The sequence below is a fragment of the Balaenoptera musculus genome, chromosome 12 (genome assembly GCF_009873245.2).
Source record: "Balaenoptera musculus isolate JJ_BM4_2016_0621 chromosome 12, mBalMus1.pri.v3, whole genome shotgun sequence".
In the NCBI taxonomy this organism is placed as follows: Eukaryota; Metazoa; Chordata; class Mammalia; order Artiodactyla; family Balaenopteridae; genus Balaenoptera; species Balaenoptera musculus.
In genome coordinates, this window is record NC_045796.1 from 44728750 (window position 1) to 44800838 (window position 72089).

The following is a 72089-nucleotide window of genomic DNA, read 5'->3' on the forward strand; positions in this document are numbered from 1 at the left end:
AAGATAAAGGAGTATTTCAGTTGTAGTAGCACTAAAAACAGGTCACCCAATTTGTTCATTCATTGATTTATCCAGCAAATTTAAGCGCCTACAATAAGCCAAGTACCATAGGAAGGAAGCAATAGATTTGATAATTAGGTCACTGGTAAAGATATTGAGAGAAATTTCGTTAGTGGTGGAGCTAAAGGTCGAATGGAATGGGCTGAGGACTTCACAAGGATTTAAAACTTTGTGCCTCTGAACTTTTATTAACTTTCTTAATAATAACAATGTTTAGCATTATTCTCTACTTCATATATAAAAATTCTGTCGCATTAATAAAAGCTTAGGGGGCTTCCCTGGTGGTGCAGTGGTTGAGAATCTGCCTGCCAATGCAGGGGACACGGGTTCGAGCCCTGGTCTGGGAAGATCCCACATGCCGCGGAGCAACTGGGCCCGTGAGCCACAACTACTGAGCCTGCGCGTCTGGAGCCCGTGCTCCGCAACAAGAGAGGCCGCGATAGTGAAGAGGCCCGCGCACCGCAATGAAGAGTGGCCCCCGCTTGCCACAACTAGAGAAAGCCCTCACACAGAAACGAAGACCCAACACAGCCAAAAATAAAATAAATAAATAAATAAATTTTTAAAAGAAGGGAGAAAGTCATAGCCAGAATGCACCCACATGGTGCCTAAAGTTGGTTAAAGTGAAAAATAAAAAAATATGCCTTTAAAAAAATAAAATAAAATAAAAATAAATAAAATAAAAGCTTAGGCTCTTGGAAGGGAAAAACAGAGATCAGAGTTCATGACAGAGCATACTGGGCTTCAACATTAGTTGCTGAATTATGTTCAACAGTATAAAATATCTTAGCAAAATGAAATGTTTGCAGCAATAAACCTCTTTAATATACTTACCACCTATACATTAGGCATCTTCTAGGCCACTGGCCTCTAAAACTTTTTGATCACATATCCTATGTACACAAAATATGTTTGGGAATTCCATGTACACAAAATACATTTGGGAATTCATCCTCAATATGTTTATTTATATACACGTATCACTAGCTTAATAAACTATCCCATTATAAATTCACAGATAGAAATTTTTTTAAAAAACAGAGTAGTTTTAAAAGGTAAACAAACAGAAGTTCTAATATTTTCTCCCCACATCTGATTGAATCACCTTGTGCCTCCCAACACACACAGCAGACACTACTCCTTAATACCATCAGTCTGGGCAATGACATTAAAACCTTTCAATATAAATGTTAACCAAATAAAATCTAGCCCCAACAACTCATACATCATTTGTTCCTTTTTCTTCTGTAGTACTAACTTCTTGTCTCTTATTTAACATCGCATCCTCACTGCAGTTGCTTCAAAGGGGATGTAAAGTTCAAGGAAAATGATCTTTAAAGGGGCCTCACCCAAGGGGACTGTTTCTTTCTCTGGATTATAGCTTAAAAAACTACTGTACTTCAAAGGCTGCTGTCTCATACAAGTTATTTTAAATATAATAAATGCTATTCAAACACTGTAAAGTTGCCAGAGGAATTTTTTTTCAGTCATAAGCTTATTTTTCACTCTGCTCTTTGAAAAACTGCTGACGTTGGGCAAACAACTGGAATCCGAACTTTTTCTAATATATATTAACGGAATTTCTTGTCTCCATAAAGCCTCCATTTCCAGGGGCTAGGGTGGCTGTTAGTAAAATTACAAGATCAGTACAAAGGGGAAAGTGCACCAACCAGAAGATCTGAAGGACAGAGCCGTTTGTTTACCAAGAGGGAAAGTCACTGTCTTACAAAATATAAATCACTGAATGTTGTAATGAAGAGACCTCAAATCAGAAGGCTTTTTTTAAAAAACAAAATGTGTTCAAAAAGCCGAAGAGTTAATGCCAATGTCATATTCTAAGTATCACTATCCCGTTTAACAGCTTTCAATTCCTTTCATCTCGTATGCATTATCGAGGAGACACGATTAAATTTTCATCTTGGAAGTGAGCTGGCCGACTACTAGAGAGACGCATCTAAGCCACGCTCGTCTGCGTCAGGACTGAGCCCTTCCAGGCACCTGCATCCAGCTGGAGGGCAGCTCGTGGAGGTATAGAGGGTGCGACCTCACATGTGTAGGCCCCTGGGACCGAACCTGCCTTATTCTGGACACGGTGAAACTTCTAATAAGCTGAGCCGCGGGACAGACTGCTGAGCCCCAGAAGTGACAGGCAACGTTTGACAAGACCATGTACCAAAAAAAGGAACTACCGAGAAACAGTGGAGCAGAGCGGCGAGAGGATGAGATCCTCTGCCTGAAGCTCCTTCAGAGGACCAGCCCGGCTCTCGGAGAGGCTCAGGGCTCCCCGCGACTTCGCCTCCTCAAGAGAAAGGTCCGGCTGCCACGCCCCCGCCACCGCTCTCTCCCTCTGGGGAAGCTGATTTTTTCAGCTTGGCCTGGTCCTGAACCCTTTGCAGGGGAAGGGGTAGATCAAAATAGTGGCCTCAGGAACTAGTAGCTCCCAGAGGGACCAAACCCGAGGCTCACCCAACCTGTCCTGTGTCACTCCTACTTACCTATTAATGTGGCACTTATCCGGCGCTCTGACTTTCCAGTTCCCAGCTGCGGCGTCTGCTGCGGTTAACAGCGGGGTCACCACTCCGCCCCTAGCGATGAGTCTGGAGACCAGGCTCACAACTCAAGATGGCGGCCTCCTGCGCCCCTCACCCGAGACCCCAAGGCTTGCCTCCCAGAAGCCCTTGCACGCGGCGGCGGCGGCGGCGGCACTGACCAGCAGAGGGGGCGGAGAGAAGCGGGCGCCCCAGCCGCACCCACCCATGGGGGAGCCGGCTCCTGCCCGGACTCCGGGATTTTAACCCGGCGCGGTTGCCGTTGCAGGAGTGTGTCTTACTGCCCTAGTCCTCCGTGCCAGCTCTCAGTCTTTCATTCACTCATTCGTTCGTTTGCTCACCCATCCATCCATCCACCCATTCATTTGTTCATTTTACAACGTGGTATATTGATGGAGGGCATAATCTGTGCCAGGCATTGTTTGATATTGGAGGTACAACAGTGTACACAACGGATAAAAATCTTAACCTCATGGAGCTTTATTTCCTGCCTTCCTACATTCTCTGCTCATTTGTTTCAAGCTTTTCAGTTAGCTATTTATTTAAATTTTTGGATTCTGTAACATCTGTGGATTTTTGACAAAAAAAGTAGTCACTGATAATATGAAATAAATAACTCCAGATAAAGTACTCTAAATTATTATAACACATATATAGCCTTGTAATCCACCCTGGGGTTGAACAAGCAGTATTGAAAACAGACTGTTTTCTACATGTAGTGTTAGGCACAGAATATGCAAGGTAAATAACACGATTCCTTCCCCGAAGAAACTCCTGTTTTCCATCTCTTGTTCTTTTTGTTCTCTTTTCTGAGAACTTTTTGGGTTATCCTACAGCTCTCCATTGATGTCTTTTTTAAAATTCTGCTATTGTATTTTTTAAGTCCCAAGAGGTGTTTCATATTTTTAATTCAGGAGTCAAGATAGCGTTATCTTGTAACCTTGAGGCAAGAACGTGTCTTTGTCATCCTCCATGGTTCTGAGTTTGGCACGCTGTAGCATTATAAGCCCTTTATTGATAACGTAATAGAGTGCTACTCAGTCAGGCCCTGCATAGTGGGTACTGTGGATTTGTGTAATGCCCTAGGACCTGCCCTCTCCTCGTAAATTAGGCGTTGGAACCTTGTCGGGAAGGTGCAAAAAGACTACGACTCCCAGAATGCACTACAACCCAGATTAGCGTGGAGCGGTGCATGCTGGGAGTCCTTCCCTTCCGGGGAATAGAAGAGCTTTTTGAATTTGTTTCTGGAGGCTAAAGCTTATCGGAGTCCCTCGTTCTCTTCTCGGTTCACCGTGAGTCTCTGGGTAGAAAGAGGGCCTACCTCAGTCTTTTAGGCCGGGAAAGGTAATCGACGCCGCGCACGCACTCCTGCCCGCAAGCCAGCCGGCGTCAGCCGCGGGATCCGAAGAGGAAGCCAAGCACAGGGCAGTGTGGCCGGCCTGTGGCCAGCTCTACAGGCCGGTAGGAAGTGACCGTCCAGCCCTGGTTCCCTGGGCCCAACGCTTTGACCCAGTTAGTATCGGGGCTGGTTTCCTGTCCTGGCCCGGGACGCTGGCATGGACCCTTGCTCGGGTAGGCTCCGGCACCTCTCGCCGGCCTCCGTACATCTCTCATCCCCTTGTTGTGATCTAAGTGTTGGGGAGTTGAAGCGCATCCTTCTGCGTCCAGCTGTGTCCCAGCCCGGGGAACGTAGAAGCTTCTCTGCGTGTGACGTTCTTTCCACTGGGGGTTTGGGAGAATTTTCATCTAAAATCAGAGACAATTTTCACTTATCTGAAGGGAAATGGAAAAAAGGACAAAGTTGGGAGTTCTTAGAAAGCTACATTTATTTACATGATGGGAATAGTTTCCTTATTTTTCATTTCCTGTTTGTTTTCTGAATATAGTTTCCTTATTTTTCATTTCCTGTTTGTTTTCTGAATAGTTTTTAGCTGAACGGTAGTCTGTAGTAGAAAGGTTGTGACGGTGATTGCTTTTTGAAAATTACTGCTTAGCAAAATCACCTTTGTGTCAGTAGCCAGTACTTTATTTGTCCGTAAAACCCATAAATGACTGCTGATTTAGTACAACTCGTTTTGTAGACCAAACCTCAAAGAGGTGAGATGTCTCACCTAAAATTATGAAACCTGAGATTATAATCCAGTTCTCTTTGACTCTGGAATCAGTGCTGTTTTCTATTATGCTCACTCGGCTTTTATTTTTTTGGGTGGAGAGTACAGCCTCTGGAATCAGTGCTCTTGTCTATTATGCTCACTCTGCTTTTATTTATTTATTTTTTTAATTAATTAATTTATTTATTTATGGCTGTGTTGGGTCTTCGTTTCTGTGTGAGGGCTTTCTCCAGTTGCGGCGAGCGGGGGCCCCTCTTCATCGCGGTGCGCGGGCCTCTCACTATCGCGGCCTCTCTTGTTGCGGAGCACAGGCTCCAGACGCGCAGGCTCAGTTAATTGTGGCTCAAGGGCCTAGTTGCTCCGCGGCATGTGGGATCTTCCCAGACCAGGGCTCGAACCCGTGTCCCCTGCATTGGCAGGCAGATTCCCAACCACTGCGCCACCAGGGAAGCCCTCTGCTTTTATTTTTTTGGGTGGAGAGTACAGCCTCTGGAGCGTGACTGGGTTAGCATTTTGGCTAACTATTTTCTGGCGCTGGTGGCATATCTGAGCCAGGGTTTCCTCCATATAGAATGATAATAATGGTGCTTGAATTGGTTTGATATATGTAAAGGTTTTTAACTGTTAACTGCTATTATAAAGATTTGTTTGTTTACCCAATTCATTGTTAATAATTTTAAAGTTTTGTATTTAGATATATCAGTTGATAAGGTTTCTTCTCTTTGTTTTCTCTTACTTGACTTATTTTACCTGCAAGTTTATAAACGTTATTTTTTCTCTACCTCAGTCCAGAGACACAGTTTTTGAAATTTTTGAAAAATTATTTACTTTAATTTGCATTATTATTGCCTTTGTTTTATCGAAACCATAAACTTGAAATACAGTAGTGAAATTTTGGTTGAGATTTATAAATAAATTTGTGTATTTGAGGAACAATAAGTACATTGAAAATTTCTTCATCTAAATAATCCAGTTATAAATAACAAATATAATTGCTCGAAATCATTTTACAAAATGTATTTTCTTCAACTCCTACTTTCTAACTTAAAATAATATTGTATTCTTTTCTAGTTACCTGCTGTACCATGCTATCTTGCAATATATGTGGTGTAACAGTAACCTCAGAACCAGACATGAAGGCTCACCTCCTAATTGTTCACATGGAAAATGAAGTTACATGTCCATTTTGCAAGTTGTCAGGTGTGAATTATGATGAAATGTGTTTTCATATTGAAACTGCTCATTTTGAGCAAAATGAACTAGAAAAAAACTTTGAGAGGATTAATACAATACAGTATGGAACTTCAAGTAGCAGGAAGGACAGCACCCTACAGTGTAGAATGGAAGTTAATTCAAGTATTCATTCAGCTTGTGCATCTAATCATCCGAAAATTTCAGCTCCAGACCCGCCTAATAATGGTATTTTAAAACATAAAGGCTTTTATTCAGAGAACTTAACTGAATCTAGAAAATTCGTGAAAAGTAAGGAAAAACAGTCTGACCGAACTAAAATTAAAGGATCAATTTATGAAGCAATGTATAGTCCTCCTGAATGTCCATTCTGTGGAAAAATAGAAGGTTGTAGTCAAGATATGGAAACTCATGTGAAAACAGAGCATGCTGATCTTTTAGACACTCCATTAGAAGGTAAAGTATTCATTTTATATAATAAGTAAGTAGCAGTAGTCTCAGTTTAATATGTGGTGTCCCAAAAGTTGGTTTGTAAATGAGATCCCTACAAATGTGTTTTCAGTTTGTTTATAACATTGTTCATTTACCATTATTGCAATATGAAAATACAATAATGGAAAAGAGTTTTGATGCAAATAATAAATGTTTCGGCTACATTGAAAATAGTTTTAGAAACTTTCTGAGGAGAAATACACTCAGAGTCCAGTTTGCAGAGGCCATTCTTTTATTTACCACCAGCCCAGTGGCATCTGAACTGCCTGGGACTCTGATTTTGTTACCAAGTTCTAGTTTGATTCTGTTATGATCAGAGAACAAACTTTATGGTTTAAGTTCTTTTGAATTTCTTGAAACTTCTTTTATGGCCTAAGGTATGGTATATGATCTATCTCAGCACATGTTCTATAGACACTTGGGGAAAAAAATGTGTATTCTGCGGTTGTTGGGTCGAGTGTTCTATATTTGTCAATTAGGGTATGTTGTTTGATTGTGTTCAGATCTTCCATGTCCTTGCTGATTTCCTGTCTAGCAGTTCTACCAGTTTTTGGAAGGGAATTGAAGTCCCTAATTATAATTGTATATTTGTCTGTTTTTCCTTTCAGCTCTATTAGGATTTGTTTCATGTATTTTGAGGCTCTTTTATTGGTGCATACACATTTAGAATCATGTATTTCTTTGATACCATTGAGTTTTTAAGAGTAATTTATATATTTTGGATGCAAGTCCTTTATCAGATAATGTGTTATGCAAATACTTTCTCCTGGTCTGAGGCTTGTCTTTTCATTCTCTTAACAGTGTCTTTCACAGTGCAGAAGTTTTTACTTTTAATGAAGTTCAACTTACTTGATTTCTTCTTTCATGGGTTGTGCTTTTGGTGTTGTATCAAAACTCTTTGCCAGACCCAAGGTCACCTTTCCCACGTTATCTTCTAGAAGTTTTATAGTTTTGAATTTTACATTTAAGTCTGATTCATTTGAGTTAATTTCTATAAAAGGTTAAGGAGAGTGCGTAGATTCATTTTTTGAAATTTAATAAATGCTGTTTTTTAGGGAAGTTTCAGGTTCACAGCAAAATTGAGTAGAAAGTACAGAGAGTACCCATATACCCCCGTCCCCTTAGCCTCACAACCTCCTCCATTATTCAACAACCCATACCAAGTGATACGTTTGTTAAAATCAGTGAATCTACATTGACACATTAATATCACTCAAAGTCCATAGTTTACATTAGGGTTCACTCTGGATGTTGTATATTCTACAGGTTTTGACGAATGTATAATGACATGAACCCACCATTTAGTATTTAGTATCAGACAGAATAGTCACACCGCCCTAAAAATCCTCTGTGCTCCACCTATTCATCCTTCCCTCCCCCTGGCCACTGGCAACCACTGATCTTTTTACTATCCATATTTTTGCCTTTTCCAGAATGTCATATAATTGGAATCATACAGTATGTAGCTTTTTCTGATTGGTTTATTTCACTAAGTAATGTACATTTAAGATCCCTCCATGTCTTTTTATGGCTTGATAGCTCATTCTTTTTTTTTTAGCGTTGAATAATATTCCTTTGGATGTACCACAGTTTATTTATCTGACCTACTGAAGGACATCTTGGTTGCTTCCAAGTTTTGGCAATTATGAATAAAGCTGCTATAAATGTCCATGTACTGGTTTTTGTGTGGACAGAAATTTTCAATTCATTTGGGTAAATACAAGGGAATTCATGATTCTGGATCATATGGTAACAGTGTGTTTAGTTTTGTAAGAAACTGCCAAACCCTTCCAAAGTGGTTGTACCATTTTGCATCCCCACCAGCAGTGAATGAGAGTTCCTCTTGCTCACATCCTTGCCAGCATTTTGTGTTGTCAGTGGTCCAGATTTTGGTCATTCTAATATATGTGTAGTGTTATCTTGTTTTAATTTGCAGTTCCCTAATAACATAATAACATTTTCTGTACCCAGTATCAGCCAGGTCTTGGTCTTGTAGAGGTACCATTTCTTCTGTCTTGGGCATGCTCCCAACTAGGGCATTTGATCCCAGTGTCCTGCTTTTTTGCTGAATGCTTGAATTCTGCACGTCACCACGCAGTTTGGAGGGTACTGAGAATCCAGCCTCCAAAGTCCATATCTGAACTGGCCTCTACTTACCATTTGATTTTCCTTTTTACTTTTCTTTTCTTGTTTTGACTACAGAGCTAAATGTTTATTATTAATATTTTCTTTTATTGTAAGAGGTTTGTGCTTATGCTCAGGCTTTCATCTTGACCCTAGAAGTAGAAAAATTGCTTTAAATCCAACTACAAAGAGCTTTTACTTATTTAATAAAGTTAGTGGGTAGTAGAGTCTTTGACTTGGGGTGAAAAATTTTAAGGTTTTAAAAATCAAACCAACTAAATTATATCTCTAATACAGATTGTAATCAACCACTCTATGACTGCCCTATATGTGGGCTCATCTGTACAAATTACCATATTCTCCAGGAACATGTTGACTTGCATTTGGAAGAAAGCAACTTTGGACAAGGTATGCCTATTAAAGATAAGAATGTCATGATTTAATTTCTATTTCCTAGGATACTATCTACTTTTTAGATTAGTGTTATAAAGGGAAAAAAAGCCACACTAGTTAAAAATAAATCTGTCCCTTAAAAAATTCTAATAACGCTTCAACTTTTTTTTTTTTTTAATTTATTTATTTTATTTTTGGATGGGTCTTCGTTGCTGCACGCGAGCTTTCTCTAGTTACGGAGAGCAGGGGCTACTCCTCGTTGCGGTGCGCGGGCTTCTCATTGAGGTGGCTTCTCTTGTTGCAGAGCACGGGCTCTAGGCGCACGGGCTTCAGTAGTTGTGGCTCATGGGCTCTAGAGCGCAGGCTCAGTAGTTGTGTCACACGGACTTAGTTGCTCCACGGCATGTGGCATCTTCCCGGACCAGGGCTCGAACCCCTGTTCCCTGCACTGGCAGGCGGATTCTTAACCACCGCGCCACCAGGGAAGCCCAACTTTTTTAAGAAGTTTTTTCACAGAAAAGTTATAAAGGATGAACTATTGTGACCAACAACTGAACTAGGGGTGTGAATGCAGGGTTTTGACCTAGAACATCAGTATTTAGAAGACAGTGAAATATTGTACAATTTAAAAAATCTTCTTGATTTATAAGTTGAGGCCATTCTTTCAGCAGCTGGAAGTAGTTGAATTTAGCATCTTGTCAGTAAAAATTGTTTATGAACTAGGAAGCTGCCATATGGCACATATAATTTTAAAAAGAATATGAACTATGAGACTTAAAAGTTTTTCAAGTGCATTTTCAGGTACTCTTCTAGTTTCTTTATTACCACCTACTAGTTTTATAAGAGATACTAAAGTTTTCCTCTGTCCCCTATTTTTTTTAAATAGTGGCATTGATTAATTAATCATGGGGGTGCCTTAGGAGTGGAAAGATCCTATATGATTTTCACAATTCCATTGAAACAAAATGTAATGTAGACCTAAAGAGAAACCAATTGTGTTCTACTGGATTTCAGTTTCTTAAGGTACATAGACATCTCCTGTTAATGCAGGGGTTTTTAGTGTTCATTATCAGTGATCCTAGTACCACTTAGTGATGTCCAGGGATAGCATTACCTGCTCACTCAGCCTAATACGAACATGAGAGTTACTGGAGTAAAGATGGAACAGTTCTCTGCTGTGGTGGTTCTTTACTAATTACTGTGGAAGAATAAATCTCTGAAGTTGAGAGTCTGATAGTTCTTACTTTGTTTATGATAAGCTTTGTATGGGTACATAAATTATTCTGTAATCCTGTAGTGGGTAATGAGAGAAAGATATGGTCTGAGTGAATCACTGTTGATAGCTTCAGAAGTATGCTAAGAATCAGTTTTGAATTGCATATTTCTACGAGTGGAAGTAGGGACCAATTAGGAAGGTGTAGCAGAGGCTGAGAGATTTGAAAGGAGAGAAAGAATATTCAAATACATAATTAAACCATCAAATTGGGAAGTCAAGGAGATGCTGGCCAGAAGACACTCACTAATGGATCTGTGGGACACTGGGTAGAGAGGAAAAAGGGCAAGATGTTCCATAGTTGTACTACTTATTTGGGGGTCAGACTGTAATTAAGTTACGATCTAATATCTGTACTTTGCAAACTTATATTTTTTACCCTCTTTATTATTTCCTTTTCCCCCCCTAGTATTTCTTTTGAAAACCAATCTGCCTTATTTGTGTTAATGAGGGGCACTACTCAAGGGTGCTACTTAATTTCTCTAAGTTCTGGTTTCCTTTGGAGATAATAATACCTAACTTCCTAAGGTTGTTATGAGGATCCAAATGAGACAATTAATGAGAAGTGCCTGTCACAGCCTAAACACTCAGCGAGTATTAGCGATTTAAGTGGAAGTTATACCCTTACAGAAGCAGTTCAAGTTCTGCTAGATTTGTTCTCATTGTTTCTGTGACATCATAGTCATGAATAAATGGCAAAATAATAGCATTTACTCCTTTTAAAAAATATGTATTAACATATAAGTGAGCCTTTATTTCAGTAGTTATTTTATTCTAAACATTAAAAATGTATAATAGGTATGGATAGAGTCCAGTGTTCTAGAGATCTAGAATTGGCTCAACAGCTTCAACAAGAAGAAGACAGAAAGAGGAGATCTGAAGAATCAAGACAAGAAATGGAAGAATTTCAGAAGCTGCAGGTACAAAGATTAATAGCAATTATATTATTTTGGTTTGGTTAGAGTTCTTATTTTTCAAACATGCTATCAAGCCTTCAGCCTATTATTTTTGTCTCTATTATGCAAAATTTTTTTTTACATATATTTTTTATAGTTCATAACAGCCACCATTTATAAGTACTCATTCTGGTCATGTACTGGGGTGAACACTTCGTATAAAGTATCTTAAAATCTTCACTGCTCCATGAAGTTATTTTAGACCTTTTTTTTTAACAGCAGATGAAGAAATGGAGACACAAAGTACTTAAGTAGCTTAACTTGCTCAGGGTTTGGCAGTATTAAATGGTAAAGCCTGGATATAAACCTATGTCGATGGGGAAAATTAGGAAATTGAGACTCAGAATTTTAAGTGTTTGTATAGGTACTTAAAACAGAAACTTAGAATTAATGTCTCCTGAGTCTTAAATTCTTTTAGTGATTGCAATTCAGGCATTTAGAAAGAACCATTTTTAATGGAAAATGCTTTTTGATGATGTTTGAGACTTCATTTATTTTAGGTGAGTGGTGGTATCTGTTGAACTAAACTGGTAGCATCTATTATATTTTTAATGCATGAAAAATTTTAACAGCTTTTTCTACTTTTTTCAGACCTAATTTGCTGTAGACTATGATGTCATCTGTGCTGATAATGCTCATAGAGTTTTTAAGTGTTCTTTTTCTATGTGCTAATAGGGTAATGTATGAGTAAAAAGGGTTTATGATTGAATAGGTTTGAAAGTGTCCAGTTAAACAGGTTTGTGTACTTGGGGTCTTCTCAAAGCCTTTAATATACTAATATGCATTGTACATATCATAATCTTCCTGAACTTATTTGACCTCTGACTTTTTTTTCTCCAGTATCTTAGACATGGCTATTCTTCCTTTGGAATATCTAATTTAGGCTATTTTTCTCATTCATGACTCATTTATTTGCAAAATTATTTTCCCACCAGGATTCAGAGGAGAAAAGAAAGTTGGCTTTTCCTAAGTCGTCTTTGCCTTATATAATTTTGAAACATTATCAATACAAAAAGTTTTCAGTGTTTAAGGGAGTTTATTATGTAAGTTTGCAGGTTACTTGTTCAGATCTCAGAAATGTTTCCCATAGGGGCTGTTTTAACATATTATTGTCAGTGTGCAAAAACGTAGTTCATTCACTACATAGAATGAATACCTGAATGAATTATGGATTAAGTAGGCCTTTGTAGGCTAGCCTAGGAACCAAATAACAAGTACTGACAGGTTGTCTTGAAAAAATCATCAGTATGGTCAGAACTCATCTGCCTTTCACAGTACCATTAGTAGGAAGACAGGATTCTCTACTTTCCCTACTACAAGGAAAACAAGTCTCTTGCCATGATGGTTGTTTGTAGAGAACGGCTATTAACTTAGGGATTTTTTTGTGTGTGATTTATTTTTCATAAAAATCTTTAAGTTGACTTGTATAAAAGTCTATAAACCAGAATGTTTCAAAATATATTTCCAGATATAAAAAATAGTTGGAAGTTTCCATCCTCATTGATGTAAAGGGACATAAAAATTAAGTCATTTGTTTTTATGTTCAATAGAGACAGTATGGTTTAAATAATTCTGGAGGGTACAAACAACAGCAGCTACGAAATATGGAGATAGAAGTAAATAGGGGAAGAATGCATCCATCTGAATTTCATAGAAGAAAAGCTGATATGATGGAATCACTAGCTATTGGTATTGATGATGAAAAAACAAAAACTTCTGGTGAGTATTTAAACATCCAAATCATGGTTTTAATATTCCATACATCACTGAAGTAATAATCAGAATTATTTGAATTTTGCTTAATTTTCATAACCCATAGTTTATATAGTTTTAGGTGAGACTGTGTGTTCAAGTAATTTTTTGTTTGTTGTTTTAAAACTCCTGAACTTTTATTTTTACAGTAAATAATTCACTTAAAAATAATTCACTTTCATATTGTGTCAATTTATTTGACATTTGAAAACAAACCTTTTAGAAAAGTTTTTATTAAGTGCTTACTATGTTCTAGACAATTGCTGTCTAGTAGAATATGAACCACATAAATAATTTTAAATTTCCAGTAACATTAGAAAAAGTAAAAAGGACTAGGTGAAATTAATTTTAATATTTTTCCAGCGTGTCCATAATATGTCAACATGTAATCGGTATTAAAAACTATTAATGGGATATTTTGCAATTCTTCAAAATCCAATGTGTATTTTACTTTGCAGGGCATCTCAGTTTGGACAAGCCACACTTCAGGTATTCAAATAGCCACATGTAAATAGTTTCTACCATATTGTTCAGTACAGTTTTAGATACTAAGACCTTTATATATATTGTATCATGTAACTCTCAAAAGAAAAATCTTGTGTACTGTTAGATTTTTCTGGATGAGGTCATTGTGACTTAGGTTAAATTACTTTCCCAAGGTAAGGTTACATAGCTAGTTATTGGCCCAGCTGGTATTCACAATCAGATCTGCCTTGTTCCAAAGAATGCCATTTTTCCTGATGTTTTTAACATTTTTTTTTAACATATCTGTTAGTATAGTTTTAAAAAAAACCCAAATTATATGGAAACAGCTTTGTTCCCACCACCCAGTTTTTATGAAATTTAATGTTTTAAAGCTGTAAACCCTTTCATATGTATTTTAAACCCCTTGCGTACCCCTCATTCATTCTGATTTCTCCTCCTCCACAAAGGGAATCATTATCCTGAATTTGGTATTTATCAGTCTCATATATGTTTTAATAATTTTATCTTATATGTAGGTTTCCATAGTAATACATAGTCTTTTATATTTTAAACTACATGTAAATTGGTATACAATATGTATGCTTTAATTGGATTTGCTTAAATATATTGATTCTTATAACTGTACTTCATTCATTTTGATTGCTGTATAGAATTTCCTTGTATTACTTAGGTTGTTTCCAGTGTTTTATTCTTACAAATTGTGAACAGGTTTCCCCCTCAAGAGTTTCTCTAACATCCAGACTGGAAATACTAGATTAAAGGGTATTTGCATAATTAACTTTGTTAAGGGTATTATGGAGTTGTTTTCTAAAATGGTTGTAATCTACATTAGCATCAGTGTGTTCTGACATATACTTTGTATTGTGACACATTTTAATTTTTGCCATTTAATAGAGCATGAGAGGAGGATACATCTCGTAATTGTATTTCTCAGATTACTCCTGAGTTAGTTTCTTCTGTAAATAACCTAGTCCCTTCCTTTTTCCCTTCTCTGTTGGGTTGTTTGTCCTTTTCTTATTGATTTTTGGAAGTCCATTAAGTATTCAGGATACTAATTCTTCATTGATTATATGAGGAGCAAATACCTTCTTCAAATCTATAATTTGCCTTTAAATTTTGTACATGGTGTCTTCAATTAGACAGAATTTTAAATTTGAATATAATCGAATTTCTCAATCTTTCCCTTTATTTGTATTCTAAGTGTCTTGTTTAAGAAACTCCCCCATCTTTGAGATCATAAACATATCCCTTTATATTGTCTTTAAATATTTATACCCTTAAAATGGATAACCAACAAGGACCTACTGTATAGCACAGGGAACTCTGCTCAATATTATGTAACAACCTAAATGGGAAAAGAATTTGAAAAAGAATAGATACATGTATATGTATAACTGAATCTCTTTGCTGTACACCTGAAACCATCACAACATTGTTAATCAGCTATACTCCAATATAAAATAAAAAGTTTAAAAAAAAGTGTATATTTTTTTAAAAAGATAATTCCTTCCCATAGATCATGGTATTTTTTTATGCCAGCTGGAAGTAATTATATCACATAAAAATCAACTCATTGTGATAAACCATAGTATGAAAAAGAATATTATATTTATAACTGAGTCACTTTGCTGTGCAGTAGAAATTAACACATTGTAAATCAACTATACTTCAATAAAATAAACTAAAATTTAAAAAAACAGAACAAAACAAAAGAAAAATTTATGCCTGCTTTTCATATTCAGGAATTCCCTGACGATCCAGTGGTTAGGACTCCGCACTTCCACTGCAGGGGGCACAAGTTTGATCCCTGGTTGGGGAACTAAGATCCCGAAAGCGGCGCTGCCAAAAATATAAAATAAAATAAAGTAGCCATTACTAAAAAAAAAAATTATACCTTGCTTTTCATATTTTGACTTTTAATCAACTTGGAATTTATTTGTGCATATGTGTGAGAGAGAGGGAAGGAGGGAAAAAGGGGAGTGAGAGAAAGAGAAGGTATGGATCTAATTTTTCCCCTTATTTATAGTGATACTTACAATACTAGGTTGTTATTGCTTGTTTATCTCAGTACCGTTTAGCAAATCTGTACTGTCTCCATGTATTTGTAACACATATGTCATATTTTCATATATCCATAGGTCTGTTTCTGAAGGCTGTCTTTATACTTAAAGGGTCTCCCTGCAGAAAGTTTCCATACGGGATAGGACTTCCCAGCAGATGTGTAATATGATGCATTAGGGTATATAGGAAGAAAATATTAGAACTTCTACTTGTCTTTAATTTATGTTATCCTTTAATTTCTGTTTATGCATATGTTTTAGAGTTACTGGAGAATATAGTAGTGTATGTATAATTTAAAATAAATATATCTGTGAAAGATTGAAGAACACTGCCCTGTAACATACTGTGTCCTTTTTATAAGCTACCTTGAAATTTAGAAGTAATCAATTTGGTGCTAGATTTTTTTTTACTCCATTCACTCATTTCTCCCACCCCCCAACGTCCTGCCTCTGGCAAAGACCAGTCTGTTCCCTGTATCCATGAGCTTGTTTTTGTTGTTGTGGTTGTTGTTTTGTTGTGTTTTTAGATTCCACATGTAAGAGAGATCATGCAGTATTTGTCTTTCCCTGTCTGACTTACTTCACTTAGCATAATGCCCTTAAGGTCCCTCCACTGTTATAAATGGCAAGATTTCATTCTGTTCTGTGGCTAAATAATATTCCATTGTATGTATGTATGTGTGTGTGTGTGTGTGTGTGTTATGTCTTCTCATTTTGTTTTTTTTGTTGTTGTTACATTCATTTTTTTTATTCTTTTTTTTTTTATTGGGGTATAGTTGATTTACAATATTATATTAGTTTCAGGTATACAACATAGTGATTCAATACTTTTTAGATTATACTCTATTTAAAGTTATTATAAAATATTGGCTATATTCCTTGTGCTGTATAATATATCCTTGTAGCTTATTTATTTTATACATAGTAGTTTGTACTTCTTAACCCCCTACCCCTATCTTGCCCCCTTTTCCTTCTCTCTCCCCACTGGTTAACCACTGATATGTTCTCTATATATGTGAGTCTGTTTCTGTTTTGTTATATTCATTTGTTTTATTTTTTAGATCCCTCATATAAGTGATAACATACAGTATTTGTCTTTCTCTGTCTGACTTATTTTACTAAGCGTTATTACCCTCCAGGTCCATCCCTGTTGTTGCAGATGGTGAAATTTCATTCTCTTTTATGGCTGAGTAGCATTCCTTTGCATGTTTGTATGTGTACCACAATTTCTTTATCCATTCATCCTTCAGTGGACACTTAGGGTCTATATCTTGCCTATTACAAACCATTATGCAGTGAACATGGGGAGTGCATATATCTTTTCAAGTTAGTGTTTTTGTTTTCTTCTGATAACAAATTGGCTTGCTGTGTCATATGGTAGTGAAATTGCTGGATCATATGGTAGTTCTAGTTTTATTTTTTTGAGGAACCTCCATACTGTTTTCAATAGTGGCTGCAACAGCTTTCAAAAGTATGCAAATATATACAGTCCTGTTGGACTGCTAGTATAAGGCCTGCTGACCAGGTGATATGGCAGTGTCCCCTCGGTGACAATCGCAAAAATCAGGGTTGCACACAAGTGTATGGGCTCTTTTCTGGAAGTTACTGGTAAGCTGGAGTAAGGCAGAGGGAGAATGCCAAGGGGGCATCCACAGCCTTCGTTCCTTGAGAGCAGCTCCCTAGTCCACTAGATAGTGCCAATCCTGAAGCTTGCCCCCCAGGCTGAAGCTCTAAGACAAAGAAAGAGGCTGCCTTCAGAGAAAGACTTGGGGATATGCTTCAGTTTTTTGTCTGTGCAGTGCCCTGGAGGTGGCGGCCTTCTAAGAGTCGTCGTCCCGATTGCCATAGTCCTGTGAGACCCAGGAATGCAAGCCCTCCTGGCCACCAGAATCAGGCCCTCAGGGTGGCAGGTGTGAAAGCTGGGGTACCAGGCGTAAAAACCAGGACACCAGCCATGTGTAAGGCTCCCCTCCAGGAGACACTGGCTCTCTGAAAACTTTCCTAACCTTGGGAAGGAAAAAGAAATCCAGATCCAGGAAATCCAGAGTTCCAAATAAAATTTTTATTTTTTGTTAGTTATGCAGATGTTAATTGAAGCTGCTCTCATTTGAAGAGTCTCATTATTTTAACATTCTATATTCTATATAGAATAGAATATAATTTAACAGAAGGTAGATTCATCTTGGGAAATATCTAAAGATATTTTGGTGCTAAGAAATAAAAAACTTTATGAGGAAATTTTCCTTTAAAAGCAAGTGATATGTGGTTACTAGGACAGTATTACCTACACAATGAGGCACCACTGAGTTAGTAATAACTATGCCAAAGTATATTAGAATGTACATTACTTTTTTTTTCTATTTTTCTATTCACCTCATTCTTAAATGTCTCTCAAATCTTGATCTCTTTATCAAAGTCTGTGATACTGAATCTCACATTAATTTCTCTGAATTCCTAGAGTACCCATTCCATGCTACAACATTTAGTACTCAGTTATATAGCATTTTAATTGTTCTTTTTCTTGACCATGAGTCTAATCTTTTCAAGTTCCCTGGAAATGGTTATAATGGTCTATATTTCTGTCCTTCATAGTGTAGACACAGCTACAACTCTTGGTTCCTTTAACTGTTTTGATTTATTGACTCTGCCTTCTTAAAGACAAAAACCCATTTTCCTAAAGGATACTCTTCATTCAAGTAAAGCATTTAGTGATTGCCTTTTTGGCGCCATGTTCTATGTGAGAAAGTACGGGCTATCCAAATAAGATTTCCCTGCCAATAAGCTTCCCAGAGTCTGTAAAGTATACACAAAGAACTGTAGTATTCTGCCATGACAGAATATGACCAGTACCTAGGAGGCACAACAAGTAAAATGTAGTGATTGTTCAGAAAAAGAGGACCTTTTTGTTTGGGGTTATGGAATCAGGAAAAGTGTTAACGAAGACTGTAGCATTTGCTTCTGAAAGTTATCAGTAGGATTTTGAAATATAGGGAGAGTTACTAGAAGGAGGAAAGGGATAGAAGAATCAGATGTACCCTGTCCTAACACCTTGTTATTCATACTATAGCACTTATTATAATCTGGGTCCAGGAGATTTTAAGGCATATTGTCATAATATTTTGTATCCTCAATGCTTAGCATAGTGCTAAGTATATAAAAAGTGCTTAGTAAATATTGTAATTGAATGAAAACTCCATGGTCAAAATCGTGTTTAATGTGTTCAGTTAGGCCACAGCCAAAATTACGGCAAGAAGAGTGGTTTGAAATAAAGGTAAGTTAGAGGATAGCTTGCTGTGGGCTTCATATACCATGGATTAAAACTGTTCCATGGGTAATAGGAAGCTATTGAAGTTTTTAAATTGGGAGCAAATTGACTAGGACTGAGCTTCAGAAAGAATGACGTCCAGCAGAATGTATAATAAAATGGGGGGACAAGAACATTCATTCAGCAGTGTACTTTTATGTGCTGGCCCTGCAGATGCAGAAGTGAAGGAAGCAAACAGTTTCAATTCAGCATAATAAGTAACATGCTAGTATTAGGAGACTCGCATAGTAGTAAATAAGAAGGAAAATAACCAAGATTATGTCAGTAAAAAGATAAAGAAGATGGAATTGACAGGATTTAGATGTGGCCCTTGAGAAAGAGATTGATATTAGAAATATATGAGACAGCCATAGAAAGATGATATCCCTCTAAACCTTCTAAATCTCTTTTCCACTTTAGGAATTATGGAAGCACTTTATAGGTATTATCAGAATGCTGCCACAGATGTGAGGCGTGTGTGGCTTTCTACAGTAGTGGATCACTTTCATTCATCTTTTGGTGACAAAGGCTGGGGTTGTGGTTACAGAAATTTCCAAATGCTGCTTTCATCATTATTGCAAAATGATGCATATGATGATTGCTTGAAAGGTATGTGAAATACGGTACCCTGAACTTATCATCTGATAAAGTACATTTGATGTGCAATGAATTAATATATAGTAGGCACAATTAATAGCTTTAATAAAGATGTATTTTAGTGGATATTTACATTAAAAGCCTGAATTCTGGTTGAAGGAAGAGAAAATGATACAGTAGAAGATGTCAGAAATAATGGCTTAAAAACTGTAGGTTCCTGTAGAGTGTATGGTGTACTGCTAAATGATATTATTCAGTACTAACTGTCGTATTACATATTTGCTTTGTATGATTTTAGGCATGTCAGTTCCTTGCATTCCAAAAATTCAGTCTATGATTGAAGATGCATGGAAGGAAGGTTTTGATCCCCAGGGTGCCTCTCAACTTAATAACAGGTTACAGGGAACAAAGGCCTGGATTGGAGCATGTGAAGTATATACACTTCTGACCTCCCTAAGGATAAAGTATGTACCTAAAAAACCAAGTTAATGTTATTGTCGTATCTGGGAAATTTTTGTTATTGTGTTTTTTTTTATCAAAGGGATAGTTAAAAAATAAAATTTAAGTAGCATTAAAATGAAAGACTTACAATGAAAACCAGCAACTCATTCCCCATTTCATGCTCTTCTCTATTCTCAAGTCCTGTCTCTCAGAGGCAGCTGTCACTTCCATTGTTTTTAAGTAATATGCTTTCATGGCTTTTTCTTGGTTTGTCACTTTTAAACATTGTCTACTGCATTCTCCTTATATCTCCTGTCTGTTTCCCCTCAATTTTTGTAATATGGTTAAATCTCAGTTTTTATTAAGTTAAAGTCAGAGTTTACATCATGACTGTGTAAATATTACTCATTGCTGATTTTATATCTTTCCTGAAAAGCTTTTTAAAATTTTCTTTGAGTTAAGAATTGCCTTTCCTTTTCCGTTTTACAGTTTGGCTGCATCATGGTCAAATTTTTCCAAAAACTCCACTTATCATGAAATCTGAGGCACTCCTTATTCCTGGACACCTTTTTCTTGAAGCCATCTTTCCTCTGCTCTAGTCTGGATTATTTGCCTTCTAGATCCCTTCCACAGCTCTAATCATGTTGCATTTCTTCACTGTTTTCTTGAATTGGATCCTGGATTTTTCCTGGATTCCATGTCTTTCTCTTTTTTGGATTACTCTCTTTTGCTTGAACACTTCCTAAGAAAGGGTACCTAGTCTTATTACGTAAGTGATAGTTTGTGTGGCTGTGTTATTCTTAACTCAAAATCATTTTCAAATCAGATCAAGTTGTTACTCTGTTGACTTCTAGCAATCAGTATTACTAAAGAGAAGGTAAGCTGCCATCTGATTTTTGTTCCTTTGTGTATAACCTATTTATTTCCTCTGGAAGTTTTTCTTTTCTTAGCCCCGATGCTATGAAATTTCACCATTGGATGTGGGGCTTTGATTCATTGTGTTGAGCATTTGTTTTTCCTTTTGAATCTGGATTGTAGGCTATAAGATCTCAGTATAGTGGTTAAGAGCTTACACTTTTTGAAGTAAGATTGCCTACAATTGATTCTAGCTTTCTGCCTACTAGCTCTATGACTTAACTTGTCCTAGTCCCACCATTGATAAAAGAACATGTAAATAGTTACTGCTTCATAGACTTGTAGTGATTATTAAATGAGATAATAATGTCCTTAGGACTATGACTGGCATGTAGTCAGAGCTTAGAGGTTAACTGTTGTTTGATAATTATGATCCCTCCATTTTCTTTATTTTTCTTTCTGGAACTCCTGTTAGTTGGCCACTGAACTTCTTTGACTTTCTTTGATTTTGTTTTACTATCTAAATTTACTCAACGTTATCTCCCAACAATTTTAACAATTTAACAATCATGTTTTTAATTTTAAGGGGTAATTTCATAGCATCGTATTCTTTTATGGTTGTAAACTTTTTTTCCAACATTTTCTTTTTTTTCTATTCCTTGCATTTTTCTGTATCCTCCATGTTAAATTGTTTTCATGTCTATTTATTTTAGTCTTTTCCATTTGGAAGGCTTTCTTCTAACTTTTAAAAATCCTGGGCTTCCCTGGTGGTGCAGTGGTTGAGAGTCTGCCTGCCAATGCAGGGGACATGGGTTCGAGCCCTGGTCTGGGAAGATCCCACATGCCGCGGAGCAACTGGGCCCGTGAGCCACAATTACTGAGCCTGTGCATCTGGAGCCTGTGCTCCGCAACAAGAGAGGCCGCGACAGTGAGAGGCCCGCGCACTGCGATGAAGAGTGGCCCCCGCTTGCCGCAACTAGAGAAAGCCCTCGCAGAGAAACGAAGACCCAAACACAGTCATAAATTAATTAATTAATTAAAAATCCTTAGCTGTCTGTTCCTAAAGTGAAGAATGAGGCACTAAAAAGCTGATTGGCGGACCTGGGCTTTCAAGAGGCATCGGAGATAGACGCTTATGATCATCTTTAATGGAAAGTTTGCCTTAAGCTTCATGACTCTATATTTCCTTTTATGTTTGTTTCTAAGTAATTTAGCCAGTGTTTTACATCATTTCTATCATGTTAATTGATTCAGAAGTAAAAATATTTCTTAAATTTTAAATAGAAAAACGAATGTGTGTATAATAACTTTCTCGAATTATTAAATTGAAAGGACTATTTTAATGCCCTCTAAATTTATTTCTTCTTTTTTTCTTTTCCTTTTTGCCAGTCTGTTCACACCTTCAGATTATATATACTATATCATGTTTTGAGCTTTTAAGTAATTTTTAAGGAAAGGAAAAAATTTTTTTTAAGTACCTGATGAATCCAACTGTTTTCTTGGCACCTGAAATAGTTTAGTTTTTTGTAAAGCCTTTTTATTACTATACCCTGAATTTGCTTACTAGCTATTTAAATGTCTTTCTTTTGCTCTCTGTGAATTATAGTCTGTAGGATACTATTCACATTCTAAATCTAAGCCTGCTGTCAACTGCTAACTCAAAAGCACTGTTCTTTTTGATAGTTTTTCCAGAAGTTCATTTCAACATTTAAAGCTCAGTAGTAATCAGTTGAAAGTTATCAACATTAAACTTGGTGTATTTGGAAACTTTATGGCCAAGAGAGACAAGGATAGGATATCTGTGCTATACTTTAAAGTGAAAATAAAGCTTTTAATTGCTTTTCCTTATATTTGACCTTTTTAAAAATAGTTGTTGAGAAGTATAAATAGTGCTCCTGGTTAAAATAGTTTGGTTTATTCATGGTTGACTTCCTCTTGAGGAAACAATACCACCATGGTCTGTTGCCAAATAGGAGATAGATAGATGTATAGATGGGGGTACATACAGGTTTTTTATGATCTTTACAGGTATTCTTTTCTTGTCTATTATTGAAATTTGAGAGAACTGACAGGAAAAATATTTAGGATATTTTTGATAGCTTCAAATGGCTGTTGAGGAATTATAATTAGAGGTCGGCTTCTAATTGATCATCAGGTTTAGAGACTGGAGTAAAAGTTCCTATGTCTCAGGTTATATGTAGACTTTTAAAAATCAAGTATGATCCTCATTTACTACTAATGGAAGTTTTATATGTCAGAAAATTTTTGTAACTTTTATATCTGTCATCAACCTTAAAAGTTATTTAAATAATTTCCTCATAAAATAAGTTTTCAGATAAACAATAAAATTTTTATTTCTTAAGAAAATGATGAAATAAAATTAATTCTAAATTAAGAAGTTTTTGTATTTTATAACTCCATTGATGAAAAAATTTTTTTAATATTTTCTAAATAATCCATTTTGTCAATTTTTTTTATAGGTGTCGTATTATTGACTTTCACAAGTCAACTGGCCCTTTGGGTACACACCCTCGCTTATTCGAATGGATATTGAGCTACTATTCTTCAGAGAGAGAAGGGAGTCCAAAAGTAGTGTGTACATCTAAACCTCCTATCTATCTTCAGTATCAAGGTTAGTGTAACTTACAGATACTAAGTATAACTTATAAGACAATTTATTTTTATAAGACAAGTAATTGGCTTTTGCTTTAGGATATGTTAAGATTCTGATAATGGGAGGAGAGGAGTATTGTGACATTACTCTGATTTTTAGAGCTATATTGTCATCATAATACATTCCAGTAATGGATGATATCCTTGGTATTTTCAGGGCCACCTGGTTCACTCTCCCTTTATTGTTCATCCTTTACATTTTCCAAGGCTTTACCTCACTTCAGTGAGGCCTTCCCTGACCATCTTTTTAAAAATTTCATCTTGTTATTCTACCCCCCTCCAACAATGGCATTTCCTATCCCTCTTCCCTGCTTTATTTTTCTTTATCGAACATGATATATATAAACTTTACCTATTTACCTTGCTTATGGAGAACTTACTTCCTATTAGAATATAAGCTCCATGAAGGCAGAAGTGTTTGTTTTGTTTGCTTTTGTATCGCTAACTGCATGGAATAGTGCCTGGCATATGGATATTTCATAAAATTTGTCGAATGGATGATTTGGATTGACAGGAGGAAGGAGAAGTAAATATTAGGAATTTCATTGTTTAGGATACAAGCTAGAAAGTTTTAGCCCCTCCCATTGAAGTTCTAGTATATGTAAATTGACTTTTGTTTACCTTTTGGAACCATGAGAATTTTTGTTCTTCAGTAGGTAAATTTCAAATCCATTCATCTGAGATAATTTGAATAAGAAGGACTATGGGATTAGGAAAGAAAAACTAAAATATATGGCATAGTGAAAGTAGAATTTTTTGCCATGAAGCCTTTAGAAAACTAAAATTGAACAAAGAAAACTGAAGGTTAGGAAGTAGAACTAAACTCTCGTGTCTTAGAACTGAAAGAACTCAGATAACCTATATGTCAGAGGGACTGACTGTATTTATATTCTAAACACACGTGCACACATGCTATATATATAGAAAGTATATATAGTGTGTGTATATATATATATATATATATATATATATAGGTGCGTGTGTATATATAGTAACTTACATCTGTATATAGCTGTACATATAGGTAGATATCACACACGCACACATACACATATATATATATATATATATATATATATATATAGCTCTTATTTGATTTTTTGATAGGTCATAGTCAAACAGTTGTTGGAATTGAAGAGAGAAAAAACCGAACATTATGTCTACTAGTATTTGATCCTGGATGTCCTTCTCGAGAAATGCAGAAACTCTTAAAACAAGACACAGAAGCTAGCAGTGTCAAGCAACTTCGGAAATTTGTGGGGAATTTAAAACATAAGCAGTACCAGATAGTGGCAGTAGAGGGTGTTCTTTCTTCAGAGGAGAAAATTGTAAGTATCTAAATATTTATTATGTGAAGCTTGGACAGGTTGAACTGTCCAACTGAATTTTTAGCTAACTCCTAACACCTCATTCTATAACATTAGGTTGGCAAAGATATTTTGTATGTCATTTAATTTCTGGAATGGACTTCTTTAAATTTCAAATGGTACCTAATTTTGTCAAATATTTTACTTGGAGCTTCATAAAAATATTTAATTTTATAATACATAATTTAATTTTTAGTGTCAGGGGAGTAATGAAAAATGACAACATATATGGTAAGAAAAAGCTAACTTAATCCAAGGAGTTCTAACTCATATTGGTCTCATAATTACTGTTCATTAAATGTGATTCTAGTGATTCCTGAGGCTCTATGTTAGGCACTTGGATATGTTGGATGATCTATTGGAGATATATATATCACACTATTGAGAGAGTGAAGTACTCTAATAGGGACATTTTTTTCTTTAAGATTCGAGAACTGTGCATACACATACACTTACTTATTGGATATATACAATTCCAGAAATTAACTTCAGTACAGTTACCTCTTTATCCCTTGCATATTTAAGTGATGAGTAGTACATTATAGAAGAATTCCTAGGAATTGGAAATCCTCCATTTGTATAAACTGAAGCTATGTGGTAGCATATCAAGTCTAGAAAATACACAGTTCTCAAATCTTAAAGAAAAAAAAAAGTCCCTATTAGAGTACTTAACATTTGTTTCCCTCTAAAGAGAGAAGAGATAGAGCCGTAGAAAGGAGCGTTTATGAAGAATAATAGGATCATGAGGGAAAGGACTAAAATTGTTTGAAATGAGAGATAGAGCTAGAGTAATCTTTTCAGCATCACAGCTTGGGATATAAAGGCAAGGACTGTTTAAGAGGTTCTTCAGTTTAATTACAATACATTAGAGGTTTCATTGCAATGACTTAAATACCAAAATTGCATTCATTTTTTTCACCCTATCATTAATTTGGCTGAATAAAGTTAGAGGTTAATTTTAACTGTTATAAAATACCAAGATGCTTGTTCACCAATATACAGATAACTTTTGACATCATAGGTGGGGTTAAGATGTTATGGAAAAGCCCAAGTGAACTTTTTGGCCAACCTAATATCATGGAGTCTAGCTGCACATTTTATTTAGCTGTTATCTTTCTGGTCTTGGAAAGTGAGACCTCGGTGGTGTTTCTCTGCTTGTAGCCCCATCTCTATCTCTCCTTCTCTCTGTTTTTACCTCTCTCTGACTTTTGAGCCAGGATTTTTACTTTTGATTCATTATTCCATAAAAAAGGTGATATTTTCTTTTTAATTCTTTGTGTTTTGTCTTAATCTGGAATTTTCTTTAATTTTTTAATGGATTGGCTTTAAAAATGTTTTTCCTAATTTCCTAAATTTGAAGTTGTAATATTCCTTAAGGAATTTTCATTATCTTGGAAAAAATTCCAGATTTTTTTGTATTATATAATTAATACATATTTTAATTAATTGACTTCTCCCTTACTATTAATATTTTTTAAAATTTCTTTTCAAGGCCAGGAGACAAGCTTCTCAAGTCTTTACAGCTGAGAAGATCCCTTGAAGAAGTAAGCATTTCAGTGATTGTGGAATTTTACTTTATTTTCCAAATTCAGATATTAAACTTTTAATACAACGTATGAATCTCTGAATTCTCTAAATACTCCATTTATAATTTAATTTCTAAAATTCTAAATTATACCTTTAGTACTCCATTGTTTAGTAGTTATTCCAATAAAATATCTTGTTTGCATTGTGGGTTTTATATTTCTTATCTTATCCATGTTTCAGAAACTGGTTTTGTTTTATAGTCACATGACTATTTATTGGGTTCTTACTTGTGTTAGATATTCTCAGTATTTTGCGTGTATTAATTAGTTTAATCTAGAAAATAGTTCTGTGAGGCAAGTACTGTTATTAGCCTGTGAGGAAGCTGAAACTCTGAGAGATTAGTAATTTGCCCAAGAAATTGGTCATAATCCAGAGTGTGAACCCAGACTGCGCACCTCCAAGCTCTTACCATTATAGCATTCTGCTTTCTTCTGTTATTATATATATAATGAAATTCCCTCCTCACTACTTAGAAATAACCTTAATATTTAATAGGCATAGCTCTAAAAAGAGGGATTTGCTTTTGTTAAATATTTACACTCGTACTTATACAACTGTGATGTAGAGTGTTGTGTTTAATGTGTCCTTTAGGAAAGAAACTTTCAGATTCATGTTGGATTTGCCATGTAAGGTTGCAAGCTAGAATCCTACTCTGGCCAATTTAAGCAGAAGAGAATTCATTCAAATTATCAGAAGCTCACAGAATCCATAGGTAACTAGGGAACTCTGCTAGAACAAAGGCAACAGTAGGGGCTAGAATATGGCATAACTTACAGCATGGTCAATCAGGTTAGGAGCAGAGGTAGAAAGTCTGCTCAAGTTTCAGATTCCATAAAGGGCACATCTGATTAGCATGTGACCATATGCCATGGGACAGAGGCAATTTCTCAAAAGGAAATCCGGGTAGGTGAAGAAATGGATATTAAATAACAAAAAAGAAGAGCAGTAAGTGTCTACTGCCCCATGAAAAAATGAACAAGAACTTATTTGAATGAAGTTCTATAAATATTATTTATGGCGTCAAATACAGAAAGTTGCACTCCAAGAATGAATAATATGTATAGCTGATTCACTTTGTTATACAGCAGAAACTAACACACCATTGTAAAGCAATTATACTCCAATAAAGATGTTAAAAAAAAAGTTAGTGTGTATTAACAGCAAGAACTGACAAAACCATAAACTTCATATTCTTAAAAAAAAATAATAATATTGCCAGCTGGCAAATTCTGGAAACCATCGTTTCTAATATTCTGTCATCCAGACTGGTAAACAGGTTTCTACTCTATATCCCCATGCAGTTACGCTCCTTCATGCCATCATTATCTCTTACCTAGACAATGTAATAACCTCCTAAATGTTCTCCCTGTCTTGATCCTCTGTCAGTCCATCTTCCACACGGAAGCCAAACCGTTCTAAAATACAAATGCGATTTTGTGACTTCTAGTTGAGTCCTCTTCATTGCTCATGGTTAAAATCCAAACATCCCACACAATCTGGGCCCTGTATACCTCTCCGGTTTCCTCTCTCACCACTCTCAAAGTTTCACTCCTTTCAGCCTAAAGACCTTTGCCAAAATACAGCTGGTGCTGCCTAGGGCCCTTATCCCCTTAGTTCTCCTCTTAGAAGGGCTTCCACTTAGAAATGCTTCCTGAACTGCTCAAGTTTGGATTAAATGCACCTTCTAAGTGTTTGATAAGCAACGTTCCTCAAAGTGTAGATTGCTGAGCTGCAAACCACCAGTCTGTGACAAGATAATTATAGAAGTTACAATTGCTGACATACTTTTATTCTATTTTACACAGATAATAGCCATGGATTAGAAGTTTTGTGTTTTTTTTTTAATTGGTTCTTCACCACAGAGTTTGACAGACACTGTCCTATGGTATAATATTTGTATCACAATACCTGCTATTCTAATTATCTACTGTTATATGTTTCCCTCCTTGAATGTAAGCGCTAAGATTTCAGGAGCAATGTCTAGTTTTTAACAGTAGCCCCACAGTGCCTGGCACATCACATATAGAACTTAAAAATACTATTTTGGTGAATGGAAATAACTAATTTTAGAAAAGCAGTGGTAGAAAATATCAGTTTGAAGTCTTTGGATGTCCCAGCTAGCCATCTCTGTGCAAATTGTTTTCCCTGAAATCAGATAAAACCAATTTCTATAGGATGAAAGAAGAGTTACATTGAGACATTTCTTTAAGAAGCAACAAGTAAAAGAGTTAAAAAATTTGAGTGTTCCCACAGTCTTTGAGCAGGTGGTGGAGTTATATATCCTCTCCCCACAGGGGGGGAATATATATAGAGATGTACATACATACACACAATATTTGCACACAGTATCACAGATTGCTTAAGAACACATGCTCTAATTTAGTTATTATCAATATTTTTGGTCTCAGTATTCCTTGATGCTCAAAAAATATTTAAGTTCCCAAGGAGCTTTTGTGGGTTATGTATTTCCATGTTTGCCATATTAGAAATTCAACCTGAGACTTAAAAAAAAAGAAAGAAAAAAATATAGAGGCACATACTCCATTAGCTGCAGCCGTCAGAACAGTAATGTAAGAAAATGTCATTTAGCCTCTGAAAAATCCATTGAGTATCTTTCTAAAAGTACATGTTAATAGTTCCACATACGAAATTCCAAATTTTATATTTTCAAGGAATGATATTTTGCACATCAATAGTTGCCTATATATATATAGGCAACTATATATATATATATATATATATATATATCAGTCCCAAATAAGGAGGATGTGTGTATCAGTCTCATAAGACTGGGCTAATTTTATTTTTATTAGTCATAGTCATCTTCCTCATCTTCATCTTCCTCAGTTTCTTCATTTTCCTCTGTTGAATTTACAGCTGCTTCTTGTGCAGCCCTGAAAGCCTGCTCCTCTTCCACACTAGGGTCATCCATTTCTGTAATTTCTGGTCCACTGGGGTACTCTTGATAAACTGGTGGTGGAACTGGAGGTGTATAGCTGTCTGGACTATATTTATGACCCCAGCCTATGTAGAAATTTTCAAACTTTCTGTAAGTTAAAAAAAGTAGATCATTGTATAATTTTTCAGTAAGAAAAATTGATCCTTCTTTTCTGTAAGGATAAGGTACTTAGAGTATCATAGTCCCATAATGTTAAAACAGTACAGAATATTTTAAATGCATTAGAGATGAAATATCCCCAAATGATTCTTCTACCACAGGGAATTACTATGATCCAAACTGCTTAAGCTGGTTAAGAAAACATAGGGCCAGACCCTGTCAAAATGTACCCTACACCTGGACCACAGCCTTTCATCTTTTAATTATTTTCAGAAAAACAAAGCAACGAAGTTAAAAATTACATACCTTCCTTAGAGTTAGAAAGACTTAAGAAGTTGCCAACCTTGAAAACTCTTGGCTGGGTGAGAAGTCGGGCTTGTGGTTAACAACCTATGTGTGATTTTTCAGGTCCATCCTTGAGCAATTACAAAAGCTTTACCTAGTTAGGCCTCACGGGGGGGAAACTGCCCTCTCCACCCCAGACTTGGTGCATAGCCAGTGCACTACAATCTCTAAGAGAGCGTTGTGGTCAAGGATCCTGGCCCCTCTGGCCTGTCATGCTCTTAACACCATTGTGTTCCTGGCCCAGGTGCCTTCATTCCCAGGCCTTTTCATCTGAGGCCTTCAGCAGAGGTCTTCTTCAGACCCCTTTGCCAAGGCTTCCTAATGAGGGTTGGGTGAGATAAGGGGAGACTTTATAGACACTTTCCCCTACTCTTGACTCAGTACCCAGTACTTTTCCCTAGCCCTCCCCACCTTTCTTTGGTCACAGGTCCTTAAAACTGCAAGAGCCTTATGTGGGGACTTCCTTGTCACTGAGATGACCCCACAACTCTGCTGACCCATCTGACCTTCCACCAGTGTGCCATTCCATGGGGGCAAATGAAATGGGGTGGGGGGAGGGGGGGAATCAGTCCTTCAGCTTGGTTACACCATCACAGTAAGTGATTAAAGGCTTAACATTTTCTTTTCTGGCTTGTTGCTTTAATGGCTACTCTGACATTTGGCCGCTCAGCTCTCCAGCTCAGCCGAGCTTCTGACACTAGGTTATTAAGTAAGAAATGGAAGCATAAGACAAATGAAAATGTATGCTCTGGGTGAGGAATTAAAGGACGTTTACTATCCTCTTATCCTAATTCTTTTGAAAGTGATAGCCTAAATCATACATATTTTAAATTATCTTTTATCAAGATATCCAACAAAAATGATGAGATTTAAACTAATTTAAATACTGCTTAGAATTACCTCCATGAAATGAATATCAATTACTCAAATAATCATAGAAGAAAAAACATATTTTAGCCCCATTAATTGGATGATTCAGATGAAAAGGCAGAAGTCTGAATTACTCTAATGTTCTAAATTTGATGCTTTGTTGTATAAGATGGATGTTGTTTGAATTAATCTTATGCCATACACACTTGACATTCCAGTGATAACTTATAATTTCCAGAAGTTAAATAATCAAAATAATAGCCTTGTAAGTTGTCACATACTTACTTGCCATTGGAAAAGGCATATGCTCCAGTCCAAAGGTTGGATCTAAGGACTGCAATAGCATATTGAGGAATGAGATTTGAGGATAACCGTGCTGTCCAAGGCGGTGTATTCTGGATCTCTGTAAACCAAAGAGAAATTCAAAGTAGACTTAACTCCTAAATAGACAAGGATATACTGTGTAACAGGAAAGCTGTATTTATAAATCTTAAAACACACACTTGACATAAAGTTAAAACATTAGCAGCTTAACATAAGATCAAGAGGGTATTATGTGAACGTTGTAGAAAAATGAAATTTGAAAAAAAAATGTGTGTATACATATATATATATGTACACACACACACACATATATATGTGTATATATATATATGTGTGTGTGTGTACATTTGTAAAGCAGAGAAAATAAGTTTTACAAGAGGAGGCCTATGTGGCGGAGGGAAAAATACATGATGACCAAATCATTATTATGAAAGAGAGCTAGGGTTATAAGCATGAACGCTCCAAAACTGAATAGGAAGAAAAAAAGAATATGAAAACAATAGTCGATTAGAAAAAAAAAACAGTACCTCATACTTTAACTACGTCATGTGTTTATGATCTGTAGAATGCAAAACAAGAATGATAAAAAAGATAACTATCGGCATTTCCACTAAGAGGTAGAGCCACCTTATACTCCCTCTGCAGTGCACTCCTGCAGCCTCTGTCCTAGACAGTTCTTGGTGGGGTCAGCTACATTACATTCTTTATTCCCACCATGTACTGTAGTGTGTGTGTGTGTGTGTGTGTGTGTGTGTGTGTGTGTGTGTGTGTGTACACAGGTTTCCCCTGCTATCCAAAAGTAGAGCATTCCTATGAAACCTTTTGTAAGCTGAAATTACATAGAGCGAAGAAGCAGTTACCTTAGGACACATCTTGCTAATGGATTGACAAGATTAACTGAGATAAAGCATAGCAGCTCACAAGCACAGTTCAAAGCTATGGCAACTTGATGCTGAGATGCTGCGTGGAGTTCCTGGAGAAGGAGCTTGGAGGTGCCCCTCTGACAGACTGAAGTGTGTGCTGCTTCTGTAACTGCTCACTGCAAAACAAGTGCTGAACGCTATTTTTGCCTTTTTTTTTTTTTTCTTCGTAATAAGAGAAAATCCTCTGGATTTCTATCAGTGAAAATAGTTACTAATGTAGTTCTCTCATAAAAGCAAAGTGGTGGAGGCTATCTTTTGAAAAGCAGGAAATACCTGTGTATATATACATATATAGTATCAATATATAGAGAGTATTTGGTATATATATAAAAATATATATTACATTGTATACATACATAGTACGGCATACCTTGTTTTATTGTGCTTAACAGGTATGGAGTTTTTTACAAATTGAAATTCTGTGGCAACCCTGCATCAAGCAAGTCTGTTGACATCATTTTTTCCAACAGCATTTGCTCACCTCGTGTCTCTGTAACATTTTGGTAGTTCTCTCAGTATTTCAAACTTTTTCATTATTATTGTATTTGTTATGGTGATCTGTGATCAGTGATCTTTAATGTTACTATTGTAATTGTTTTGGGGTACCACAGACCATGCCCATGTAAAACAGATAACTTAATTCTATAAATATTGTGTGTGTTCTGACTGCTCCAACAATGGTGAATTATGTTGTGCACCAGGAACTAATATTGTGCTGTAGGTCAATTATACTTCAAAACAAACAAAAAAGCTCATAAAAAAAGAGATCAGATTTGTGATTACCGGAGATGGTGGGTTGTCGGAGGGGGAACTGAAATTGAAGGAAGGTGGTCAAAAGGTACAAACATCCTAATAAGTAGGTACTAGGGATGTCATGTACAACATGATTAATATAATTAACACTGATGTGTGTTATATATGAAAGGTGTGAATAGAGTAAATCCTGAGAGTTCTCGTCACATCACAAGGAAAATGTTTTTTCTTTTTTCTTTTTTAACTATATGAGATAATGGGTGGTGACTAAACTTATTGTGGTAATCATTTTGTGATGTATTTTAGTCAAATCATTATGTCTTACACCTTAAACTTATACAGTGCTGTATGTCAATTATATCAATAAAACTGGAAGGAAAAAATAAATAAATGGGAGAATTTAACAAATAAAATTAAAAAAAGAAAAAGAAAACCTGGAAAGGATTCACCTTTCTAGATGCCTTTAAGAACATATATGATTCATGGGAAGTGGTCAAAATATCAACATTAACAGGAGTTTGGAAGACATTGATTCCAACTCTCATGGATGACTTTGAGGGGATCAAGACTTCAGTTGGAGGAAGTAATTGCAGATGTGGAAATAGCAAGAGAACTGTAATTAGAAGTGGTGCCTGAAGATGTGACTGAATTGCTGCAATCTCATGATAAAACTTGAATGGATAAGGAGTTGCTTCTTATGGATGAACAAAGACAGTGGTTTCTTGACATGGACATGGAATCTACTCCTGGTGAAGATGCTGTGAAGATTGTTGAAACGAATACAAAGGATTTACAATATGACATAAACTTAGCTGATAAAGCAGTGGCAGAGTTTGAGAAGATTGACTTCAATTTTGAAAGAAGTTCTGTGAGTAAAATGCTATCAAACAGCTTTGCATGCTACTGAGAAATCGTTTGTGAAAGGAAAAGTCAATGTGGTAAACTTCCTTGTCGTCTTATTTTAAGACCCCAGCCTTCACCAACCACCACCCTGATTAGTCAGCAGCCATCAACATCAAGGCAAGACTCTCCACCAGTAAAAAGATTATGAGTCGCTGAAGGCTCAGATGATGGTTAGCATTTTTTAGCAATACAATATTTTTTCTTCCAGTTTGATCTCTTTTTCTTTGAGTTTGCATGTATATTTGTGTTTTTTTTAACTATAATTGACCTACAACACTATGTTCCTGTTACACAACATAGTGATTTTATTCTATACGTTTCAAAATGATCACCACGACAAGTTTAGCCACTTTGTATGTCACCATACAAAGACCTTTTTATTTGGACTATATTCCCCACACTGTACATTTCATACCCTTGACTCATTTATTTTGTAACTGGAAGTTTGTACCTCTTAATCTCCCTCACCTAATTCTCTCATCCCCCCACAATACAGTATTTTTTAATTAAGGTTTGTACATATTTTGGGAAATAATGTTATTGCACACTTAATAGACTACAGTAGAGTGTAAACAAAACTTTTACATGCACTGGGAAACTAAAAAATTATTGACTCACTTTATTGCAGTGGTCTGGAATTTATCCCGCAATACCTCCAAGGTCTGCTTGTATGTACATGTGTACATACTTATGTATGCCTATACACACACACACACACACACACACACATATAGTGTGTGTAAAATTACCTAAATCTTCAGAGATTGGTGTCAAGAGAGGAGGCCCTACTTCCTGTTCTATGTAGTCAGGCTCTTCTCTTTCTTCTTCTTCTTCTTCTTCTTCTTCTGCTTCTTCTTCCTCCTCACTTTTTTGTATGGGGTTGAACCAATTACAGCGACCCTGGGTATAAATATTGGAAGATTTAGTAGTCTAACAAGGCCCTTAAAATATCAAAATATTCTTTTGGATTGAAGTAATTATCTGCATGACATCCCATTATGTGGCATATTGATCATTCATTCAACATATATTTACCAAAAGCTGTTTTGATCAATGTTATTTTAAGCAAAAGACTGTACTATTTATTTCAAGAATCTGCCCACTTCTTGAAGTTACAGAACATTTATATATTAAAATCATTAGAACCTTAGTGAAGAAGGTAATAATGCATTTTACTGATTTATGTGAAGGTAAGGTACTATTATTATTATTAATAACAAAAATGTGATAATAAGATTAGGTATGGAGTTTGGGGCTTATAATTTCTCATTTAATTAACTCATCTAGAGGTATTTAAGAATATCTCTTATGTACATCAAAGTATGATGAAGATTTTCTACCTGCAGAGAAGACAGTTTAACAGATTGATTAAGAGTATGGACTCTGGATCCATTCTGCCCATTCACATCTGACCCTGTTGTTTATTAGCTGTATTCCCCTTGTGACATTTCCTAAACCCTCTGCCTTAATTTCCTCCTCTGTAAAATAAGGATATTAGTCTTTCATACAGTTGTGAGTTTTAAATGAGATAATACATATAAAGTGCTATTAAGAACAACTGGCAGAATAGGTTCTATGTAACTGCTATAGAACACTGTTTACTTGTTTTTGTTAGAATCTTTTATCATTCTTGGCAAAATAAGTTCCTTGTATTATAAAAATAGAATAAAAGAACTCTTACCAAAATTAATGTACCATCTATATTTAACATATAAAAAATAATTTCACAACACACCTAAATCTAAATCCTTATGTAACTTGTCAAATACTCCATAGAAATATTTATTTTATTTACATTTGGATCACAGGTCTATACTACTTGGCAATTATACAGTACTCTGTGTTTTCACTAGGTTTTTTAATTGTCTCTGTCTGGAGTCTGAAGGCCTTTGTCTTGTATATATTGTATGCATTGTAGACAGAATTAATAAATATTTGCTGACTAGATGATAGACTGAGAATTGCAAAGCCCCTACCTGAGGGAGTATATGTTGTACATGATGAACCCAATTGGATAGGGATTCCACTAGATCAATCACTTGGATGCCTTCAAAATCAGGGTTTTCTTCAAAGCTATCTCGCCTGCCTTCTGTTTCTTCCTCCTCTTCTTCTTCTTCACCAAAATGATAGAATCCTAGAGGGCTGACATGAGTCCCTGCTGAAATTCTGGCAATTTGTGCTCGTAAGTAATTACTCTCATTTCCTGGGAAGGGTGGGTAGCTTATGATGGGGGTATCCAATCGCCCAGTGAAAAATTTCTTGATTTTTCTTGCAATAACAATTTGTGCAGGTGTAACTGCTGGTAACTTCACCCATGGTCTTCCTGGTTCATTGCAAACAAAATAGACATATTTGTTGGCACCTGTTCTGCTTTCTTCCTTTGGAATAGCCTGTGGGGCCTTGTAAAAGGACCTTGGTAATTCATCTTCATCAGCTTCACTGCCTCCATTGTCCCTCTCTTCAGGTACATCTTCCTCTTCCACCTCCTCTTCATCTTCTCCCTCATGGAATTCCACTTCAGCTACAATATAATTCATTTCCAGACCTAAGATCTTACCCCAGAAACGACATTTTTGGATTGGGTGGGTGTCAGTAAGCTGCTTGAGGGCAAGAAATATGCGATAAGTCTCATCTGTGCCCAAACCAACTCCAGCTTGTTCAAAATAAAAAGCTGACTCCATTACATTTGGAAGAGAGTGTTCTGCCTGGGAATACAATTGCTGTGATTAATATTTTATCCATAAGAGAACTGCTTGCAGTCTACATTAATGTGATCCCTATTTTTTAAAGCCATGACACTTTTCACAGAACTAGAATAATTAATTCTAAAATTTATATGGAACTACAGAAGACCCAGAATTGCCAAAGCAATCCTGAGGAAAAAACAAAGCTGGAGGTATAACCCTCCCAGACTTCAGACAATACTACAATGCTATAGTAATCAAATCAGCATGGTATTGGCACAAAAACAGACATATAGATCAATGGAACAGAATAGAGAGCCCAGAAATAAACCCACACACCCATGGCCAATTAATCCATGACAAAGCAGATAAGAATATACAATGGAGAAAAGACAGTCTCTTCAGCAAGTGGTATTGGGAAAGCTAGACAGCTACATATAAATCAATGAAATTAGTACACTCCTTCACACCATATACAAAAATAAACTGAAAATGGCTTAAAGACCTGAATATAAGTCACAACACCATAAAACTCCTAGAAGAGAACATAGGCAAAACATTCTTGGACATAAATCATAGCATATTTTCTTAGATCAGTCTCCCAAGGCAAAAGAAATAAAAGCAAAAATAAACAAATGGGACCTAATCAAACTTACAAGCTTTTGCATAGCAAAGGTAAACATTAACAAAACATAAAGACAACCTAGGGAATGGGAGAAAGTATTTGCAAATAATGCTGCTGACAAGGGGTTAATATCCAAAACATACAAACAGTTCATACAACTCAATATCAAAAAACAAACAACCCAATCAGAAAATGGGCAGAAGACCTAAATAGACATTTCTCCAAAGAAGACATACAGATGGCCAACAGGCACATGAAAAGATGCTCAAAATCACTAATTATTAGAGACTACAACTCAAAACCACAATAGGTATCACCTCACACTGGTCAGAATAGCTATCATCAAAAAATCTACAAGGAGAAAAGGAACTCCCCTACACTGTTGGTGGGAATGTAAATTGGTGTAGCCACTATGGAAAACAGTATGGAGTTTCCTTAAAAAATTTAAAATAGAACCACCATATGATCCAGCAGTTCCATGCCTGGGTATGTATCTGAAGAAAACAAAGACACTAACTGCAAAAGATATGTGCACCCTGATGTTTATAGCAGCACTATTTACAATAGCCAAGACATGGAAACAACCCAAGTTCCCATCAACAGACAACTGGTTTAAGAAGATGTGGTATGTGTATACAATGGAATACTACTCAGCCATAAGAATGAACTATTGCCATTTGCAGCAACATGGATGGACCTAGAGAATATCACACTAAGTGAAGTAAGACAGGGGAAGACAAATATTATATATCACTTATATGTAGAATCTAAAAACTAATGTAAATGAATCTATATACAAAACAGAAACAGACTCACAGACACAGAAAACAAATTTATGGTTACCAAAGGGGAAAGGGAGGGGAGGGATAAATTAAGAGTATGGGATTAACAGATACAAACTATTATACATAAAATAGATAAGCAACAAGGATTTACTGTATAACACAGGGAACTATATTCAATATCTTGTAATAACCTATCATGGAAAAAAAAAAGTCCAACATCCTCTCCTTATAAGAAGTATTTAAGTGGCCCCTTTAATATCGTGAAATAATAAAATATAGCATACAGTAATATGTATAAAATAGATAACCAATAAGAACCTGCTGTAGTAAAAAAAATAAAATAAAATTCAAAAAAAATAAAAAAAATAAAATGCCATATTTGCCAAATAAATAAATAAATATAGCAAAACCTACCTACAGATATTTAGAAAACAAATTTTATAAATATATGTTTATATATGTTTTTATATATTATCATACATTTACTAAATAAATATTTATAATATGGATATGGTAAGATATAGGGTAAATAAAAATCAATATGGGTGTAATATACAGGATAAATAAAAGGAATGTATAATAAGATAAATGCTCAGGCATGACTACATTTGAAGACATAATTTAGTCAGATGCTTGCTCTACTTATGATAAATAATTTTGGGTTTAAAATGAGAAAAGCAGAAATAATTCCAAAAAAGAAATACAGGAAAATAAAAACAGAGTCTCAAGTGAACTCTAGAAAAACATTTTTGAGAAAGTAGAAAATAACCTTAACTGAGCTAGGGATAACTTGGCAAGACAACCTTTAGACCCTGAGAAATTAAGAGTACTTTGCTCTTCTTACAAATGATCTGCTCTTATTTGTATTATAACTTGAGTTGAAAAATAGAGTGTCAAAATAAGCATAATGACTTTTTTCAATCCTAATCTCATCTGATTGTAAGACTGTTTCTTTGGGATCTATTGCACCACGCATTCTTGATCCTACTCTGTCCTCTATAACTATTTCTTCGTAGTCTTTTTAATTAATTGAGGCCTAAATATGGGTGTCCTCAAAATTTCAGTCATCTCATCACTCAGCACTTTATGCTTAGAAGATTTCTCCCACACCACCCCAAGTGATATGTGGTTTTTAAAATCTACTTCTCTCACTCTGACTTCTCTCCTACATTTCACACCCTTATTCCTAGCCAACTACGAGAACTTTCAATCTGAATATTTTCCAAAGATATCACCATCACTCAGTTTCCCGAACTAGAAAGTTCAGTCATCCTTGCTCCCTCTGACTCCCTTGACTCTCATATTTAGTTAAAGTCCTATTGATTCCACCACCTAAAAAGCTCTTTAACGTGCTAGTCTCCACCCGGACTACTTGTCCTGTCACAGAAGTCTTCTAATACTGTCTTACTTGTCCCCATTCAAACCTTTCTTCTTTCATTCTGCTCCACGTTACTACCAAAGTTATGTTCCTAAACCATAAGTCAGACCATGCTTTCTCTACTAAAAGCCTCTATTAATTTCCCACTGTATGCAAGAGATCAATTTCTTATCAATACACAGTGAGCAGTCTAGCTTTAAAGCACCTTGCTTGCTTCATTTCCTTCACTCAAAATCCCTCAAATCTGAAGTCAGTTTCCCAAATGCTAAATAATCTTTCCTGACATTTTATTGTGCTTTTGGCCCAGAATTTTATGCCTTATAGTCTTCACCTGGTGAGCTTCTACTTATCCTTCATGATCCAAATGAAATATCACTGCCATTACAAAGCGTTGCCCAGATCCTAATAGCAAAGTTAGTTGATCATAGCTTGTCAAAACAATGCAATAGTAACTGCTACTATTCATTAAGTTTCTAGGATGTGCCAGATCCTTTATATATAGGACCTCTACCCCTCAAGTTGTTGCCATGTGATTATCCCTGAGGCTTGGAAAGGTTTAGTCATTTAGAGTCACACAGAGAATAAGTGATTGAACTAGGATTCAAATTCAGATCTAATTCGAAAGCCCCTGTTTTTTCCACCATGTCTCTATTACTGCAGTAGTCAAATAACTTTACAATCTTTTTTTACCTCTTTCACTAGACTGTGACCAACGCAAAGTTAGAAAAGTCTTTTATGTGTATATCTCAGTACCTAGCATGCAGTAGGTATGTTTGCAAATCAATGGGTGAAGGAATAAATGAATGCTGAAGACTAAGAACAGGAATTCTGGTGTGGTCAAAGACATGAATAGAAATATTAATACTCTAAACATATCAGTCTGGGACAGAGTTCCAAGAGCTAACTGTCTTCCTGTTCCTGCATCTTTCTACTCTCTGAGGCAGAGCTTTTTATCTTCATCTGATGACTTGGTTCAGCCTTTCTCTAAAGCCAATCCTACTCTTTATTAGGAGGAATTGATGGAATCTGGTTAAGAGGCTCAGGTTCCAGGATCAAAACAGCTTATCTGTATTCTCATCCCAAAACCTAGTTCAGGACGCAGATCCCTGCCTTGTAATACTGTGCCTATAGATAGTGCAGTGCCCTATTCTCATACTGGAGTCTAACCTTCTTTGATAAACTCCTGCATGAGAGTGCCTGCCTTCTGTTTGATCCCCACATGCTGTTTGCCCCCAAACTTGTCAATACTATATGTGGCTACATAATCAAGTGTTTGGAGTAAGATATTTTTAGAAAAGGTCAGCCAATATCAAATCCTTGACACCTATCACTTGTTCTTTCTGAGTATTCTATATCTCACTGTGTCAATTTGTGCCTCCCTATAACAAACAGCTAAGGAGCTCTAGAGGGTATACCTACTGTGCATATCCCTACTCCTCCTCTTTCTTTGACTGAATTCTATGTCCTTTTCTGAACATATTTTACTCCAAACATCAAATTTGCAAGTATGAGGACAGTTTTAAATAGTCTAATGGTAACAGAACATAGAAGCTCAGTAGATGTACAGTATAAATTACTCAGTAGAATAAATTTCAAATATGCAGGCATTTAGGAAACAGTAGCGTATACTGATTTGAAATATTTGGAGGTAAAATTTCAGTAATACAGCTGATTTTATTCTCGAATGATACCTTTTTATCTCTGTCACCAACTTTGTAAATATTTTCAGCAATTTATCTATGGGGATTAAAAGAAATATTTTATTTCTCTCCTCTTCTATTATGTCTCATTGACATAATATATATACTGTCAAGACACAATATGAAGAAGTAGCCTTGGAAGAGAATGCAAATGACATTAGAAGTTCTTTTAATTTTTCCAGTAAATTAAAGGGAAAAATATGCAACCTGATTTAAAGCCTAATTTTAAATTATGTGACATTTATTCATTCATTCAGCAAATATTTAATAAGAAACAGCTACACACTCAGATCTGTACCAGGTACTTTGGAGAATATAAAAGATGAAGAAAACACTTTCTCTGATATCAAGCAGTTTAACCCTACAAACATATAAAACAGCTAAGCCTCTGAAATACTAAAACACTATGTGAAAACATAAGAAACTCTAACCAAGGAAATGAGTGGTGTGAAATGAGGTTGCAATACTATTTAGTAAGCTATAAAAGGCAGTGGATATGAATTTAAAGCCACACCCCACTCACCTCAAAACCCTAAGATTGACCTATTCAAATTTACAGGAGTGACTTACTATTTCATCTTCCATTTCTTGGTCAGCTCCTTCTAAATTTCCCTGGAGAAAAAGAGCTTTTTGCTCCTCTGCTATTTCATAGGTTGGAAGCATCTCATTCTCATTTTGGAGTGTATCCAGTTTTTTACTAAAATGTTCCATCTTCACATCTTGGCTAACATTTTCAATGATGTCCACAGCATTTTCAGGACGTTTATCTAAGACCTTGGTCAGCATTTCAGAAAGATGATCATATCTACCCAGAAAGAGAAAATTCCAGATAATAACCCTGTCAGAAGCATTTGAAAAACATTTCATGCATTCTCAGTGGGTTTTTAGGAAACTTCAAGAACTCGAAGACTTTAGAGATTTTTAGTGGAAAAACACAGTAACTTCTATCACTGCCAAGAAAAACTTTGAGCATAAAATAAATCAAAGCAAGTTCTCTATTTTTTTTTTTTTTTTTTTGGCAGTGCTGCGTGGCTTATGGGATCTTAGCTCCCTGACCAGGGATTGAACCAGCACAGCCTGCACTGGAAGGCGAAGTCTTAACCACTGGACCGCCAGGTTAGTTATTTTATTTTTTCTTTAATATCTGTATCTATCTAACGGATCTTAAGAATGTCAAAGAAAAATATGTAGATTATATGGGCAACCAATGTGAAGGCCAGTTTACAAATATTATATATGAAGAATATCATATTCTTTCTCAAAATATTGCTATTTTTATAAATGAACAGAAATATTATTACTGGCAAAAAAGAAGCAAGCAATGATTTTCTGTAGGCTTTTTATTCAACAATGTGAAATTTTGTATTTTAGGCAAATATTGTTTTAATTGCAACAACAACAAAAAAACAGCTTTCATGGCTGTCAAATAAGGTCTGCATATAAGAGATGGAGTTAAAGTTGTCCTTTACTAAAAGCCATTTTTAACTACAGGCTCTAAAGCACTTAGAAAATAATAGTGAATATTATGGAAGGTATTCATTTGTTACCTCAGAGACTTAATATTTGGAAATTAAATTAAATTTAGCTATTTAAGTAATGTCAGTTACAAAATCATTCAGTAAACGAAATTTTCCCATTTTTTGTTTTGTATTCAGTTTTAAATTGTGAACTTTCAAGTGTTTATAATGAGTTCTTTTGGCATTTTATCAAAGTTTGTAAATTCATGCTTGTTATTTAACCCAGGGAATTGTGACAAGAAGTTTTTATCAGTAATTCAAATAGAATCCACTGCTAAGCAGCAAATCACATCCCTGAAACTTAAGTAAATTGTAGTTAAAAACAGTAATTTATAAATAATATTTTAATTTGGGTTTTGTGAAGATTTCTCACATCAAATATTCATTGGTTTCTTATTCTTCAGACTTTAAAATTATACCTCATATTTTTAAAAGCCAAGTAATAGCTACAAACATTTGCCACATACTGTATATTGAATGGGCATTCATTTAATGTTTGCTGATTAATCGGGAGGCATCTCAGCAAATTACATGGTGGATTAACTAGATTCAAAAGGTCAGGGCTGTGTTTCCTGTACTTCCATTCATTTATTCATTCTTTATTCAGTAAATAGCTGATAGCACTGTGTTAGGCATTAAGTATATAGTGGTGTACAAAACTCACATGGTCCCTGCACTCTGAAGGCCTGCACTTTAGTGGGAGAGTCAGACATTAAATATAAGTCTATAAGTCTATGTACAATTATAAATGGCCTTACGTGCTATGAAGGAAAGAATAGGCGGTTACAATAGAGTTCTGTGGAAGTTGACTTCTAAAGATGAGAAGCCAGCCAGGCAAAGACTTAGAAAGACTTAGGGCAGAAGCCTTTCAGGCAGAGGGAGCAGCTTGGGAACTGAAGAGGCCATGTGGCTAAAGCATAGTGAGGGAAAGGTAAGAGTCAGTGAGTGCTGTAAGCCAGAGAAATCTTGAGCAAATTAATTTTTCCATGACTTAGTCCCCTCACTTAAAAAACAAGTGGATTGTATTAGATGTTTTCTCAAGTCCCTTCTAGCCCTAAAATTCTGTTGATTCTATTGTTATGTAACCCTGGCAGCAAGAATCTCTAGAAATCTATACTCAACGATAAGATCTGAATTTTAGCTATAATGGGATGGTCAGAACATTCCTGGGCCATTGATCACCACATTTTAAGAGATCTGGATAAAATGGCATGTATTTTTGGGTGGCCTGTATAGCGACCAATTCTCCTGGTTTGCCTAGGACTGAGAGGTTTCTCAGGATGCAGAACTTTCAGTGCTCAATCAGGACAGTTCCAGGTTAACGCAGGTAATTTATCACCCTAGCACTGGCCTGGGTGGGGACTCAAAACCAAGCCATATAAGCACTTAGAATGCTTAGATTTTGGTAGACAGTCCTTTTTTACAAGCATCTTGGAGAGATGCTTGGACTTCACTATCTTTATGGTTTCTTTCAAACCCCAGACTCCATAATTCCTAGATTTTATTTCTGTGCACCTAGGGTCTTTAAAGAAGCTAGAAGAATCCCCACCAGTGACCTATTTTGAGTCCTATGATACAAAGAGTTATTAAGTCACTCTCTCACTCATACAGACTTTTCAGATATATTTCCATTCACCCACAGAAACACATCCCCACACAGAGATACTCATACCCCCTTTCTTTTGCCAAATTTCTCCCTCAACCCCCTTCCTCCAAGACTTACAGATTTAAGCCCGACTTGGTACTGGACTTTAGTAGGTAAGCCTTAGCATTCTGAATGGCAATCTCAAGCATGCTGGGGGCCACTTCAGAAGCCCCAGACTCAGGCTGAGCCAGATCATAGTTACTGTTTGAATCTTCTTCTTGAAAAATGTCAAATCTCAGCTCTTTCGGTTTAGAGTTGTTGTAGCTCATATCCCTCGGTCCATACAGGTGACATTTGGTTTGCTGAGACTGATGAAAAGTGTTTCCCTCTGATTGGCATGTTTGATGAGGGGTTGATTCTGCTTTATCAGATGACTGTTCCAAATGGTCAAAGTGAGGTGTCCCAGCTTCAGAAATCACACTAGTGGTCTTGTCTGACTGCCATGGTGCCATAAGGTCCTGCACGGCCAGAGCCAGGGGAGAAGGAGTGGAATAGGGCTCCTGAGATGGGGAAGGTGGAGACGACACACCTGGTCCTACGAGGTCATCCACAGGCGTGCTGGCTCCAGATTGGGGGATCCCAGGAGGGCTGCTCCTGGGCTGGGGTCCAGTTTCCGGCCCCTGCTCCGACTCTGAGGCCTCGGATAACCCAGGTTCAGGATCCTGGGAGGTTGTTACCATTTCTTCCCACGGCCGCCCTGTTTCCCCAAGTTCTTGGTGTTCTATTTTTTGTTTCAGGGGGGTCGAGTCTTCCATGGAAGGAGTCAAGAGAAAAAAAGTTCTGGATGAAGGGGGCGTGCAGATATGGAAGGAGGCAACGCAAGGCAGTGGCTTTGCTTAGGTCTGCTAGGCGATTTCTGGGTCCTAGTCGCTCTGCAAGTCGCAGCGTCCTATCTCCATAGCAACCCCAGGCAGGGTTCCCCCTAAGAGAAATAACACACATCTGTTGCCAGGATTCTAGGGAGGAGACCAAGAAAGATGAAAATCCTAGATTTGTGATTTGGTGGAGCCTCTGCTCCTCTACCTAGCTCAGCCAATCCAATCTGCAGTCCATCAGTCGCGGTTGGAAATCTGAGAACTGGTCCGACGCAGAGAGGAGGAGCCGCGACCCGGCGGGATGATTTTCAGAGTCTGATAGTTTGATTCAAGTTGCACGTTGAGGAGTGAGTCCTGCATTAGTGGAGGGACAATACATTTACAGAGCTTGTGTGTGTGTGTGTGTGTGTGTGTGTGTGAGAGAGAGAGAGAGAGAGAGAGAGAACGAGAGAGGGAGGGAGGGAGAGAGAGAGAAAGGAGGGATGGAGGGACGGAGGGAGGGGGAGACCTTGGTAATGTTGAGGTGCAGGTGGCAATGAGACTCTAGTGTGCAGAACATCAGAGTCCAAGACCCACTTAGAGGGCAAAGGTGTCTCATCTGTGCCAACCAAACTTGGGCAACTGTTGAACAATAAACAAGGAAGTCCTGGTTTTTGCTCTTCTCCCTCTTGTGGAATCTGCCAGATGAGTAGGCAGAAAATTACCTTCAAGGAGAAGGCAGTGCAGAAGCGTATCCTATATAAATAAACAATTCATGGGTTACCTGCTTCCTAATAATTGAAATTCAAATTAACCCTAAAGCTATATTAGTATAGTGTAACCTTTATTTGATAATATGAATGTGAATTCATAATTTTGCAATATTTAAGATCATGACTATTAATTCATATTATTCCATCTCCAACATAAAGAAGGTATAGAGGATGGAACCATATCTGGCCTTGACTAAAAACTGTAAATTAAAGTCTTTTTTTTTAAGATTACAATTTAAAAAAAATTTTTTTGGCTGCGTGGCTTGTGGGATTTTAGTTCCCTGACCATTGGCAGTGAGAGCAGAAGAGTCCTAACCACTGGACCACCAGGGAATTCCCTAATTAAAGTCTTTAATGTTAATTTGTTCTGTATCTCTCTCTCTTTTAAAATAAACCAATTAATACTTGATATAACTTCCGATTAGCAACATGTTGGTCATAAATTCTAATTTCATGAAAGAGCATCATACTTACCTCCCACCCCCAATTTGGTGGGAGAAGCACAGAACTCTTCAATCATTTGTTCAAAGCTGTGGATATTTACCCTTCCCAAAATACACATGAGTGTTCACACACAAAACATTGCATGTAATTTCTTCTGGTTCAGGGACTCCTTGAAGTCAGAGTCCCAGATTAGGACTCTTGGAATAAGACTCGGAAAAACAAAATGAAAGGTAAACTGGAATTATAAATTGGAGATTTTTTGTAATTGATACAAGGGTTGAAGGGGGGATAGCATTTTTTTCCCCATCATAGTTCTGTTTTCTCCACCCTTGAAGCTGACAAGATATGATGGAGGCTTTTTTCTTGGACTGACAAGCCAGAGGAGGGTGGTAGGACCACAAGAAAGGCATGATAAGGAACAGTTTTTTGCATCTATATTCATGAGAGATATTAGTCTGTAGTTTTCTTTTCTGCAATGTCTTTGTCTGGTTTTGTTATTACAGTAATTCTGGCTTCATAGAATGAATTAGGAAGTATTTCCCCTGCTTCTATTTTTGTAGAAGAGATTGTAGAGAATTGATCAAATTCACCTGTGAACCCATCTGGGCCTGTTTGCAAAGATTATTAATTATTGATTCAATTTTCTCATATATATGCCTATATATGTGTGTGTGTGTTTTGGCAGGCTGTGTTTTTCAAGGAATTGGTCCATTTTATCTAGGTTATCAAATTTACGAGCATAGACTTGTTCATAGTATCTTTTATTAGCCTTTTAATGTCCATAGGATCTCTAGTGATGTTACATCTTTAATTTTCAATTTAGTAATTGCATCTTCTCTCCTTTTATTCTTTTTCTTAGCCTGGCTAGAGGCTTATTAATTGACTGACATTTTCATAGAACCAGCTTTTGGTTTTGGTGATTTTCTGTTTTCAATTTCATTAATTTATGCTCTAATTTATATTATTTCCTTCTTTTGCTTCCTTTGGATTTAATTTGCTCTTTTTTTTCTAGTGCCCTGAGGTGGAAACGTAGATGATTGAAGCTTAGGTGATTTAGATCTTTCTTCTTTTCTGATATATGAATTCAATTCTATAAATTTTCCTCTAAGTACTGATTTTGCTGTATCCCACAAATTTTGATGTTACAATTTCATTTTCATTTATTTCAAAATATTTTGAGATTTTTTCAGCCATTTTTCTGTTATTGATTTATAGTTTTAATTCCATTGTGGTCTGAGAGCAGGCATTGTATGATTTTAATGCTTATTTTCTTTATCCTTTAAATTTGTTGAAGTGCTTTTATGGCCCAGAATGTGGTCTATCTTGGTGAATGTTCCGTATGAGCAGAAAGTGTATTCTGTTATTGTTGGATGAAGTGGTCTATAGATGTCAATTGCAGCCAGTAGATTGATGGTATTGTTGAGTTCAACTATGTACTCATTGATTTTCTCCTTGCTGGATCTGTCCATTCTGACAGAGATGTGTTGAAGTCTCCAACTACAATAGTGGATTCATTTATTTATCCCTGCAGCTTTATCAGTATTTGCCTCATGTATTTTGACCCTCTGTTTTTAGGTGTGTAGCCATTAATGATTGTTATGTCTTCTTGGAGAACTGATCTCTTATCATTATGTAATGACCTTCTTTATCTCTGGTAACTTTCCTTGTTCTGAAGTTGCCTTTGTCTGAAATTAATATAGCCACCACTAGTTTCTTTTAATGAGTGTTAGCATGGTGTATTTTTGCCCATCCATTTACTTTATTCTATATGTGTCTTTATATTTAAAGTGGGTTTCTTGTAGATAGCATGCTTCAAGACCCCACACTCGTATAGGCCCCTTGCCATGCCCTCTACTTAATTTTGAATTCATAAATTTGCATTCTTTTTCTTAAGATACCCCCTCCAAATTATATAAGCTTTAGGCACCACAAAGCCTGGATCTGCCCTATTCCTGTATAGGAATCAAGAGGAAGCTCATACAAATAAAAAGTAACCCTGTGCCCTGATTTAAATTGATAACTTTACAGATTAACAGTCTAGTTCTCTTGGGTGACTAGCTCTCTTATGTTAGCTTGAGGTGAATGGATGTAATTCATTTATGACTTAGTTAATTTTATGTGCAGTCTTCTATAGAACCCTATTTTACAGTGAGAAATTAACACTTTTGAAAACACATATGTGCTATGTTGTTGATATAGAATATTTTATTTGACCCCTACTGGAACCCCAAACTGTAGGAATTACGGTCCCCAACTCTATCTCAGAGTATTAAAGTAATTTGTCCAAGGTTACATAGCTGGAAAGTTGGCATCTGGGATTTTAAATGAGTTCTGTCTGACTCTAGAGCTCGTGGGCCCTCCGTACAACACAGCTGTAGTGTTCTTTTTATTTTTCCTAAATTGATATTTGATTTTACCAAGATCATCCATGGAATCAAAGCTAGAGATAAGTGTGAGGGATAAGATACTCAAACTTTTCAAATAAATTACTTGGTAATAAGAAATTTAACATAATGTGCTGCATTTTTCCATTTGGCACAAGATAAGGACTATTTAAAAGAGTTGTTCAGCTCTAAATAGGTGGTGGCAACAACATTTTCTTCTGCACAGTAACTTTTCACTTCCTCAGACAATTAACATTGCTATTCCTCCTCTATACGTATCCAAGTGGAAAAATTTGTCATGGGCTTGTGCAAGGGCCAGAAAAATAAAAATAGAGCACGTCCTCTCCTAGCTTCCTATTTGGCTAATTGTAAACTCAGTTAACATTTTGGGGATGGATTTATAAAATCCATGCAAAAATGCATAGTTTGCAACTATGCAAAAATGCATAGTTTTGCCAAGCATTTGCAAAACAGCAGAATTCCTTAATCCTTAGGCATCAATTTCCACAGCATCTGCCAAATGCCTTAAACTCTGCTCAACCCCATCTGTGACTCTTCTGGCTGCAGCGGGGCCTAGTCATCACAGTCTGGAAAATCACGGTAGGAGTAGCCCTGGCAGCCTCGGTATGCTCTGTATGCGATGATCGGGTGGTAAAATCTGGGGAGGAACACCAGGACACCAACAGTCAGAACTGGAAAGGCTCGGTTGGCGCCAACTTTGCTGCTGTAGCCTGCCAGCAGGAGGCAGCCCGTAATAATGAGAAAAACACCAGTCAAAAACTGTAAGGAGGCGCAGGCAATGGCCTTATAAGGAATGTTAGTAGGGCTTTTCTTGAACTTTGAGATCTCAGGACACCTGGACGTTTTTTCGATTGAAGCTCACTTCTGCAGGTAAAGTTTCCTTCTGACAGGTAATGTGTCCATCGTCAGTGCTGGAGAGCTTTGAGTATTTCACTTTGCTGCTGGGGATCCCAGCAGACACGTTGGTGAGAGTGGGCACCATAACCAGCAGAGTGGGTGGGGAGCTTGCTCGCTGCCACACAGGGCGGAGGCGTCGAGGCCAGGGCGCCCACCCAACGGCCGCCTGACCACGCGGTGGGTTGCCTCAGCCTCTCTCCTTCATCTGCCTCCCCCTAACTAACTGTTTCTGGGAGACTGCCCTGTTTTTGATGGAATCTGTCTTTTATCATACAAGGTTGACATTACTTTGATAACCTGATGTTATATTGGCTCTATTTGTTTATTTTCTTGAGCCAGTTCTAGTAAACTCCCAAATTCCTTTGTGATCGAAAAGCTGCATTTTAACAATCCAAACATTCACACTAAAAATTCAGAATCAAAAACATAAGTGATAAAGCACTGTCTTGGTTTCCATGAATGTTTTATCTCAACCTCCAGAGAAGGCTTCATGGGATGTTATTTGACTCCCATTTAAAAGATCCAATTAAGGCCTACTAACCTGCCAGAGTTTCCTCACTCAAGCTGAAATCCAGGCAATTTCTACTAATGAGAACTCAGTTAGAACAGACTGGCTGAGAAGCCATCAAGTACCGTTTCAATAGAGGTAGGTGGAGAGTGATTATGATACTAGTACACAAATTTTCCGGGAAAAGCCTTGGAGAAACTAGTCGGTGGAATGTGGAAAGGAAGGATTTATACTGAAGAACATGGACAATGCAAAAGTCATAAGTTGGGAGTATAGTTGAAGAGAAAAGCAAAGATGAAAATGTGAGTCACGATCACGTCCCTCCTGACACCCCACAATACCACACACACACACACACACACACACACACACACGACTTGAAAAACCAATTCCAGAAAATCTGGATGCTGAGAAAAGAGTGTCAGCCAGCCCACACAAACACTCTGAACATCATTCTATTTTTGATGTTTATTATGTTTAGTCTGTCTTGCACAGTTTCAGGAGAGAGAGAATTATAAGTGTTGGTGTATCATAGAAACAAGAGAAAAAGAGTGGGATATGGGGTAGATTCATGTGGGATGTGGGTATTGGCAAAATATATATTGTTTGCATCTCCTTGATTAATATGGAGGAAGTGATTGTGTAAAGGACATCTTTTGTATCTCTCTTATTCTTGCACTGAAGTTCAAAAAATAGAGAAGGAAAAATATAAAACTGATGAGAAAGTAAATTCATTTGTATGCTAAAGAGGGGGTGAGATTTGAAAGAGCTCTGAGTCTACCCTTTTACTACTCACTGTTACAGGTTCACTGAAGAAGCAAAACCCACTTCTGATATAACTTTAAGGATGATAGGGATCAATTTGTTGTTGAGAAAGAAATATCCCCTGCAGAATTTGTCTTGGCCAATGAATATTGTTCTAGGGTGTCAGAAGGTAACTCAGTTTGGATAAATAAATTGGGTAAGATTTTGCTGACATTAGGAAAATTATATCCAGTTATTCCAGAAACAGCAAGAGTCAAAACTGTTGGGTATACTAAAGAGAACTGCATGTAACCAGTAGTCATACTTTCTTAACTTTGGCAACTATCCAACACACAACAAGATGTATTTGAAAGCTACAGCAATAACTTCCTTGGGCATGAAATAAGGTTAGTAAGATCTTTTATACATATCTCACAGGGCTGATATATATTTTTCATGTCTTTATTTGCACCATCCTATGTAAAAGTGGCTATGGCCGTGAAATGTACCAAGGGTCTTATAAAATCACTGATATTTAAATTATTTTTTCAAAAACACCCAGGGTTGTCCATCCTAAATGATGCCCTTACAATTTGTTTATCTTTTTTTTAAAGTAGACATTACAGAAGCTTTATCATCAGGAATGAGACTAGAATGCCCACTCTTGGTACTTTTACTCAACACAGTATTGGAAGTCCTAGCCATAAAAATTAGGCAAGTAAAATAAATAAAAGTCATTCAAATTGGAAGGGAAGAAGTAAAACTTTCACTTTTTTCAGAGGATATTATATTATACATAGAAAACTCCAAAGACTCCAAAACACTATTAGACTAATAAATAAATTCAGTAATGTTGCAGAATACAAAATTAATATACAGAAAGCTGTTGCATTTTATACACTAATAATGAATAATCAAGAAAAGTGAAGAAAAACAATCTCATTTACAATTTCATCAAAAATAATAAAATACCTAGGAATAAATTTAATGAAGAAGGTGAAAGAACTGTACTCTGAAAACTATAAGACATTAAGGGAAGAAATTGAAGACAGGTAAAAGGGAGCAATAGACCGTGCTCATGGATTGGAAGAATCAGTATCTTTAAAATGTCCATACTACCTGAAGCAATCTACAGATGCAATGCAATCCCTATCAAATTACCAGAGCCATTTTTCACAAAACTAGAACACATAATCTTAAGATTTGCATGAAATAGCAAAAGACCTCAAATAGCCAAAGCAATATTGAGAAATAAAAACATAGTTGGAATTATCACAACCCCAGCCCATTTTTTCTGAATTCAACAATAACTGAAATTTGTCGCAGATCTGTCCTAACATCTCTTTTGGACATTTCCTCATTCCTCAGTCATCATGCTTACATAAGCTTCTCTTTGATAATGATTTTCAGGTTTCCACTAAACACAGAATTTGATTCCAGGGGAGATCTTTAATCCCTTCAATGTCCAAATCAGCACTGATAAGGAAATAGGATTTAATCTGAGGGTAATTTATGCTTGGAAATGTTCATCTTATCTCTTGTTTTACCTAATGTTCGTGAATTAAGGCACTAATACATTTTGTGAGAATGACAACCCTAAAAGTAGAAATCAAAGAGATTAGAACACTTATAAAGGTGAATAGCTCACCCAATAATTTCTGATTTCATAGCAGGAATTTTCATTGAATTGAATGCTTTAGGGGCCTTTAGAGATGCTTGAGATCTCTCTTTAGACAAGTCTGTAATAACATGAGAGTGAAAAACACAGTGCCACATCTACAATTAAAGGAATTGTCTTAGTTTCCTCATTTCTATACCAAAAAAAAAAAAAAAAAAGATACGGTACATCTGCAACTAAGAATGCTACTAACTTTTTGTTTCCTTGGAACTTTTTAATGATCAGTGAAGTTTTAGTTTCCTAAGCTGTGGGAGGGGATGCCCTATTCCAATAATGGTCTGCCCAAAATTTTAACTAAAGGTGAAATGGAGAAACGTTTTAGAAAGACCTTATAATTGTGATGTCGTAATTTGTTCCTCTTCTTCACTCCAAGTAATCAATTCATTTCTTTCATTTTGTCATTTTGGATCTCAAAGAATTGAAGTAATTGGGGGCACATCATATCATCACATGAAATTGTATCATGTTATATTACCTAAGTCTGTCTGCTGAGGGACCTGGAAGCAATGAGAAGTCTGAGCAATGAGCATACCTAAAGCATACCTAAATCAGTCACAATCAATGACTGACTGCAGTGGAGGGGCAAGGAAAGTACAAATGAGCCTAGAACATCTTCCTGTATCAGAAAGAACTGAAAGAATACTGGAAACATGTCAAAAGCACACCACAGCCAACTTGGACTTATTGCAACTGACAAATTCTGGGACATTTTAAATATTAAAATAAATAAAGGTAGTACAGGTTGTACTGTTTAAATAAAAAAGAAGACATGAGCCTAATACGAGGCATAGGCAAACTTTTTGGTAATGGGCCAGTAATTGTTTTAGTTTTGCAGCCCAAATATTATGTGTTTATATAACAAGAAAGAAAAAAGTTTCCAGAGCTTTTCTATTATAATTTATTCAAACTTAGATTATAATTTATAATAATTCTTTGTAATATATGTCTACTAAAGACAAGGGTAGACTCACGGATGTTGGGAGACAGTTTACAGTCTTAGGTATGTTTATTTTCTATAGCCATGTTTCTTTAGATGCTTTACTCAAACTCTAATCAACCCAACATCAATAAATAACTTATTTTGCTTGACTAACAAATGAATCACTGCATATTTATTTTGATTGCAGCCTCATTTTTAACTTTTATTTTTGTGAAGCAATTTTGTTGAGATGAAATATTCTGTTTAAAATTTTATATTTTTTCTGTCCATTTCTTTCCTCTGATTTGGGAGTATTGCGATTACTGCTTAGTGTGGTTATATTAATGCATATCGTATTCTTTTAGCTTAGCTATAGTGTCATTGTGTAATAAACACGATGCTTTACCTATTCTTCAATAAAAGTAATCCATTCTCCACTGTGCCTTAAAAGCATGACATTCAAATCTACTTTTCTTTTCCTGTTTCTTCATAATGAGCATGTACTGGTAATAAAAAGTAAAATATTGAAGTATGGCCATACATACTCTGAAAGGCTGTTTATTTATAATGACGTCATTGTAATTATGTTTATTATTTATGTTTATGAATTATTTCACCAGTTTTGTTAATATATGACAAAATACATTGAAAATCACTAATCACATGCACACAGCCTGATAAATATTCACAAAGTGACCACACCTATGGAACCAGCACTAAGATGAAGAAACAGAGTATTACCAAGACCACAGGAATTCTGTCATTTGCCTTACCAGTTACTGTACCACTCCTATAGGTAACTTCTTTTTCTAAACCCATAGATTATTTTAACCTATTTTTTTATCTTATGTAATGTTTCATGCAGTAAGTGTCTAGCCTTTTTTCCACTCAATAGTATGTTTCTGAGATTCGTGTATGTTTTCAATGTGGTTGTAATTCATGCATCCTTAGTAATGTACACTGTACATAAACATTGAGTTCTTTCCTTTGTTGATTGCTGTGGATAGTGGTACCTTGAAATGTTGATGATTGTAAGTTAACTAATTTTTTCCTTTAAGTTTCTTCCACTGATTTATGCTTCACAAGCTTTTCCGCATTTGGGAATTATGATCAGATTCACTTATATTTTTCTAGCTATTCAGAATGATTTTATCTTAAATTATTTAACCAGTAAATACATATGGAATTAGTTTAGTGACTGAGATGTTATGGATAAAAGTATTTTTTCAACCAATAGTTAAATGATAGAACCATTAGATGATTATTTCACCTTTGAACCTCTGCTCTTTCATGTAAACTTTGTGATCTGGTAAATTATTAAATAGATGTATGTGTTTCATGTGAGTTCTCTATTTATTTTGACATTCACATTGGTTAAAACCAAAGAATAAAGTTCACTTAGAAGGATGAAAGGATTTTTACTTTTTAATCCCAAATTTATTCGTAGATAAATGAAAAGTACACACTACAGAAAACTATGCCCACAAATTTAGTAGATTAGTATGATTAGCAGATTAGTAAATTTAGTAGATTTTTATGATTTTTAGTAGATTTAGTAGATTTTTATGATTTTTAGTAGATTTAGTAGATTTATGATTTTTAGTAGATTTAGTAGATTAGTAGACAATGGCATTTAGTAGATTTCTACTAAAATCTACATGTGCTTTTTGATTTACTGCATATTTTCTTTGGTAAAATATCTATGTTTAAATATATTCCTTTTTTGAGTTAATTTTTTGATATGGTATAAGTAGGAGCCCAACTTTATACACTTTTCCACATAGATATCCAGTTTACTCAACAGCATTTATTGAAAAGGCTGTATTTTCCCCATCGTATGGTCTTGATTCCTTTGCCAAAATTCATTTTGCTTGATATTGTGAAAGTTTCTTTCTGGGCTCTGTATTCTGTTCCATTGATCTATTTGTCTGTCTTAATGCCAGTACCACAATATTTTGATAACTGATTTGGTGGTAAGTTTTGAAATCAAGAGATCTAATGCCTCCAACTTTGTTCTTTTTCAAGAATGTTTTGGCTATTCAGAGTCTGTTGAGATTTTTATATGAATTTTATAGTAAATTATTCTACGTGCAAAAAATATTAGTGAACTACTGCATAAGATTGCATTGAATCTGTGGATCACTTTGGGTAGTATTCACATCTTGACATTGTTATATCTTCCAATTTATGTACAAGGGCTATTGTCTAGTTATTTGTGTTCTTTAGTTTTGTTTAGCACTATTTTGTAGTTTTCAGTATACAAGGCTTTAACCTCCTTGGCTAAGTTTATCCCTAAATATTTTATTCTTTTTAATGCAATGTTAAATTGAACTGTTTTGTGAATTTTTTTCTTTGGATTGTTCCTTGCTAGTGTATAGAAATGCAACTGATTTTTGTTTGTTGGTTTTGCATCATGCAACTTTGTGAATTTGTTTACTGCTTCTAATAATATTTGTGTGGAATCTTCAGGTTTTACTGTGTATAAAGTCATGTTGTCTGTGACCAGAGACAATTTTACTTATTCTTTTCCAATTGATGCCTTTTATTTCTTTTTCTAGCTTAATTTTTCTGGCTAGGACTTCCAGTACTATGTTAGATAGAAATGGCATGAATAGGCATCCTTGCTTCGTTCATGATCTTAGTGGAAAATCTTTCAGTCTTCAACCATTGATTATGATGTTAGCAGTAGCTATTTCATATATGACTTTTTATGTTTAGTTTCTCCCTTCTTTATTTTTTGAGGTTTTTTTTAATCATGAAAAGGTGTTGGATATTATAAAATGCTCTTTCTCTATTGAGATGATCATGAGGTTTGTTTCCCTTTGTTCTGTAAATGTGGTATGACATTAATTAATTTATATATGTTGACCCATCTTTGTATCCCAGAAGTAAATTCTACTTGATCATGGTGCATAATCCTTTTAATATGTTGCTCGTTTGTTTTAAGGGTTATATTAAGAATTAATATTACATGATAGATGTAGTTTGCCAAGTACGGTGCCTGGCATTTAGTAAAACATATTTAAGGTTTCAAATCTCTTCATATATTTTAAGGGTTTTTTTCCCTAAAGAAATGTTATAATTTAATGGTAGTGGTTGTTGGAAGTCTAACTGATAATGAAGTGGGCTATAACCTTATTTTCAGTCTTACTACATCCTAAATTTGTTTCTTAGCTGATAACTGTAAAAGGAAAGTGAGGTATCAAAGCCTATGGAGAACTAACAGATATTTAGCTGGCTTGAGAACAGACTGAAGTAAGTTGGAGAAGAGCTTAAAGTGGGTTGGAGGAACTTTTTGCCCTCATAGTGCTATTTCTTACCCAGTTGTTGTTGATGTGCTTGTCCCACTAGGTACCATCGGAGACTGGAAACATCACTTGACCATGGAGCAAAATGAAACATTTGACAGAGTATTCCAAAGGAAGATGAAATATTTTCCCTTGAATTTCATCTGGGACATAAATGAGGAGTAGAATCAATACAAAAGAATCATAAAAATCTAAAAATCTACTAAAACTCATAAAAATCTACTAAAACTCATAAAAATCTACTAAAAATCATAAAAATCTACTAAATCTACTAAAACTCATAAAAATCTACTAAATTTACTAATCTACTAATCATACTAATCTACTAAATCTACTAAATGCCATTGTTACATATCAGAAATCTTAGATTTAGTAGATTCCAACTTAATCCTTAAAAGTGAGCTAAAAGGCAAGACAAGAATATCAAAGAGTTTTCAGTTCTACAGTCAGACCAGGTTTTGCATCATAATGCTAATGCTTACTAAATATTTGCCCTTGGGAAATTTAGTTCACCTCCCTACACCTCTTGTTTTCTTATTTATGAAATGACATTTACTTCATTCATTTTTTGTTAATAATAAAGGAGATAATTCATGTGAAAATCTAACTCCATTCTGGTATGCAGAAGGTGCCAATATTTATTTTTTTAAGCACAAGATTTCATTTCCATTGCTAATCCAAATTCTGTTTGAGAAGAAAAAAAGGAGAAAGGAGGAGAAAAGGAACGTTTCTCTCCAGACGTATAACATTCCTAAGCCAACACTTGTGGAAGTTACGAGCACTTCGATCAAAGGAGTTCAGAAAGACGGGAGGTGGTGAACCAGGGGTGGGGCACAAGGGATGAGAAATTCTTTTCTATGCAAGAATCAGAGCCCTTTATATCCTAGTTTAAAGCAGCATCTTATGAAAATCACTGTTTTTCTTAGGAAAGATAGAGTGATGAGCAATTGAAATGAAAGCAAGTGAGGCAGCCAGCCTTCCTACGTTGGCCATGAATCAGCAGAGAGATACAAGTGAGTGCAGAATCTGATGGTTGGAGCTGGTGGCATCCACTCCACTGCTGGCCTCAGACTAAATGCATTGCTTCTCGTTCAACCAGACTTAATACCAGAAACCCAGATTATAGAGGAGCAGGCAAAAATCCAGGAGCAGAAGTAAGCCGTTAGAAATGTAACTGAAAAAATATCCTATTCACAATAGCTAGAAATACTATCTACACATGCTTAAGAATAAACTTAAGAAATGAGCAAGGCTTTTATAAGAACTAAGTTCTTTATCAAATGATCTGAAAGAAAATACAAACAAATGATGAGCATACACTATTTCTGGTTGGGAAGACTCATTTGTAATGATGTCAGATTTTAAATTACTTTTTAAGTGTAAAGCAATCTTTTAAAAATTCCAACATTATTCCTTATGAGAGTTTAATAATTTATTTTAAATTAAAATGTCAATTCCTTGGAAAGAAAAGTATATCAGCAGAATAATGTGTCATTATACATGAGTCAATTATGTACATATAAATATTTATAAATGATAATGTCTCTTTTTATCAGTAAGTTAATGATGGGCCATTCAATAAATGATGTTGGGTCAGTTTGTTATCTATATGAAAAAATTGTTTTCTTACAACATAAGAATAATATCCAGAGTAAATAAACATATGATTTGTAAATACATGAAAATATTTGAATAGCGATCCTTCTAATTAAATCTCAAAAGCTAAAGGCCATAAAATAAAAGATCGATTCATTTGACTATATGAAAATTAAAATCTTAAATATGAAAAAGATCACAACCACACAATCACAATTTTTTTAATTGACATGGATTCTATTTCAGGATAACGAATTCATCAGATGTTATGATCTCTTTTGCCCAAGAACTCAGGAATTACTAAAAGTTAAGTAAAAGGATTCCATAATTATATGCCAAAACAGTAAGAGGAATCCACTTTTAATCTGAAACTGAGGAATCCCTGGAAATGAACAGGCTACAGATGCCAAAGATGTAAATACACTATATTAATATTTATTATTCACTGAGGTTTTTCAGAAATGATCCAATGACAGTTAAAGATTAAAGTCTGTAATTGAATGTATTTTTTTCTGAAAGTGCTATATAGGAATTTTTTTGTGCTAAGCTTAGAATTCTATTCTTAATTTATTTCCCAGGTGAACTTAAGGGAAATCTTTCATCTTCCTGTGGAAGAGCTTGTGAAATTTGGGTTCTGCTCCAGATTCATGTGATCTTCAAGTCTCCAATTGTATATGAGAAGAAAAACAAAGAGATGGCTTCAGTGAAGTTTTGGGGGAACAGGAACATGATAACTTAGTGTTGGATAAAACATTATTTTCCCACTTTTATTTTTATTTCCACTAAGTTCCCAGTTACTCTTCCACATAGCCATGGCTCTGCCAGCTTATGGCAAGAAGGCAAACTTATCATTGGAATTATACTATTGTTAGATTTAATTAGCCTCCCTACTCAGCTGTCAGCCACCTGGGAAAAAGGAAAATTAATAAAACAGGATCACAAATTTTTTCCAGGCTAACATTGGTTATTGTATCTTACAGTCCTTTAAAAATTCCATAAGATCATATATCATTGAGCTAACATTTACTGATGAGGGCAAGCAAGGGACAAGACCAGATATCTTTGAGCTAATATCTACTGATGAGGACATGGGTGGTCAGAGAGGTTATTAAAAGCAGCCCACATTTACACAGTTTATAATGGCAGACTTGAATTCACTCCATCTTTTCCTTCTTTAAGTATGAGACAGCCTTAAACTAAACTTACAGAGATACAAAGTTGCCATGACAAATAGAAGCTGATAGGAGCGGCCAGAAAAGAAGCACTGATTTTAGAAACACACCGCACTGAGAATAAACAACTAAAGTAAAGTGAAACACTGAAAAATTGGAAAACACAAACAAAAACCTAGTGCAGGAGTGGAAAAGCCAATGCAAATGATGTTCAGGCAGGTAACCCCCAAGAGAGAAGTGTTTGTGCATCTGCAAAGTAAACATGGGTATATGCTTCACTTCCACAAAGATATTTTGCTCCTACTATCAATATTTTTCTTCTTAGCCATTTCAGTCTCTAATTTTCAGGTTTTGTTAAAGTCATAGAAGCACAGAAAGTTTTCTTTTTTCAAAAACCAAAACATGCAAAGCAGTTGACAATCGCCTTAGAATCTTGAACACAATAGAATGTGCTGGGACAAACAGGAAAGAATATGTGCCCTCATCAGGTAGGCTGCATTGTCACCAGTGCTTCATATTTTCAAGAAGAGGGAAAGAGACAACCTGAGAGGAAAGGAAAGAAATACTAACTTAGGGAAGTCAAACTCAACATTTATTGCTATTTGACATAGAGGCATATTACCCTATAATTAATTGCAATATCAATGTCTATAATTCTGTTATTACACATTTTCTATGTACTAAGTTAGAAGATCATAGAATATAATTTAGAAAGATTGTATAAAATAATAAAAATATTTTAACATGTTCATATTTATCAGTTTTACAAATAATTTATTCTAAACACTCAATTACCAAGTAAATGAGATGTTACTATAAATTTCTATGATACGAGATTCTGGTGTAATGAAAAACATGTAATAGTCCCTTCCAATAAGAAAAGAAGTACAAATTTTGCTGTTAATTCTCCCCGGGCGGAGGTTCAGGACACACAATTGAGGTGGTGTAAGAGCAGCCAGTGATGGCCAGAAGATCCTGCAGCCAATGTCAATGAGGCAACAAGTTAAACAGGAAATGAACATCCGTTTTGCCTCTGGCACGGCTCTCAGCATTGGTAGATTTTCAAGAGCCGTGCAGTAGACCAGGTGATTTTAGGTTACTGATCAGATACCTTCAGGAAGCAAATAATGTAGTCTCATGAAGACCACCAAGCAGAAATATTGGAAAATAAACTGTCTAGAGAAGGGAAGGGGACCATGAGGGCTCCACTTTTTGGAAACTCTGGCAAGAAACCCAGCAGTTTGCACTTTGGTTCATTTGTACCACGGACCAAGACAACCATACACTGCTGAATTTCACCTTTGGGAAGGAAATGGCCTTCTCTTCTTTTTATCCCAAGCTGGCTTTTCAGAATATTTTTGTAATTTGCTCTTTGGGCATGTTCTGATATGTGGCCTGTCTCACAGCATCGTCCATGGTCTCCTCACTCAGTTCTTTTCCCAGAAATTTTCAGACTTCAACACAGAACTTCTGAGGTCCCCAAATAAATCGGAGTATGATAAATTATGAAAATTATAAGAAGAAAGACATACAAATGGCACAGTGAAATGTCATCATGAGAGTAAAAAATGTAGATGCTGGCTTAAAATACAGATTTGCACAGTTAGAAGTGACTTTCTTATCCCGTCAAGGTATATTCATCTTTCACTTGTCTACAGTTACAGTGCTCATTTGGGTATATTTTAAAGGTGCCCATATTTCATTTTATCTGTGCTCACTGCAGAAACATTTTGGGAGTAGTTGCTCTTTGTCAGACACCACCCTGAGTAATGGCGCAAGTGAACTAAGGAATAACAATGACAGAACTGCTGGAAGTTGTGTTCAAGGACCTATGGGGAATTTCAGAGAATTTCCAACAAGAAGATAAATTTGTTCTGGGTCTTAAAGGAAAAGCAGGGATTCTCTAGATAGGCAAAACTGGAGAACATAGTCTAGAGAAATGAAGTAATATATGCAATCTGTCTTTGCATGGAAAGTGTGAGATGCCTGGTCACAGAAAAGGTAGAAGTTGAGGATCCCTGGAGCTTGACGGGGACAGGAGTGGGATGGGAAACTTGGGAGATGTGGCTGGAGGAACTGGAGGGGGCCATATTGTGAGAGCGTTGCAAAGCCAGCCAGATACTTGAATTTTTTTTTTGGTGGGTGATTTGGACTCAAAAGGAGAGTCTAGGGCATACTTTAACCAAAACTAGCTAAAAATATTCAGAAGGTGGAAGCCAACAGTTCTTGTCTTCATTGCAATCTTTCTTTTCTTTCCTGCTGAGAGATCTCTGGTGGTGTTCTGGCAATAGTGTCTAGCTCAATAATGGAATAATCCTGATTGATCCAAGAGATCCCCATGGCAATTCCATTTTCCTTTACAACAGAATGGTCTGTGTCAGTCATGTGACTGAATTTTGTAGTTGAATGGAAATTGAAAGTCAAATAGAAGCTTCTGACCAATTTCCCATCACCATTTATTGAATAGACTGCCATTTCCCCATTGTATATTCTTGGCTTCTTTGTCGTAAATTAATTGACCATATATGTCTTGGTTTATCTCTGACCTCTGTATTCTGTTCCACTGATCATTGTGTCAGTTTTTATACCAATATCATAATTTTTTATTATTAGAGATTTGTAATATAGTTTGAATACAGGAAGTGTGATACTTCCAGCTTTGTTCTTTTTTCTCAAGATTGCTTTGGCAATTGCGGGCTATTGTGGTTTCATACAAATTTTAGAAATGTTATTCTATTTCTGAAAAAAGTAAGTAAAGTTTTCAATTGTATTGAATTGGTAGATTGTATTGGTAGCATGGACTTTTTGAAATATTAATTCTTTCAGTCCATTAGCATGCAATATCTTTTTATTTATTTGTGTCATTTTTTATTTCTTTTAGCAATGTCTTATAGTTTTCAATGTATGGGTGTTCACCTCCTTGGTTTAATTTATTCCTAGGTATTTTATTCTTTTTTAAATTCTTTTTGATGCAATTGTAAATGAGATTCTTTTTTAACTTCTCTTTCTGTTAATTTGTTTCTTGTGTGAAGAAATGCAACATAATTTTGTATATTGATTTTTTATTCAATGCCTCTACTGAATCACCAAAACAACACTTATCAACACACTCTATAAAGTGTTTCCATGATTTCAGTTCTATTACAATGTCTCCCCAAATAAACCAAGCTTAATATCTGCTAAGTCCAGATGGTACCTGTAAAACTAATCTTTTTTTCAAACCTGAACTAATTTTTAATAAATAATTCAATAGTAATGCATTCCATCTCAAAATTCTTTGGAGCTTTTTATTTCTTGTAACCACTCTAAGGATGCCAGTGAACTTCCCCAAGATGTTTGTTTGTTTATATTTTCACCTTAAAACAAGTAAAGATAAAATCAGGGCTCTTAGTTCCTTTTTCACACTGAAGGGCTATGTTTTTTCTGATTTCATGATAGTAGTGATTCAAATTAATCCTGCAGCTCCTTTTCTGTTAACTGTAATTCAAGTAACATTTCATTTCACGATTTTGTGTGACTCTTCTGCTTCTCTTTCCTTAGCCTGCTCTCATAGAGCTTTACCTTTAGAAGTATAGACAAATTAAGAGCTCAAGGCCCCTTTCTCTTCTTTTTTTTTTCCTTATTGTGTAGCATAGGTCTTCCTATAGAATGTTGAGTAAAAGTAGTGATAGCTGGCATCCTTGTCCTGTTCCTCACTATAAATGTCTATTGCATTTGATATTTGTGGTAGTTTTGGTAGGCTCTGTTATCAGGTTAAAGAAGTTCCCTCGTCTCCCTAGTTTATTAGTAGTTTCTATTATGAATTGCTGCTGAATTTTATCGGATGCTTGTTCTGCAGTAATGAGATGATAATTCAGGCTTTCTCTGATATTCTAGTAATAAGAGTGAACTACACTAATAAATGTTTAAAACAATCTTTATGCTTGAAATAAACCCACCTTGGTCATGGTGTATTTTTTAACATTGCTGGATTTGTTTTGCTTATATTTGGTTTAGGATTTTTTCATTAATATGCCATCAACGTTCTGAAAGATGTGTGATGTCAACAATCTTACAAATGTCACTACTCAACTGATTTACATCCATGATAGATTTGATACAGTTTATAGTGAATCCAGGGGAGACTCACTAATCTCCCCTCCAAGATGAGTAAGAACCCAGCAGGCTGGACTGAGAACTGGTATGCGATGTCTCAAACACCTGGGCAGTTTTAAGGGTAAAGAAAAGATTTAAGATTTTATGGTTGCAATGCTTGACCTAAAACTAAGCAAACTGAGATGTCACCAACTTCTAGGCAGAAAAAAAACAATGATAGATGTGCTAAGAATTTTGCAGAGTAAAAGACTCCAGGGATAAAGCAATGTGTTACTACTTTGGGGAAAGTAAACAAGGTCATAATTTTCAAACTAGGTGGTAAAAATAGGGACTGCAGCATATTCATGAAAATCAAGAATAATCTTTTTTTTTTTTTCTATTGACTTAAACTCCAGTGTATCTTTGAGCAACATTAACCACTCAGTACAACATTGCTTCAATGGCACTAATCAACCCATGTTCTAAAAAAGCACAATTTAAAAATAAGGGTTTTTTTTTTGCAATGTAAGATTTGAGGATAATTTATTTTAATTTAAAATTATTGCATTATTATAGAGAAATATAAAGCAATTAGTGTAATTGAAAGACATATTAGGAATTAGTTCCAACTGAGATAATCTGATAACAAAAATCTTGCTGAGTTTTCAAACATATTTTGTTCCATCTCCTACTAAACATTTATGAAATATCAGCTGTTGGCTCAATATTTGGTTTCTTCATATGTGCCAGCAGACTTGACACCATCTGCATTTCAAACGGCCTTATATCATAGAAATTCAAGATATATTTAACTCTTTTCTGATCCTCAAAGGTTCTATAAATGTGGGTAGGCTACTGTCAATGTCTAGAACAGGCACGTCTGTACATGTGTATTACCAAACCAGAGTGAAGACTGAAACACGTGTCCCACTCTTCAAACTTACCAGATTTTAGACATGTTATAGTAAAGACATTATCATCTCTAATTTCAAAATCATCTAGATTTGTTAATCCCTTTGAATTTTCTACATAGACTATCACGTCATTTGCAAATGACATGATTTTCCAATCTATATACTTTTTCTTGCCTTTTCTTGCTTTATCGTCCTAGCTAGGCTTTTCCAGTACTATGCTGAATAAGAGTGTTGAGAATGGACTTAAATATCCAATTACTATTACAGTTTTGCTGACATATGTTTGGATATTTATCTCATGCATCAAAGCTACTGAGCAGTATGCTACCTTACTGACTCCTTTGGTTTTGCTCCAGAACATGCCCTAATGGCTGTGGTTTAGACTGGCAATTATTTAATTGAGTTGAGGTATTGTATTAGTTTCCCAGGGCTGCTGTAACAAAATACTGACGTACAGATGGCTTAAAGCAAGAGGAATTTATTGCCTCACAATCTGGATCTAGAAGTCCAAAATCAAAATGTCAGTTAGGGACATACTCTCTTTAAAACCTGTAGGAGAGAATCCTTCCTTGCCTCTTCTAGGTTCTGGTGTTTGGCGGCCATTTTTTTGCATCCTTTGGCTTATAGATGCATCACGCCAAACTTAGCCTCTGTCATCACATGACTGTCTTTAACCTAGTGTCTTTCCTCTTCTCATGAGCACATTAGTATTATTGGATTAGATGCCCTTCTTACTCCAGTATTTGAAAAAAAAACTAATTACATCTACAATAACCTTATTTCATATAATGTCACATTTGAGGTAAGGGAGTTAAGGACTTACACATATGCTTTAAGGATAATTCAGCCATAATAAGTATAATAGATTTTTTCCCCTGTCCATCTCATCCTCTCTAGGATGTTACAGCTTTCTATATGCTGTGTTTGTACTCCATGGCTATTTTGCTTGGACCATAGGTTGACTGCTCAGGGAAGCCTAGTGACCTAACCTACGCCATTCAGTTTCTCTTCCTGAATTTGAATTCAACAACAGCTATCTTTTTTTGTTGCTTGAACTGAGAAAATTTGTGTTGCAGAGTCCAAGCTCATACCACTCAACATAACAAGCCAATAAATGGAGAGGAGGTGTTGGGACAAGGAATAGCAACTTTATTCAGAAAGCCAGCAGACTGAGAAGTTGGCATACTAGTGTCCCAAAGAACCATCTTACCCAAGTTAGAATTCAGGCTTCTTTTATACGAAAAGGGGAGGAAGTGTAGCTGGTTATTGCAGACTTCTTGGTGCTCACCCGACCCCAGAGAGGACGTGATAATCCTTTGCTCTTGCAGCTGTCCATATATGTCTTGTCACATGTTCCTATAAACCTTCAACAAGACAAATGTTATTTTCTGTTCTGCATCTTTTTATCTCTATATGAATGAAAAGCGTTTTGTGTTTAAATGTCAAGACTGGGATGCAGAGCCTTGAGAAAGGGCTATTATGTATATTCAGGCTATAGGCAACATTCTTTTAGACAAAGGTGCAGAGCCAGCATGACTAAGCACAGGCAACAGAGCACAAAGTTTAGAGGTAAAAGAATACCTCCAATGTGGAGTCAAGTTTGTTCTTCTCTGCTACTTTTGGACATAGTATATGACTGCCACCATGCTGAAGCAAAGCCAGTCTTCAGAAACAGAGGGAGAGAAGAATGTGTCCTTCACATGCAGAACAGAGATGAGAGACCATGAAGTTCTAAGACGAGAGAGAGAGAGAAAAAAATGTCAAAAAGATATGAATCCCTGATAGCTTCATACTTCTTGGTTCTACATCTTCAAGAAGTTCAAGAAAATTCTTATTCTGCTGTTCTGTGAATCATTTTAATGAACTACCCTATTTTGAATAAACTGCTTAGAAGTAGCTTGACCGAGATGCAAGGAGAAAGAGTTTCGAAAATGAGAGAAAATCTCAGATTTAATGTTCTTCACAAAGATGTAAATAGATGTTTTACCTGTGCAATAAAAATAAGCTAATTGCATGCACATGGAAAAGTAGTTAGTTGAAAAAAAGAAATGTAGTGAAAGTAAAATTTAAACTGCAGAAAATTGACTTAACAGATAGGAGTTTGGAAGTTTCCTAGAGAAGAAATTACAGGATTATAGAATGTGACCATTCTTAAGACTTTTGATCCTGTTTCAAAATTGCTATAAAGAACACTTGAACTAGTTTTGTCACAATTTATATGAGACAACATTCATTTTGCCTTACTCTAACATTGAGCATTCCTAGGGTTTTAAGCTTTTGCCAGTTATGAATCCCAATGTTTTATCTTTTCTCCAAACTGCAAGGGTTTTGTTCGTCTGGTAGCCCAGAAAATTTTCATGCCTGTGAATTATTTCACAAATTCTATTAATATATGAAAAAATACAGAAAACTTCACAAATTATACATGCACAGTGCGATGTATAGTCACAGTGTCTACACCTATGGAACCAGCACTAAGATCAAGAAGCAGAATATTACCAACACCCTAGGAATGCTCTCATTTGCCTGGCCAGTTATACCATCTCCCAAAGAGAACCAACTCTCCTTCTAAACCCATAAATTAATTTTACCTGTTTTTTAATCTTATATAATGAAGCATGAAATCAGTGTCTGGTTTTTTCCACTGAGTAGTATGTTTCTGAGATTCATGAATGTTTTCAAGTAGTGTAATTCACGCATCCTTACTGTTTCTCCTTTTATGAAATGTCAAAATTTACTTATTCATTTTACTGTCACGAACATTGGATTCTTTCCATTTGTTGGCTATTATGGACGATGGTGCCTTCAAGTATCAATGATTGTGAATTTACTAAATTTCTTCTTTTCAGTCTCTTCCAATTTTTTTTAAAGGTTTAAAGTTTCATTAGAAAAATCATACACAAAATAAAAAATATATTTATCAAGAACAATAATGGCATTATTTCATTCAGCAAATTCATTTAAAATATGAGTTACAGTATAGAAAGAGAAATGACAACATAAAGTCTCACACAACTAACTGATCTGGAAAACCAGTCCCTTAAAAGGCACTGTAGTTCCATTTTCCAAGCTCTCTTCTTAAGTTGAGGGTCTTCTGTAATTGGTTTTACATTGTTTTCTCCATAACAAGTTTAAAGATGCATGTCATTTCCTCATCACCAAGTACTTTATTCCCCAAAATGTTTAAACCATGTACCTGATAACCAGGTGTCTCTGTTGCCTCCAATTCTATTATTTTGTTAAGGAATATGAAACTGTTTTGAAACTCAATCCAAGATCAAGTCCATACCAAAGTTCTAGCACTTGGATATTTGTCCTTGTTCGCTTTTTAGGAAGTTTGATTACAGTCATCAGTAGCTGCACAACTGAGATTACAATGAGTATTTCTTTTTTCTCGTTGTAATGTCTGCCTACTAGGTTCTACCTCTTCCCTGCCCACCCCTGGGAGCTCCACCTCCCCAATCAGATTTAGATTTGGGAGGAGGTGATTTTGTTCCAAGTCTCTCAATTTCTTCTGTGGTCAAATTATATGAGTTATTTAAGATTTTTCAAAAAGGAAGAAAAAAGAAGTCTCTTTTTATTGTTTCAACAAGAAAATATTAAAAGCCTAAGAGAAGTTTACCATCTGTCCCAACTCCATTCCATCAAGGCTCTCAAACAGCTTCCCACTTGCTGTGACAGCAGTGGCAGGATGCCCATTATCAACTATTGTCAGCACTAGTATGATAATCCAGATTGGGTCTTTTTCACTGCTCACTTTATTTCTAAAAAGCAAAAGCCTTTGTAATTAGTTGAAATCTATCAGAATAAATTCAGTCTCTGAAAGTGAAGGTATTTGTGTTGTTCCATTCTGTTCGGTTACATGCACATGACAAAAGACAGGATGACTCATTTATTCTGGACAAAACCAGACAGTGACAACTGCAACGGAGGTTGGCTAAAATATTCCTGCAGTTTGGAGAAACTAAAGCAAAGTGCTTTAGTTCCACCTCTTCCTCCTCCTCTGGGAGCTCCACCTCCCCGATCAGATTTAGATTTGGGAGGAGGTTATTTTGGTCTAAGTCTCTCAATTTCTTCTGTACATCCAGTCAAGTAAGAATTTGGGGCACTGAAGTAGGATGCATACATTTCTGCATTGTAGTTGCTATTTGTAAGAGTTGGTCCAGCTGCAAGCCAGCCTGGTCGAATTGTACTATCTCTTCCAAATAAATGAAGGCGTCTTCTACCAAGACAAAAAAGTTCAATTATATGAAAAATTTCTACGGGCTTTTCTATATTGCCAATTTCAGGTTCTTCTGTGATAATCAAGTCAATGTCAACATTAGCATGAATGAAGTCCCACCTGTGCTACGCTTAACAGTTCCTTTGATCCCCATAAGGCAGTGTTCCTTTGTTCTCTGGAAGACAGCCTTTGGATCTAAAGTCTTAGTCTTCCCACGATTATTTTTATTGGTTTTAGTCCAACAAATATCTTCACATCTGTAACCCTACTTGCATAAACACACTCTTCCAAGGTCCAATCTCTCCCCAGAACCACACCAGAGAAAAATAAATGATCGAGGTGCTGCAATCTCATCAATTTCTAACTTCATGATATCACCCCAAGTCCAGCATTTTTCATTAGCAGTGATGCCAGTCTCTCTGTAATATTCTTCTAAAGGGGGTTCAAGAAGAATCACATCAAATTTGGGTGTTAGTTCTCTGATGTCAAAGGCTTCTATATCTGCTTGTAAGTACATAAGAGGAGTGTTAGATTTATCTATTAACTCATCCTTCAGCCTGATGAGCTCCCTCAGTTTAGGGTATTCTTCAAATCTGTCAGCCAAACCTACATCTCTGATGAAATTTTGAGGTCTATGTCCAGTGTCTACAAAATGTTGGCAGTAATCATTATGGGGATTTAAACTCTGTGTTCCCTTAAGAAAAGTACTAGAATCTTTGTAAATCTCTTCTTCATATGGCAAATTCTCTTCCTCCTGTTGCATTTCTAATTCATCCTTACATTCTTCCATTTTGTCTTTATCTGTCTCTCCTTCATCCTGATACTTAACGTTTTGCATTTGGAGCAGAGGTATCATAGGAAGCCCTGCAAGTTTCTCTTGTTTCAGCAATTTCTCTCTGCTCGTCTTTGCTATTTAACACAGCACCTAAACTGGCAGCACTTTCAGCTCCCAACTGCTGCGCCAGAAGCTGTCGCGGTAACTTCTGCCGCTCCCGGATCTCCTGCAAGTGGCTGCCCATGTCCCAACACTTGTTTTCCACTACCTCGAAAACTTGGCAATTAGTGGATGAATCCCCGTCCAATTTTTCCTCGGAGACTGTGGAACACAAAATTCTCCAGGAGTTTCAGGCGACGTGTACCCAGTATTTTTTCAATAGGTGTTTCCTCTTCCAATGTATTTATGCTTCACAAGTTTTTCGCCATTTGGGAATTACAAACTCATTCAGCTATATTTTTCTAGTTCTTCAAAATGATTTTATCTTAAATATTTAACTTTTTTTTCTTTTTGGTTTTTTTGTGTTTTTTTTGTTTGTTTGTTTGTTTTTAAGCAAGGGATACTTTTTTTTTTAATTTATTTATTTACGGCTGTGTTGGGTCTTCGTTTCTGTGCGAGGGCTTTCTCTAGTTGTGGCAAGTGGGGGCCATTCTTCATTGCAGTGCACGGGCCTCTCATCATCACGGCCTCTCCTGTTGCGGAGCACAGGCTCCAGACGCTCAGGCTCAGTAATTGTGGCTCACGGGCCTAGCCGCTCCGCGGCATGTGGGATCTTCCCAGACCAGGGCTTGAACCCGTATCCCCTGCATTGGCAGGCAGACTCCCAACCACTGCACCACCAGGGAAGCCCTTAACTATTAAATACACTTTGAATTCGTTTATTGAGTGACATGTTATGAATACGTCTATTTTTAATCCAAATAGTTAAATAATTGCACCATTACATGAAGTAATCCACCTCTGAAACTTCGATTTTCAGTGCAAATTTTGTGATCTCATAAATTATTAACAGATGCATGTGTTTACATGTGTTTTCTTTATTTCAACACTCATACTGATTTTAAACCAAAGAATTAATGTTTAATTAGAAGAAAGAAAGGACTTTTAATGTTGATTAATTCTAAATGTAATTATAGATAAAGAAAAAATACAGTCAACAGAAATCTCAATCATTTGAGAAATCTCAATCTCAAATCAAAAGACATGTAGAATTCATTTTGCATGCTATTTTTCCTTTTGTCATATTGGCTACCAATGCCGAATATTACTCAAATCATTTTAATTTAAAATGTTCAAAATGTCCATCAAACTCATGGCAACTAATGTAAGTACAGCTTACTCATTTTGGTTATTAATGAAGTCGTATAATTAACATTTATGTGAGCAGCGCAAATTAGTATGTATATTTAAAATATGCTTTCTGGCTAGTAGATTTTTTATGTGATTGTTATACACTGATTCTACTCCTCATTTATATCCCAGATGAACTTCAAGGGAAAATCTTTCATCTTCATTTGGAATATTCTGTCAAATCTTTCATTTTGCTCCACGGTCAAGTGATGTTTCCAGTCTCCAATGGTACCTAGTGAGATAAGCACATGGACAGCACTTGGTGAGGAGATAGCACTATCAGGACAAAAGTTTCCTGCAACCCACTCTAATCTGTTCTCCAAGGCAAGCTAAAGGTCTATCTGTTAGTTCCCCATGGGGCTTGATACCTTACTTTTTTCTTATACAGGGTTGAGCTAAGAAAAAATCTTAGGATGCGGTAACAGAAAATAGAGTTATCGTCCACTTCCTTATGTGTTAGACTTCCACCAGCCACGGCATTAAATTATAGCCTTTCCTTAGAAGGAAAAATAAAGCTAAAATACATGAAGAGATTAGAATATTTAAAAATATTTCAGTAAGTGCCAGGCACCACACTTGGCAAACTACATCTATCATGAATATAATTCTTAACCAACACTTCAAGATAAGTACTACTTCATTAAAAAAATTGGACCCAAGTGTTTTCAAGTAATGAAATCAAAGTCACAGAGGTTGGCCAGAGCTGCCATTGCTGCAGTTTTATATGACAAAAGTTTGAAACCATCATTATTAAGACAATTTTACAATGAAGATTAATAATTTGGCATTTTTAAGGTATCAGATTTTCTTATGTAAAGGTTATTGTTGGAATGTGGAATAGTAAGCAAGCTTTTATGGGCATGAAAAATGCTTTATATGTAATCTAATTGAGCAATGAGAAGTGAAAGCTGATAATACATGGGACAAAAGAAGAAATATCAATATCTACATCAATTTCAATAAGATCTTTAGATAATTAAGATCAATCAATGCCCATCACATAATGCTAACTTATGAATATTTTAGGGAATAAAATAGGAATAAATTAGAGAAGTACCCATTAAGTTTTAGAATGATGTACATTAAAAGATTAAATTAAAAAATTTTTGAGGTTAACGAGTATCAGAAGTAAAATACTTTCTTTCTTAACAACCCCTGGCATGTTATAGGAGCACAATAAAAACGTATAACACGTTGTTGAATAATTGAATAGCAGATTAGGTTAATGAGGTATCAGTCTACTTTTGACAATGAAGGAAATCTAACACATGAGGAAATTACAATAGTTCAAACCCCATCTCTCAAAACAAAATACATGTTAACTTTACTTCTAGGATGTTCTAGGAAAAATAAAACAAAGACTTGCAGCTATTCTGGTCACATCTATCCTTTGCCTCCAGATAAGACTTGGTAACACATTTTCAAGAGTAGGGTCACTTGTACTAGAAGGAAAGAACCTAATATTTATAAGTCAGAGTGGTTCTGTTTCCAGGGATACTTTTAGAGGCTATTTTCAGTTAGAATCTTTGGTCCTCTCTAGGGCCCAGATGGCAGTGCTCGGAAAGAAATGTTGGAAGCACTCCTTAATTAATCTAGGGGCCAAGGAGTCAAGAAAACGTTCAACATTTTGCTCCTCTTAACCACTGAGCATCACCTTTGCGCAGGAAATCTCCTTCATTTGTTCTTGTCCAGTTTTCAGATTTTAGAATATAATCGTAATTTGCTTGTGGATCAA

At 35.9% G+C, this 72089-nt stretch overlaps 4 protein-coding genes and 1 pseudogene across 9 annotated transcripts in view; 1 reads left to right on the forward strand and 4 right to left on the reverse strand.

The window, feature by feature from the left end:
• The first annotated feature begins 3798 nt into the window (after window positions 1-3798).
• Window positions 3799-26470, forward strand: ZUP1 (zinc finger containing ubiquitin peptidase 1). Of its 4 annotated transcripts, none has more exons than XM_036871334.1 (10): window positions 3799-4181; window positions 5792-6367; window positions 8825-8935; window positions 10992-11113; window positions 12700-12868; window positions 19172-19360; window positions 19647-19812; window positions 23125-23276; window positions 24425-24645; window positions 26177-26427. In XM_036871334.1, the coding sequence occupies exons 1-10, from the start codon at window positions 4166-4168 to the stop codon at window positions 26222-26224; spliced, it is 1770 nt and encodes a 589-aa protein (XP_036727229.1). In that variant the 5' UTR covers window positions 3799-4165; the 3' UTR covers window positions 26225-26427. The 4 variants fall into 4 exon arrangements, with proteins under 4 accessions (XP_036727229.1, XP_036727231.1, XP_036727233.1 ...); XM_036871336.1 differs by having other exon boundaries at window positions 3820-4121; window positions 26177-26418; XM_036871338.1 differs by having other exon boundaries at window positions 3820-4181; window positions 5792-5920; window positions 26177-26407.
• Window positions 26471-27901: 1431 nt separating this feature from the next.
• On the reverse strand, window positions 27902-44570 carry RSPH4A (radial spoke head component 4A). 3 transcript variants are annotated; one of them, XM_036871331.1, is made up of 6 exons: window positions 43860-44570; window positions 41190-41424; window positions 35424-36152; window positions 34197-34347; window positions 30830-30947; window positions 27902-29318 (listed from the first exon to the last, which is right to left on the reverse strand). In XM_036871331.1, the coding sequence occupies exons 1-6, from the start codon at window positions 44534-44536 to the stop codon at window positions 29081-29083; spliced, it is 2148 nt and encodes a 715-aa protein (XP_036727226.1). In that variant the 5' UTR covers window positions 44537-44570; the 3' UTR covers window positions 27902-29080. The 3 variants fall into 3 exon arrangements, with proteins under 3 accessions (XP_036727226.1, XP_036727227.1, XP_036727228.1); XM_036871332.1 differs by having other exon boundaries at window positions 29250-29318; window positions 30826-30947; XM_036871333.1 differs by lacking the exon at window positions 34197-34347 and having other exon boundaries at window positions 29296-29318.
• Window positions 44571-48061: 3491 nt separating this feature from the next.
• On the reverse strand, window positions 48062-51041 carry LOC118905079 (transmembrane protein 230-like). Its single transcript, XM_036871339.1, has 2 exons — window positions 49060-51041; window positions 48062-49013 (listed from the first exon to the last, which is right to left on the reverse strand). Exons 1-2 carry the CDS (start codon window positions 49177-49179, stop codon window positions 48750-48752), a joined length of 384 nt encoding a protein of 127 aa, XP_036727234.1. The 5' UTR covers window positions 49180-51041; the 3' UTR covers window positions 48062-48749.
• Window positions 51042-66934: 15893 nt separating this feature from the next.
• Window positions 66935-69492, reverse strand: LOC118904881 (annotated as a pseudogene).
• A 374-nt stretch (window positions 69493-69866) lies between these two features.
• The window catches only part of LOC118905446 (amine sulfotransferase-like), an 18525-nt gene continuing 16302 nt past the window's right edge, over window positions 69867-72089 (reverse strand). The window contains exons 6-7 of the mRNA XM_036872117.1: window positions 72009-72089; window positions 69867-70586 (exon numbers count right to left, since the gene is read on the reverse strand). The exon at window positions 72009-72089 is cut by the window's right edge and continues 106 nt beyond it. Coding sequence (XP_036728012.1) covers window positions 70465-70586; window positions 72009-72089 — 203 coding nt within the window. The 3' untranslated portion in view covers window positions 69867-70464. The remainder of the gene's footprint in view (window positions 70587-72008) is intronic.

Excerpts from the sequence above, each read along its gene's own strand:
- ZUP1 (XM_036871334.1), top strand. Across the intron at positions 6,368-8,824 it reads TTTAGACACTCCATTAGAAG|ATTGTAATCAACCACTCTAT; the intron begins GTAAAGTATTCA and ends TCTCTAATACAG. Across the intron at positions 24,646-26,176 it reads TTTCTTCAGAGGAGAAAATT|GCCAGGAGACAAGCTTCTCA; the intron begins GTAAGTATCTAA and ends TTTCTTTTCAAG.
- RSPH4A (XM_036871331.1), bottom strand. The coding sequence starts at position 44,536 with ATGGAAGACTCGACCCCCCTGAAACAAAAAATAGAACACCAAGAACTT. Across the intron at positions 34,348-35,423 it reads TACAACATATACTCCCTCAG|GGTCGCTGTAATTGGTTCAA; the intron begins GTAGGGGCTTTG and ends ATTTATACCCAG. Across the intron at positions 29,319-30,829 it reads TATGCCTTTTCCAATGGCAA|AAAGTTTGAAAATTTCTACA; the intron begins GTAAGTATGTGA and ends TTTAACTTACAG.
- LOC118905079 (XM_036871339.1), bottom strand. The coding sequence starts at position 49,179 with ATGGTGCCCACTCTCACCAACGTGTCTGCTGGGATCCCCAGCAGCAAA. Across the intron at positions 49,014-49,059 it reads AGGAAACTTTACCTGCAGAA|TTCAAGAAAAGCCCTACTAA; the intron begins GTGAGCTTCAAT and ends GAGATCTCAAAG.